Source organism: Adiantum capillus-veneris, chromosome 30 (assembly GCF_014529385.1).
Source record: "Adiantum capillus-veneris isolate H3 chromosome 30, ASM1452938v2, whole genome shotgun sequence".
Taxonomy (NCBI): Eukaryota; Viridiplantae; Streptophyta; class Polypodiopsida; order Polypodiales; family Pteridaceae; genus Adiantum; species Adiantum capillus-veneris.
The window spans coordinates 35936457-36008545 of NC_140960.1; positions in this window are offsets into that span (position 1 = coordinate 35936457).

The window sequence follows — 72089 nt, forward strand, 5'->3', positions numbered from 1 at the left end:
TTGAGCCATATTATCTTTGAGCAGTGCTTTTGGTACCCAAATATGCCTTGAATGCTGCTTGTAGCATTTGCTTAACTAGAAGCTGACGTAGATGGATTATTCCCTATTATCTTTTGGGGGTGACCTCTTTGCTCGGTGCAATTTGAATTAAGAGTTGTCCTCCTTTAAGTGATAGCTTGAGTTGATTGCTGTCTCAATCTCGTACTATATATCTTGTATGTCCGCATCCATGAAATTCTAAGAATAATCGTTTCATTCATATGTTTGTCTGCCATGCATATGAACTAATGAGGGCATGAAAATCCATTTACTATCACATTCAAGTTAACCACTCCCAATGCTGGTGTTTGGTTTTTGTTGCATCCTTTGATAGCAAATATTCCTAATGCTAAATACTGATTCATAGCTTTCTTGTAGGTGGAATAACTGACTGCATTCATTTGTGCGCTAGTATCTACTAATGCATTTGTGCTATCATTAGGAAGAGGATGGGGTCTAGGAGGAACTCTTTATTTTCCATGATCTTATAGAGGTGATTAACGTTTTGACGAATAGGCATACACCATGTGTGCAAGAATGGTGGGTGTGTAAGAGATGTGTAAGAGTGGTCAAAAGAGATACATCTTCAATTTGAATGGTTGAGACCATTTGTATGGGAATTATTTCATAACCATCCTCATTGCAAAACTCAGTCGGCAAAGATATATTCACACACAGATCCATTGCTGCCAAAGTTTGAGTCCATTCAAATGGCTCAAACAAATGCTCCAGAAAGGGTTCAGGTATATATGCATCATCCATGTAGTCCCTTTCTAATGTACATTCTTCTTGTTTTAAACTCCCGTTTTCTGAAGCTCCACACATCCAAATAGTTGTGTCTTTGTTTAGCCAAGATGGAAGCTTTGATTTCACTGAAGAGACTGAGTCAAATTTTTGAATGGTTGTTTTTCATTACATCTTTATAAGCATGATATTTCAAATTAACCTTTTTGATTGATCCCACTTGCTTCAAGTATAAGTAATTGTCTCCCCAGTCTTGAATGAGCTGTAAGTTTTTCTTAAAGTCCACTATTGCAAAATTATGTTGATAATCAATTCCACAGAGAACTAACTATCATTTTTTCAAGCAGTCCTAGGGGTTTTTCTATGTGTCTGTCAGCCATTTGTACTTTCATTCGAGTTTGTCTAATGGTTGGTTTTTCCATGATTCCCATAATACTTTTGTCGCTATGTCTATGCATGTCCCACTGTTCAGTATTTCCATGGTTTCTACATCATTCTATCTCATCAGAAGGGTTGTGTTTCCTTCTTCACCCTCATAGTATTCTCCGACTTTGTTCGTAGGGACAGATCTAATCTCCTTGTTATCCAATTCATGTTTCAATTTACCCAAATTTTTTGTGATTAGCCATGTTATGCCCACCTTCTCTAGAGTTTTTTGTAAATCATTCCATAAATATGGTCTGATTTTTAACGGTTCTATGTCGTTAGGCATGCAACTCAAAGCAAGGTTGACCAATCTAGATGATTTAAAACCTAGGTGAATTTAAAACTAAAAAAAAGCAAAAAAACTCAAAATCACAAAAATAGAGTACTGATATAGACTGCCAATAACATTACCCCCCAAATATTAACTGCGTATTTGCATGTTTTTTACCCCGATGCGTAGCGTTATTTGGTAACTAGATGAAGCAAATATTCATGTAAAGAGCAAGACGGTTGTTGTTTGGTAGCTAGATGGAGCCAATATTCATGTCAAGAGCAGGAGCGTCACATTTGAGGTAATTGGTGCAATAAAACCATGTGCGGTTATATCGTTGGCAACGTTGAGTCAAAATCAACTACCACGTGTGGTGACGTTTCTGTTTGTGCACTAGTTTTTGTGTGCTAGCAAATCGAGACAAAAAAATTTGGACTGCTCGTTGCCATCTGCATAAGAGTTAATATACCAAGGAAATAAATTGTTGTCGATTGGGGCTCAGGGTTGTAGCCGATGTCGCAAGGAAATATGGTTTTTCTAACTTGTATTCATCTCATTGACTCACAAGAATTTGGCGATTGACCCTGCTTTTTTTGGATGCAAGCTATGCTAGGTAGAGTTGCTACATATATTAAGCTAGATAGAGTTGCTACGTATCTCATCACTCAAAAATAGAGTCATTAGAGATGCAATAGTAGTGCATACATTTTCTTTTGCGGCTGCCACTATTATTGATGCTCTAATTCTTGCATCACTCAAATATAGAGTGGGCAACAAGAGGGGCGCACACTTTTGCTTCTTTGTCCACCTCTGCACTGTTGCTAACTCTCAACTGCTTGATAGATTATTCTCTTCCTTCCCATTCTCCTTGGCATGCAGTTGACCATCCATTGCAATTAGGATATCCATGTCAGTAAATTACCATGCGTTGAATCCTATTGGAGCCTTATTTTTACCTCAAAACACAACGCATTAGTGATATCTAATCTTGAATTGACACACAATTTGTAAAAACATTATGGACCCAGGAAATTACAAAGCAAGAACAAAGAAACTACAATAAAAGACAAGAAAGCTAATCAATAAGAAAGAAGTAAAACTTATCCTCATGCTTGAATCACAATAGAGAGCTCTCCATAGCCATATATTGATAGAGAACGCATGCGTTTGGCTCCGATACGTACCATGTTGAGTAATCACGGATGCGAGAGAAAAGAGGGAGATGACACCACCATATGCAAGCCCAAAAGGGTGTCAATTGATCACATGAGATGAGTTTATATAGAGGGGATCAGGATGTTATATTCATCTCAACAAGATAGGGTTAAAAAGGCCATATGATAGAGGATTTGACAAATCTATAGAGTTCAATTTGGTCACTTTGTGATGGAGATTTGGGATGATCAAGATGATGAAAGAAAGAATTACAGCGTTGAGGCCACTCACAGAGAGAACAAGCCAATATAGGGGTACGATACAGTCTCAAATGACTGGATCTTGAACGTGGCAGTTGCAGTAATGTCATAGTTGGAGGAGCGACTCACACACCCACGAAGTGCATGCAAACACTACCGAGATCAACATAATGTCAATCGAGGACATAGATGACACGATAGGCACACGGAAGAAATCTCTTTAGCTTGTTAGGCTGAGACCGTCCTACACATACAACACTTTGGAAGGCCAACTATACCACAATCAAGAACCTCACTGCTCTCAATCACACCACCTAGCCACATACAAACATACGGAAGGTAACTCACCTAATGATGCCAGATTCGTACAAAACCTAAGGAACACCATCCCCTCACTAGGATACACCTGTCCCTAAGCTTCTACACTCAAAACCCTCACTCTAAACCCATCTGGGGAAAACGCGTAGGATGACAGAGCAAAATTTTGAAAGTGCCCGAAACTGAAATTTATGAGTACCTATGCGTAGCTTATGTCGCCACGATTCTATAGACTACTAGCACGCATAAAACAGGCATCGTTTGATACACTTACGACCACAAATAGCTCGTAGATGCGTCGGCGTGTGCGCTTCGTCTCGCATGGAATGCTTGGCGTTGTCGCGTAGCTCTCCTCGAGCCTACAACAATGGTCCAGTCGGATCTCCAATGTGTTGAGCGAGCCAGGAGTAGCTAGAGGATAAAGCTCACGCTCACTCTCTTTCTCTCTCACACACAGTAGACGGTAGCGCTAAAGTTTTGATTATGATTAAAGTCTCCCCTTTACAAAATGACATAGGTACCTTATATACTAAGGATACCTTAGGTTTAACCAAAAATGGGGTTGAAAGGGTCAAATGGCTTTGTATTTACAATCTGGAAGTGCCATTGCACCCCGGCTTCTGAAACTAGAATAACTACTCATTACAAATGACGTTTATAGCCATAATCCGCAGCATTTCATAACTTGCAAATGATAAGACTTTGGTACGAAACTTGAGTTATGTTGTTTTGTTGACCCAGCGGTCAACACTCCCCCCTTCTTCATTCATGTTGTCCTCGACATGACCTGATTGTCGATGGCGATGTGGTCTTTGCTGTCGTTTTGGCTTCATCTGTTGCACTGCTTGTAACTTTGTTGAACCACAACAAGAACTATGATCCATTAGAGCGGACATCTATCATCATAACCATTCATCTTTTGAGATCCTCTGATTACTTTTATTTCTGATCTTCTTCATTGGGGACTTCTTTGTTCCTGTGCAATCATGTTGTTAGTGTTGTCTGCAGCTTTGTCATTGTAGGCCATTCTTCGACTCGCCATCGAGGAGAAGTATACTATGATCTGAAATTGGTGCTCCAATTCATTTGTCAATTGATTTGAGTAGCATTTCCTTATTGTAGATGTAGAAGGAATATGTACAAGAGGATAGTGATAGGTGTCCTTAGATTAGGGTCTAAAACCTGGATGACCAAAGGGAAAAAACCTGGTGGGAAAAAAATGCCTTTGGTATACGCTCTTATTGGAGTTGAGCAGTTGAACTTGAAGTACATGTTCATGAAAGGTGAGTGCTTGGGTGAAACACGGAAAGAGTGTCTGATGCAAGTGCCAATTATGGGACACTCTATATGCATATGAGAAATTTGTCAACAAAAGCATGCAATGTGAAAGAAGGATATGATGTGTGTTTCGAGGAATAAATGTAGCACATGTGACATCAAAATATATCTCAATAGCTTCCACCTTTCCAATAAGGGTCTTTGTTGTCGTTTTGGCTTCATCTGTTGCACTGCTTGTAACTTTGTCGAACCACAACAAGAACTATGATCCATTAGAGCGGACATCTATCATCATAACCATTCATCTTTTGAGATCCTCTGATTACTTGTATGTCTGATCTTCTTCATTGGGGACTTCTTTGTTCCTGTGCAATCATGTTGTTAGTGTTGTCTGCAGCTTTGTCATTGTAGGCCATTCTTCGACTCGCCATTGAGGAGAAGTATACTATGATCTGAAATTGGTGCTCCAATTCATTTGTCAATTGATTTGAGTAGCATTTCCTTATTGTAGATGTAGAAGGAATATGTACAAGAGGATGGTGATAGGTGTCCTTAGATTAGGGTCTAAAACCTGGATGACCAAAGGGAAAAAACCTGGTGGGAAAAAAATGCCTTTGGTATACGCTCTTATTGGAGTTGAGCAGTTAAACGTGAAGTACATGTTCATGAAAGGTGAGTGCTTGGGTGAAACACGGAAAGAGTGTCTGATACAAGTGCCAATTATGGGACACTCTATATGCATATGAGAAATTTGTCAACAAAAGCATGCAATGTGAAAGAAGGATATGATGGGTGTTTCGAGGAATAAATGTAGCACATGTGACATCAAAATATATCTCAATAGCTTCCACCTTTCCAATAAGGGTTTTCAATGTAGAAGTTTCTCCACTCGTATCTCACTGTGCTCAGTACGTGAATGTCTTTTGGACCTTCTCCTTCACTTCACCAGACTTAAGTACTTAGACTTCGACTCTTTTGCTCACCTATACCAGCATGAACGACACAACGTAAATATGCTCAACTCTTCCAGCTTGAGCAGTACCTAGAATAGCTAAGACGCTTAGACCACAGAGAATATAACTTGAAGCTTTGGGATTAACACCTCACTCATTTTGTGGCTTAGCTACTCGACTCTAACTTTTATGACTTGTCGGTTGCCTGTTGACACTGCTTTGTGACAAGTTCTTCAGCTATTGTAGTGGATGCTGAGACATAATTCGGGAAGTTTCATCGTTTTCCTGTCTCTTCTTCTCTTTGTAGTGCTCAGGCCTCTCGTCAGTCTTTTCGTCATGTGGATTATGGATTTTTTTTTCTTAATAATAAACAAAGAAAATCTTAAAACAACTCAACAAAAGAAAAATCATTCAAATAGAAATCTAAATGCTATGTACACTATACACGTGTCCCTAGGGGCTCATATATGGATTTTGTCCCCATACTCCTCTGTAACACTACTAATGCTATGTACACTATACACGTGTCCCTAGGGGCTCATATATGGATTTTGTCCCCATACTCCTCTGTAACACTACTATGAGGGCATATACTCTAAATTTTGTCAAAACATTATCACAATAAAACGCAAAAATTCAATGCATCCCTCTAATAGTCATAATGTTAGGTACGCATTCAGAATGCCTCCCCCCTTACTATTTGGAGTCATCCTTTACGACAGGGTATCGCAAAGGGTATGTGTTGTGCTTGGGCAATTAAAAGTTGTGCCTATGCAGGCCTTGTAATGTATCCCTATTATGCATACAGAGTCAATGCATGGAAAAGATTTATGTTGTGCAAGATGTGGGTATAAGCAATTTGCTTATTGGCATTTGTTGGCGAGGCTTCCTATTCTAAGCAATGTAATGGTCTTTGAAGCTCCTGTATCGTTGCTTGATTGAAGCGACTTGCTCTCTTCTAACTGTAATGTAATCGTAGGAAGAATTGTAAGAATTCAAGCGGCGATGCACTGACAGCAGTTTTGTTTTTCTTCTTTGGGACCCATTTCTTTGTGATTATTGGCTGTTTTGTTGCTAGCTAGCTCTCGTTTGGGAACCCATACTTGCCCGTGCTTCGTTTGTGTTTGAAGAGACTTCTTTGGGATCCACCTTTTTGTTGTGTGAGTCGATAGTGGTTGTTGGGGACGAACTTTAAATTACATAAAATTAATTTTCATGTAATTATATTTTTAAACTAATTATCTCATATGAAAGTACACTCTACACACAACGATAATATTTTACTTTTTCTTTATTAGTCACTTTCAAGTGTCAATTAATTGAACACATTGACAAGTGATTCTTATAATTACACTTTGTATCAGCTGAGGGATTAAACTCTTCACAAAATAAAAATTTTCAACTATTTACTAAGTTTTTCAAAACAAATTCATATATTTGAATCACAAAACTTAAAATTCTATTGAATTTTAATTTTTATTAAACTCAAATTATTTTATTTTTTTACAAATTACTTTTTTTGATCGTTTGGTGAGAGTACTTACATGGACAACACTGATTGTGAAAGCTGGTATAAGGCCTGTCGCATGCTGCTATATATACTAACATATTCGATCGTTATAATTTTTGATCGAAAATAATTTCGATTGATAATATTTTCGATCGAAAAATGAAGAAGTTATAAGATTAGCCGTTTATGCTGATGTGGCACCGTATAATACGGCCGTATAATTTAGATAAACGAATAATATGCCCATTATTCGCGTATTATATGTCTCCCGAATAACGAATAATGCAACTTAGGTAGCTAGTACTGGCGTTGGTTTATTTGATGCTTCCATCATTGGCATATATCTCATGTCTACCTGCATTCTAGCACCTGGCAGCGGAGGTTGTTGTCCTAAGACAAGCTGTGGCCTTAAAACTCCTACTGGTCTTGGCGCATTCCCCGTAATGTATCTAGGTGGAGTAGGTGCTTTTGGAACAGGTTGTACATACCTCTCCCTAGCATTTTCCATGCTATAATAGCACTCTTCCTCCGTATGGTTCATCCATTTTCTCTCAATTTCACACCACTTCGGCTCTCCCGAATCAGACCTTACAAGAGGAATCAACCTCTTGACCAAGTCGTCGATAAGCTTTTCTTGATCAATAGGTGCCGTTGGCTTGGCAATGGACTCACTTATGTGTGAAACACTATGCTGAGAGCACGTGTCATCTCCTTGAATCTTTAAGTCCTTTTCTTTGTATGCCTCACAGTTATCCACTAGATAAAGAGCTTCTTTGATCAAATCGTTTAGCGTCTTCCTCCTTATCATATGCAGATCCTTCTCAAGTCCCGCATGTCTCATTCCCTGGATAAAGATTAGCATCAGTCGTGCTTGCGTAGGTAACTCCGCTCTCGAATAGAGCTTAATATATCTCTTGAGCCGTAATGATGCTCTGCGTACTGATTCATTCTCTTTCTGTTTGAATCTATGGATTTGTGAGACCGTGTTGTAAGCAATGCCTTTTGGCGATAATTCTTCAATAAACTCCTCAAACAGCTCATCTAGGGTCTCAAAATCCCATTTTTCCACAGAGTCGAACCATGTAGCTGCATCATCTTTTAGAGTCAATCCAAATCCCGCAAACTGTGTAACAAAATCTGAAACTTCCTCTGCTCTAATCACTCTTCTAAAAGCCGTTATGTGATCTCTCGGATCTTTATATCCGGAGTATTTTTTGTTTACCCATTTCTGGACTTGAGATGGTCTAACTCGTCGATTGTCTACAAGTCTAACCAGAGACTCTCCTAATCCTTCTCTCATTATCGCTCTTGAAGGGAATCCTGGTGGCTCTCTTCTTGGAATTCCTATAGGAATTCTCGTGTTTGTTGGAGGCATATGTGGTCCTTCATTGACCAAATATCCACCTCTTTCTAGTACAGTCTGTGGATTTGTGCTTTCTACAACTCTGTATTCTCGTCCATACTTGTCGACAACTATAGATCTCCATTGACAATCGACTCCGTATGTGTAGACATATAAGAGCTTGTAATCCGTTATCTCTTCTAGGTATGGATCTGAGCACCTATAAAGATTGACCTCATTGTCGTCAATGTATCTATATAGTCCTTCACTCTCATTACCAATCATCCAAACTCTCTCAACAAGATGGATCTTTATCAATTGCAAGTTTGGAAGATCCATTGTCGGAGGATATTCCTCTATCGTCGGGATCTCCAAGCTTGTGTAAGCTGCGTTTGAATCTAGGGTAGACATGATTTCTGGGCTCAAGAGCTTTTGCTTGGTTCAAGTAGGCTTAGTCCACTGTGTTCAAGTTCTTTGGTTAGGGAAAAGTCGAAACTATGTCCAAAACCGCAACCGTTTCGTCACAATTCTCGCAAATTGTCGCTTTTAGACACCCCTAACTTGCGGATGTATTTTGAGCCCTCAAACGATGTTTTTTTCAAAGTTGAACTAAATGATTGCCGTGGCATGCATTTAGTTCAAGTTTTGCTATAAGATCTGTGGAGCCGCTCTTAGGCTACGTTTTGATATAAAAACTTTTCCGATCCGATACCGTTTGTGAAAGTTATGACCAAAACAGTAAAATGCAGTTTAGAATGGTCAAAATGAGTCCAAATTCAATTTTAAAAGAAGATTTGGGATCTCTGTTACACTGTGAACACTTCTGTATGGTCAAAAGTACAATTGGACCCTAAAACTGGCCTAGAGACATCCTACACGTAGGATGTCTATATGCTCAGAATTTAACAAAATTTGGTCCAGAGACTCCCCTTAAGTCCAGCAACACAATGGTATGCTCAGAATTTAATTTGGATTTAAAAATAGCCTTAAGACATCCTACGCGTAGGATGTCTTTTTACTCAGAATGACTTGAAATTTTCATCCCAGCTTCTCCTTGATGTGTTGATCACAGTGGTGTGCTCATAAGTTGGTTTGGAGTCCTAAATCAAGCTGGAGACATCCTACGCGTAGGATTTCTAACTACTCAGATTTTGTCCAAACTTTATCCCAAGATTCTCCTAGTGCTCAGGAACCCAATGGTATGCTCAAAATTGAATTTGGATGCCAATAGGTCAAGATTTAGGCTGCATAAGCTTCTAGGGCACTCCAAGAGTAGGATGTCTAACAATTCTTGTCTTTGCTTGGTAAATAGGCCAAGCAAGGTCCAAATTCACTTTTGAAAAAAGTTCTAGAATCCTTGAGACAATGGGAACCTCCCTATATGGCTAAAGTAGAATTTTGACCAGTTTATGACCCTGGAGACATCCTACGCGTATGATGTCTTTTTGCTCTGTTTAAGCTCAAACTTGCACTGTATCTTCCCCTTGATGTGCTAAGCTCACAGCTATTTTTACTTTTTGATTCTGACACCTATAGATTGGTCAAATGATCAAGAATCTGTTCCAAAAGCCTGATGTCCGTTCTGATGATTCACCAGTCAAATCAACTACAAATTGGACCAAAATTGACTAGGAGGCTTGCCTAAGGCTATACAACACCCTGCTATGTCCAAAGTTTGAATTTGGCCTCTAGATCATGCCTTAGACATCCTACGCATAGGATGTCTAACTGCTCAGAATTGCCCCAAATTTGAACCACAGACTCTCCTTAAGGTGCTGATCACTGTGGTATGCTCAGAGGTTGATTTGGAGTGCTAAATCATGGTGAAGACATCCTACGCGTAGGATATCTAAGTTCTTAGAATTGCCCCAAACTTGAGCCACAGCTTCCCCTTGATGTCAGCAACCAAATGCTATGCTTATATTTTAATTTGGATGTCAAAAGACCCCAAAACTAGCTATTCTTGCCTTTTTCAGTAAAAAATGCTAAAATCTGTTCAATCTTCCTTTCACTGACCCAAATGAGATGAAATTTATCACATGCACTCAAAACATCATGTATAACATGCACATGAAGTCACCCTATGGTTTGTGGTCTCAAAAATTATGCCTTGGGCACAATTTGGGTAGGATGTCTGGCAATTCTCGTCCTTTGGCTTTAATCTGTCCAAATTTGGTCAAATTTCCACTTTCCAGGTGAAAATAGGATAAAACCTACCTTCTAAACACACTGGTAACCTCAGATTTTCAAAAAAGTGCCCAGATCACCCTGTAGACATCCTACACGTAAGATGTCTACTGCTGATTTTTTTAGACTGAAGTGTCATTGATGCTTCCTTAGGCTCTCAACAAGTGCAAGTATGCTTCACAATTGCAAAAACATGCAAAAATCACTCAATTAAGCCTTTGCTGAAATTTTACGTTTTCTGACTCTGCCTTTTGGCTTTTGGTCAACAAAAGTAGGAAAAAACACCCAAGTCAATATGTTACTAGGGTAAAACCTACCCTCTGAACCCACTGGTGCAGTCAGAATTTTCAAATTTGGTCTCCAGAACCCCCTTGAGACATCCTACGCGTAGGATGTCTATGTTTACAGAATTGCAGGTTTTCTTCACAAAAGCCTTGCAAATGCTCTTTTATATGCACAGCATTAGTCAGTCATACAAAAATATCCACAAAAGCTTGTTTAATGCATTTCTACCCTCAAAAGCACACTTTTCCGTGATTTCAAATGCAATCAAGCACTTTAGCAAATAATTCAGTGCTGAATAGCTCTAGATCAGAATCGGATTACTTACCTAAAGCTACTCCTACAAATCATATGGGTTTTGCATCTATGAGTAAAAAAACGCTTCACTGCCACACACGGACTAGTAAACGCTTTTATCACCTCACAAATCACTGGACCACCAACAACTACTCTAATCCACACATCCTAACTAAACCTATCTAGTCGCTAACCCTCGGCAAGACACACACTTCCTGGCTATCCACTTGATCGCGGAATATCCTCTTCCGGATCCACTTAAGAAAAACGCTTTCTTTAGCCAAAACTAAATCAAGAAACCATCACAGGAGTGTTAGTAGGAAACCTACTTAGGTCCTTGTGTCCCCGGCAACGGCGCCACACACCCATGAAGTGCATGCAAACACTACCTAGATCAACATAATGTCAATCGAGGACACAGATGACACGATAGGCACATGGAGGAAATCTCTTTATCTTGTCAGGCTGAGACCATCCTACACATACAACACTCTGGAAGGCCAACTATACCACAATCAAGAACCTCACTGCTCTCAACTACACCACCTAGTCACATACACACATACGGAAGGTAACTCACCTAATGATGCCGGATTCGTACAAAACTTAAGGAACACCATCCCCTCACTAGGATACACTTGTCCCTAAGCTTCTACACTCAAAACCCATCTGGGGAAAACGCGTAGGATGACAGAGCAAAATTTTGAAAGTGCCCGAAACTGAAATTTATGAGTACCTATGCGTATCTTATGTTGCCACGATTCTATAGGCTACTAGCACACAGAAAACAGACATCGTTTGATACACTTACGACCACAAATAGCTCGTAGATGCGTCGGCGTGTGCGCTTCGTCTCGCATGGAATGCTTGGCGTTGTCGCGTAGCTCTCCTTGAGCCTACAACAATGGTGCAGTCGGATCTCCAATGTGTTGAGCGATCCGGGCGTAGCTAGAGGATAAAGCTCACGCTCACTCTCTTTCTCTCTCACACAAAGTAGACGGCAGCGCTAAAGTTTTGATTATGATTAAAGTCTCCCCTTTACAAAATGACCTAGGTACCTTATATACTAAGGCTACCTTAGGTTTAACCAAAACTGGGGTTGAAAGGGTCAAATGGCTTTGTATTTACAATCTGAAAGTGCCATTGCACCCTGGCTTCTGAAACTAGAATAACTACTCATTACAAATGACGTTTATAGCCAATATAATCCGTACCATTTCATAACTCGCAAAAGATAAGACTTTGGTACGAAACTTGAGTTATGTTGTGTTGTTGACCCAGTGGTCAATAGTCACACCATTGGTCAGAGGTGAGAGACACGTACAAGGATGGCACTCCAAAGCCGACATGGTTGGAGGAAAAGGAGTGTGTGGGGACTGCATGAGAGACACAACACAATCCTCAGAGATTTCAGTAGTAGAGAGATATAGCCAGAGCACATTTGGAGTCTACTGGAGCATCACACCTTGGGAGTGGGAGCTACGACACACTTTAGAATGATTTTTTAAGTATGATTTAAATTTTTAAATATGTATATATTATTGAAGATTTATCTTGTGATTAATTGTTTATTTTGCAAGAAGTTACCGTGAAGCGTCCTCCGACACGCCAAGAGGAGAAGTATGTGTACAAGCATGGACTTCTGTCCCTTTTGACCCAGGTGCAAGAGGAGGGAGAGGCCATCAACTGAGAGGCATACCATAAGGATGAAATCATCCATATATGTTTCTTTTGTAGCTATGGTCTTCTTGACACAATTGTTCTCATTCATTGTATACATGTACAGTTTCATGCTTTTGTTTATTCTTTTGCATTGCGTTTATGATTATGAATATGGTATGACAATTGGGTTATGGTTATGATTTTCCAATTATGGTATGGAAATCATGGTATGGTTATGGTATGGCATACACATTATGGTCATGGTTTGGCAATGAGGTTATGGTTATGGTTTTGCAGTAATATATGGAAATCATGTTATGGTTATGGTTTGGCAATCAAATTATGGTTATGGTTTTACAATGATGGTATGGCTGTTATGTTTATGGTATGACAAGAAGGTATTGGTTATGCAATCATGCTATCAAAATCATGGTAAGGTTATGGTATGGCACAAAGGTTATGGTTATGATCTAGAAATAAGGTTATGGTTTTGATTTTGCAATCATGGTATCAAAATCATGGTAAGGTTATGGTATGGCACAAAGGTTATGGTTATGATCTGGAAATAAGGTTATGGTTTTGATTTTGCAATGATGGTATGTCAATCATGTTATGGTTATGGTTTTGCAATAATGGCATGGCTATTATGGTTATGGTATAACAAGCAGGTTATGATTATGGTATGGCAAGAAAATTATGTTCATGGTTTTGCAAATAGGGTTTAGCAATCACGTTATGTTTATACTTGCGATTTTCAAATCATGTTTTGATTATGGTTAGAAAATCTTCATGTCCTTGTGCATATGGTTTGGGAGTTGAAGTTATGATTATGTTTTTGTAAACTTTAATGTTTAACCTTTTGATTTTGTGGTTTTTCTATGCTTACAATTTTGCTAATATGTAGTTACTCGATCTTCAATGTCAAACTATAGGTGGAGTGCGGTTGCTTTTGCACTCTTTCTTTGGGCAGAGAGGGTTGTTTCTTGGTGTTTCAAGACATGCAACATCAGTTCCCAGGCCTCTCTGCCCAAAAAAAATTACAGGTTTTGACGCTGGTACAAGTGTTGGTATAACCATCGTTATAGGCCTCAAAATACACATCAATATGTTTTTAGTCGTTATTCAGCATTTTTACCGGTGTGTATTCCATTATATATTGGAGCTATATATGGATCACTCGTCTCACTTATATATTTGTATCTTTTCCTCAATATGAATTAGTCTTTGAGAGTGTCCATGGTGTGTCTCTTGTCTTGTCTCTCACTTTCTCTCTACATCTCAACATGGTATCACAGCGATAACAATCACAGGATGATTCAATTCATAATAGAGTATGTGTATGCAATTTGCATGTAAGATTCACAATTGCTAAAAACTTTATTTTTGAGGATTGATTCTTGTTTATTGTGGTTGTTTTGTGTTAAGAAGAATATGATTAGTGTTTTCTGCAAAATTATTGCTAATGATTATGGTGAATCGTTGATCACGTTTTCTTGTTGATTTTTTTTTTGACATCCTCAACTTTGTCTCAATTTTCGGGGTCATCTGCTGAAAATTTTGGAGAAACAAAAAACGTGCCATAGAGCATAACAAAATTGACTCTTGTCATCCAGAACTCGTCCCTCTCCTCACGCTTTTCGATTTGAGTCTAGGATTTGCATCAATTGGAGTTTGCAACAAAAGTTATGCTTGTTTTAAAACTATTGAGCTTGACATAGGTTTTGTCCTTGTGGGTCTTCATGAAGCCTCCGCAATCGTTTTTCTAATTTTGGTGTCAATTTTTTTGAGAAAATTTAGCTTTTTGCTATTCATATTGTGGGTGTCAATCTTGAGTCTCGTGTCGCGTCCCAGGTTACTCTATTTTGAGGACTCTTTTATTATTAATGTCTTCTTTTTCCTTCTTTTTTGGGTGATTTTCCTCACATCTTTGGACGTTTATTGAGCATCCTTCTTGTGTTTATCATTGAAAGAACACACTCATCATATGTCTCTTGTTCTCAATTGCAGCCTTCACCATATATGGTGTGCAAATTTTGCGATCTTATCTTATACGTTGTCATGCTTTTTCTGGATGAGCATAAAGCCAATAGATTGTGCCAAAAAGCTTGCTCACTAGTCTCATGTATATGTGTACATAGTCTTGCAAGTATTGGGAGTGACCTTGTAAAAATTCATGTACGAAGGTTTTGTTTTTTTGGGCTTGTGTACTAGTGTTTTGGGTTTTTTGAGCCCGCAAAACATGATTTTCCATAAGTATTTTTTGCCATGCTTTATAGCTTGTGAATCGAACTTGTACATCATGAGTTATGTGCGTCCAAAGTGGGCAGTCTCGACTTAGAAAGTGGTTGGAGATACATACGACAAAGGAAGATGAGCCATCTTGATGATCTAAAATTATAAATACTGAGAATTTAAATTTTTGGAGATAGCTCAAGTAATGGGCTCCGAGATGTGCTTTATAACGTCGCATTTGATGCCCGGAGCGGTGCACTATGCTCCGAGGAAGTTGGTCCTGAGAAGCGGTCAAGCTGGAAATTTTCTGAGGGAGAGAAGGGACGTGGGGAAGAGTGGGAGGAATGTGCCATGTGGCAATGGATTATCGCACATGGGGGGTATAAGGGGAGGATGGGGTACCCCTTAAGGGTGTATCAAAGGTGAGAGGAGCTCTCTCAAAGGTTGGCTATGTGGACTTGTGGACATTTGGGGGAGAAGGGAGGCCATTTTGGATTACCATGACTCAGTTGCCCCGGTGTGTGGCCCTCATTTTGGTCCTCTTGACACTTGCCCCCACCCCTTCCCTCGGTCAAACAGTCACCGACTACCCATTTAATACCCAAATTGAGCCCAAAAATGGACCAATAAAACAAAGTCTCGCAAGAAAGCCTTGTCGACTGATGAGAGAGAAGAAATATTTGGGGATAAAAGATAAGAAAACCCCCCATTATCAGATCCAAAACACCTACAAACTTTTTAGAGAGCTCATTTTTTAGCAAGAGAGAGAACACCCCCAGTTTCGAGTGGCCATAACTGTCCCATCTATTATCTATTTTTTGCCTATAGATACTCTATGAACATCTCCATGAGAGGAGCTACATCATGATGTCCTTGTCTTACCCTAATTCCAAGTGTGCTCCATGCTTATAGCGTTCTTCATAAATCTTTACAGGTGTTTACCACAAGTGATTTCGGCAGTGCAATAGTTCTTCCTTCCCATGATGTGACTTGTGCAAGGATTAGAGGCACTCATTATCCTTGTCATTTTCACTATGACAACATATTCTCACAACTAGATAGGGCTATTATTATTTTCATTAATGGTTCTCTTTCTAGAGAGCGTTCTGTTTCTCTGTTCCAAGGCCAAGGATTTCTTGGTTGGAAAGCAAAGATGTTGTTAATTATTGAAGGCAATGAACTCTCTGATATTTTCCTTGCAAATTGGTTATGACTACCTTCGTCTGTTGATATGGATCATGACAACATGATTATCACTGAAGGACCTGCATTTGAAGATTGGCACGTGGTAAAGCAGCTCGTTGGTATATTTTTTATGCTCTTATTGGTTTTCTTTTGCTTGATGTGTATGAATTTCCTACTTCTCAGGGACGTATGTAAGTACCTTATTGCAAACTTTCAGAAGAAATCTATTACAAAAATAATTTATTTGAGAGGTTTGATTATTATGTCCCATCATGGCAGTACCAATATGAGAGGTTTGCTTAACAAGTTACAATTTGAAGTTGGTACTGCCATGATCGGACATATTGAATCTTTTAAATCCATTATTAATTAGCTTGTTGATGCCGATGATCTTGTTCCAATAAAACAACTGACTACACTTCTTCTTGGAACAGTGAAGGACTCTTCTTATGATAGCAGTGTCACCATTCTTTCTAATAAGGATTGTCTCGATTCCGACAAAGAATGCATGTCTTTAATTGAATACTCTCAATGTCAAGAACAATGTTATGCTGGTTAGGATACAACTATGATTTCACAGGAGGAGATTGAGTCACAATAGATGGAACATGCTTTTTATGCTCGAAGGTGTCCATTTCCACAAGAAAACCACAGAGGTGGCCGTCGCGATAATATTTCTCTCGTCTCAAATTTCCTAATAAGCAATGTTTTTACTGCAACAAAAATGGCCATATTGAAGATGACTGTTGGGAACGTCAGTACGATGAAGAACACAATATTAATTCTAAACAACCACGTTTATCTAGAGATCCTTCTTCTTCTTGTGAATATTGTGGACGATCTGATTATTCCACTTATATGTGCTATAAGTGTCAATTTGACACAGATCATAATAGAGCATATGCTATCGAACATTGAAACAATATTGTACCTGAAACAAGCTACTCCTATGTTCAGTTTCTCCGGATAGAATACTTCATGTACATTGTCGTGCACCTCCACTCCCATGCTAAGAGAGATACTAGAAAGATGCACATCAAGCTTATTTGAAGCTTCCTTGATGAATGATCGGTGTTCAGGGCTTGGTAACAAGCTACCTTTATGAGTAATGTATGCCAGATGCAGCTTAAAAGGGCCAATAGATTCCTTAATGATGCTAAAAAAGAGTATTCTTAAAGTGAGAAAATACAGGAGTTTATGATCTAGAACTGTAGTGCTTAAAGTGCTCTACCGGCATGTCTTTACAACTCCTCAATTGGAGCTACGATGAAGAAGTTAAGGTAGTTGGAAGTTTGAGCCAAATGCAGATACTGGATTGGGCAATTGTGGCTCATGGGACATAAATGAAGTGAATGCATGGGCCTGAAGTGCTCACTTTTTGGAGCACGTCGATATTTTTAGATCAGTGATTTGAGTTAAGGTTACTAAGATACTGTCATATTAAATTTCATCGAGAGGTTGTTCCGTATCAGTCTAGTCAGCTCGACCGGTGTGCCATTTGGGAATTTTTGATGTCGAATTAGTTTTGGAACATTATCTTTTGTGGTCCATTGATAAATATATATGCCAGAGATTTCAAACTCGACACTACGTTAGTCAGTATCCGTGTCATCACTGTGCTTGGCAATGCTTTGATCTTAACTTATTATGCTAATTGATACGCAATTGAATGGTTTGCAAGGAAATGCCTTGGGTGAATTATATGCCAAATGCGGTGTCATATGGAATCACATAAGGGTTTTAAAAAGCTTCCTGTCCGGAATATCATATCTTGGAATGTAATGATTGTGGGGAATGCCCAACACGACTGCAGCAAGGAGCTCTAAGCTATTTTCATCGAGTGCAAATGGAATGCCTATTGAATGTTGTGCTTAACGATTCTTTGCCCGATATGTATACCAAATGTGGTGCCCAAGGAGAGTCAACCGCCCAAGGGGATAGACTCAAAGGCCGCCCATTAAATTAAAATAAGGGTTTTAGTGTGGAAGAATAAAAACTTAAGGAGGCATGGCGTGAGCAGGCAACATGTAGGGGGGATGACGATCTTGCCAACATGCATGGTTTTGGCCTCGCTCCCGTCGAATTTTGTATTGATCATCCTACCCACTACCACATCATCAGCGCGGATAGTTTTTATGCTCCCTAGCAACGACGACACCGTCGTTGCTAGGTGGGCAGATGGAAACAGAGGGGGTTTATATATAGGCACGGAACGTGGGGAAAGAAGGAGAGAACTGTAGGGAGTGAAGGGAGAAGCAGGAACTCAACGAATCTCTCGTGCTTGAGCTAGGGAAGGAGAGCCTCTCTCTCACTCGGAACCTTGCGGAGGAGAGACACTCTCTCTTGATCTCACTTTGGGAAGAAAGCAGGGAATAATGATAGAAGGGAGAGTTCCCTCTCTCGGGCATGAACAATGCAAAGACACACTTTCTGTCTCGTTCTTGAATCTAAGCAGGGTGCTAAAGTCTCTCTCTCTTAAGCTCGGGAAGAGGAATTACCAAGGGAATTTAGGGCATGCTGACCATGCTCTCTCTTCTCTCAACTAAGGTGGAACTTTAAGGAAAACCACACTTTTAGTAAGGAGAATCTTGGAGATCAAACAAAGGGGAAAATTTTTAGATATCTTGAGGGCAATCAAAGCACGGAGATTGCAGTAGAGGTCTGAAACTTATTGCTGGTAATTGAGGCAATACGAAAGAGAAATTTCTTGAGGGATATTGAAGTAGAGAAAGATCGACATAAATTTGCAAAATCCAAGGGGTAGTTGAAGCAGATAAAGCAATAGAAGATAATTTCCATTACCATCATCAACTAGAGATTGATTAATCATCATGTTAAGCCTCGATGTCGTTAATGGCCCGGTTAATCCTGTAAAAAGGGAGCTTAAATTCCTAGTTATCAGATGATCCAAGTGACGGTGCTTTTAACAGTTTGCCTTGGCTACGGATAAACTCAACTCAAAGGATTATTCAATTAATTGATGATTACGGTGATTGCACGAGCTATTAGTGTCTACTATTTTGTCTCTTTCACACCTCCCACAACTAGAGGCCCCGCGCCTACCCAACTCACATTTCAAACACATATCCCCCAACAACGTGATGGATCATTTTTTATTCTCAATTTTGGTGCTATAGGAAATACGACATATCAGTCTAAGTGGATCCATCACAATCATCCACTACCAGTCTCAACGCGTTGTTTATGTTGCTAATGATACGAATGTCAAGTAAAGGGTATTAGAGATTTATTTCTTGGTACCTTATCTTCTTCATTCCAATTTTGTGAGGAGTATTACATGTACCATATCTTCACCGTAATCTTCTTTCAGTTGCTAGACTTGTTGATCTTGGTCTCTTTGCTGGATTTGATCATACCAAATTCCGAATTGAGAAAGATGGACAGACTATAGCCACTGCTTCTTGAAATGGTAATTTGTTTGAACTCTCTCTCTCTCTCTCTCTCTCTCTCTCTCTCTCTCTCTCTCTCTGAATGACGCTGTAGAAAATGTTGTTACTGCTCCTATGGCATCACTATTTTTTTCATGCTGATTTGTCAAAACTCCTTGATCTTCAGTGTCATGATCTTTTTCATGGCATGGATCTTCAAGCTCATCCCCAAATGGGAATTTGTGAGTTTTGTGCTCTTAGGAAACATAATCGTAAACCCTTTCCTCTCTCACATACAACTCATTCTCATGACATATTGAATCTTATTCATACTGATATATGTGGATCTCTAACTTATTTGAGATCACAATACTGCTAATTCATTACGTTCATTGATGATTTCTCATGGTGTAGGATTGTATTTCTAGTGAGACAAAAATATGAGGCCTTATCTATTTCAAATAATTTCACAAGGATGCGGAACTTCAAAGTGGTCATCGCCTCAAGAATCTTCGTAGTGACAATGGAGGTGAATATGTTTCTTGAGAGTTTGTGAGTTACTGTGCTGATAGTGAAATTCATCATGAACATACTACTTCATATTCGCCCTCAATAGAACGGTGTTGCTGAACAAAAGAATTACGCTATTCATCACTGAGGTGAATATGTTTCTTGAGAGTTTGTGAGTTACTGTGCTGATAGTGAAATTCATCATGAACATACTACTCCATATTCGCCCTCAACAGAACGGTGTTGCTGAACAAAAGAATCACGCTATTCTCAATGCTGCAAGATGTATGTTGATTCATTCTAGGGTTTCTCCTGTTTTCTAGGCTAAAGCTCCTTTGACAGCAGTATTTGTTTAGAATAATATTCCCACTACTCCACCTTCTGGTAAGATACGCATCACAGCATGGACATGTGACATTACTTCGGTATCTCATTTTCAAACCTTTGGATGTATTGCTTATATTCATGATACCCAAAAAAACATGAACAAAGCTTAATGCTATTGGTCTTAAAGTTATTTTTATTGGATATTCTTTCACTTCCGAAGGCTACAAATTCTATGACCCTTCCTCCAAGAAAGTAATTGTGAATCATGACGCTACTTTTATTGAACAGCTTACGAGAAGCTCATGGTCCATGAATGATTCTGTGATGATACTAAATCTTTGCTTGAGACTTTTCTATTTTTTTTAGATAATGAAAGAATTTCTATAGAGCAACTTTCCTCTTCACAACCATCCATTCTGAATGTTGCCAATGATGATATTGATAATTTTGTTGATCTCCCTATTGATTTTGAACACGGTTCATGTCATGTTTGTGATGACGATATAGTTATTAATTCCTTCTCTACTTTTAAAGATCCTATTACTTATAATCAAGATATCTCTTCACCACAAAAGGATCAATGGCAAGAGGCTATAGAAGTAAAGTATGATTCTCTTATCTTTAAAGGTACATGGATACTAATTGAACTATCTCCTAGTTGTAGAGATAATAAGTGTAGGTGGATGTATAAGAGAAATGTAAAAGCAGATGGATCTTTTGACAAGTTCAAGGCACATTTAGTTATGAAAGGTTACTCCCAAGTTGCTGGTGTTGATTATCAAGAGACCTTTTCACCAGTTGTTCGCATTACAAGTATTCGAGTTTTATTGGCATTTGCTGTTCAATTTGATTTAGAGCTCATCAAATGGATGTGTGAACCGATTTTTTGAATGGTGATTTGGAAGAGGAAAACTATATGGAATATCCAGAAGGGTTTGTTATTTTAGGTAAAGAATACCTTGTTGCTCAACTTCATAAGGCACTAGATGGTCTCAAACAAGCTTCGCAGGCTTAGTATACAAATTTGACCTTTTTATCACCTCTAGAGGATTTGTCTCTTGCTCTTCAAACCCCACCTTAAACATAAAGCACCAAGGTATCAATTTTGTAATTCTTACTCTTTATGTGGATGATACCATCCTTGTTTCCAGCGATTTAGGATCTCTTCAGTAGGTTAAAATGTTATTTTGATATGGTGGATCTTGGAGAGATTCATTTGTATCTTAGAATTCAGATTAAAAGAAAACCACACAAAAGGTATTTTATTCCTTTGAGAGTCAAACTTTATTGCAGATACTATTCAAAAATTTGGGGTGGAATTTGCACAATTGGCCAACACACCTTGTCTTGCGAGCTCTACAAAGAATACTTCTGACAATGGCGGTCAAGTTTTCACGAATCAACCTTATGCTACCTAGATTAGATGTCTTTAGTTTGTTGGCATGAACATTTGTCTTTATATTTTGTTTGGTGCTAATTAACATGGAAAACATCTTGCACGTCCTTCTCTTAAGCATTGGTCTACAGCAGAGCGTGTATTGAAATACTTAAAAGGCACTAGAAATTTTGGTTTGGTCTATCGATGATAAGTGACATCAGATTCTATGCAGTCTCTTTGTGTCTTGGATTACAAAGATACAAATTGGGCAAGCTCACATATATCTATGCTATCTACTAGTAGCAATTTATCATCTTCCAAAAGATTCAGTGTACAAGTAGTTTCATCTAAATCTAAACCTATGGTTCCTAAATCAATAAAGAGAGAAATCAAATCGTCGTATGAAGATATGTTGGCTTCATCATCTTCAAATTAGTCATATTCCATCTCATCATCATCATCATCATGGAAATCATTGTCCTTGCTAAAATTGGTGGCAATATAACTTGAATCATCAATATCTCTCCCATGTCTCCTCATGATACAAAGTAGTGGGTGGGAGAGGGTTGAAGTTGGTTTCCACTTCATTAGTTGTAAAAATGGTTCTCCCTTGAGGTGTTACTACAACTGCAAACCAAAGTTTTGTTGGTTGATTGATAGGATATATCAAAGTTTTGTTGGTTGATGGATAGGATATATGACCTATATATAGAAGAGAAATTCAAAGTGAGTGACATTAATATTATGCATGCTAAAACAAATAAAGATAAAGAATGTCATCACTCACATGCTAACAAATCCATGGAAAAACTAAGCTTTCATACCTCCCTGTGTGACACACTAGAGTCTACCATGTAGAGTCCATTCTCATGCCATCTAGACACATTTACAAACCACTTTTACTCACAGATTAAGGTATGAAAGCTTCTAAATTGACCTTTAGTATCCTTTTAGTAGTCCCATAGTACATGTATTAATCACCATTTGTGTCAAAGTTGCCCATGATGCCACAATCCATGGTGGTTCAACACTCGTGAACGTGGCATGTACAAAAGTATCGACCCTTTGATCACATATACTAAAAGGAAACGTACTATAAATTAGAAAAACTTATACAATTAGTTAAAAATATAAATTTAAGAAAACATCTACACTATGTTTTAAGTGTATGAGTACTCTACCTTTGGGAGTTTGGTCTCCCAACCATCAAGCAAAGCCCTCCACCATTCCATCGGTAGAGCCTCAATATTCAACAATACCTGATCCTCAAATAGAGCATACCACAGTATAACCTTATTCTCTGTCATGGACCACTCTATAATAGAGACACAAGAGTCTTGGATAGTAAAAGCACAAGGGAGTGAGGAGAAAAATATGGAGGATGTTAACAACATCCACACCAGTCAAACCTAGTATGGACCTTTGCTACACATTGACATGATTCTTTGAGTAAAAACCAATGTAAAAGAATATGAAACATTCTACTGTCTAACTACTTATTTGTTTTACAAAATGTTTGCAGAGACTAATTATTTTGAACATCAATAAATTGTTGCTTTTTTGTGAGTCGTATGATTCAAATGTAGAAGCTCTCAACCTGCAAAACTTTTCAATAGGTGATCGCAAAGTTATTGTGTGACCCATCCTCATTGTGCAATTTCTTTGAAGAAAATTCCACGTAGAGTAGTATCCTTTTAGTAGTCCCATAGTACATGTATTAATCACCATTTGAAGAAATTGCACAATGGGCATTATTGTGTGACCTTTAGTATCCTTTTAGTAGTCCCATAGTACATGTATTAATCACCATTTGTGTCAAAGTTCCCCATCCTCATTTGAAGGGCTTGAGCATGACTTCTACCTAGAGGACATTTTGATCCCACATCTGCAAAATCTATATAGCATCCCATTGACTGTTTCAACATTTGTACTTACATGTACTATTCAAAATACTAACTATGTACATAAATATGATTCTTTGTACCTGTCAATGTGGTGCAAATGATGTGAGAGAGTGTGTGTTGTGTGTGTGTGTGGGTGTGGGTGTGGGTGTGGCTGTGTGTGTGTGTTTGTGTGTGTGTGTGTGTGTGTGTGTGTGTGTGTGTGTGTGTGTGTGTGTGTGTGTGTGTGTGTGTGTGTGTGTGTGAGAGAGAGAGAGAGAGAGAGAGAGAGAGAGAGAGAGAGCGGAATTATACATAAGACAACAAACTCTGCATGTGTTGTTCTAAATGTAAAGAAATGACACATACTTGCACAAAGAGAGACACATGTAGACAAATAGATTCAACTAAAATAAAGATACAACCAAATGGCTAGAATCATCTCACTTTTGAAATAAAATATTTCAATTGAAAGAAACATTACAATGGAATTCATGAGTATTATAGATGTCAATTGAAGGAAAAGTTACACATAATAGAACTCATGCAAGTTACGTTGGCACAATTCAAGCTTAACCACTTAGATCTCTACGTTCTCATGCAACCAAGAAGGTGGATAAGAACCTCTACAACAAATTTATTTTGTTCAGCATGGAAAGCACGAGTCCTAAATTTCAAAGTGGAGGCCGGCAAGAAGACAGTGAAGGAGGTTTTAGCTCGGCATGTCTACACTCACTCTAACATGATTGGGAATAGCGGCAATGTCTCAATGGTGCATCACCCACGATGTAATTGGAAGTTCTTTCTTAGCCTTCCTTTTGTATTCTTCCTTTCAAACCATGGTATCTTACTTTTTTTCGTTTTGAAGAGCTATATAGATGTATAAGTCACTACTTTCAAGAGTTCTATTCTATGGAGGTCTTTTACATTCTATTCAGTGGTGGTTGAGGGATCTCTTACATTTGGTTATTACACTCTTAGATGTCTATCTCTATTCATATGAGAAATGGGAGCCATTGGAGTGTATTGTAGGGCTCATATTTGTAATCCACGCTCACATTAGTGTTTTATAGCATGCTGGAAGATCTAGTAAGAGCCTTACAGATGAGGGCATTTTCTTCTATGAGCATATCTATTACCTCAACTAGAGAAATAAAAAAATTACGTTGGTTAAACTCCCTCTCCCTCCCAATTGGAACTCCATGGACTGGCTTGTCTCAGACATGATAAGGAGTGAAGCACTCTAGAGCAAGTTGTTTAGGGATGTGCAAAGGTCCCTAAGAAACTGTGTACCCACCAAATTGGTGAAGATTGGTAACTTTTATCCTATAAGTTAATTTATTTGTGGAGCATATCATCTGCTCCTGCCATTGACTATCTATATTAATAGAGCTTGAGATGGATATAGAGAAAATTCTTTTGCATGGCCTCCTTGGTAGACTAATGTTCCGGCTATCTACAAAGAGAGTACAACAACCCCTGGAGCTTTTATGTAAAAAAATAAGAAGAAGAAGCCATGGTTGTTTTTTAGTGGAAGAAGAAAACCTCAACTTGCTTGTAATGGAGGGAAGATCAAATTTGAATGTTTTCTTTCAGTACCTTTTTGTGGTGGGACTGTGATAGCTTTTTGTAGCTATCTTTTAATACCTTCAAAGCTATCAAAATTTGTTTATAGTGGGTCCATAAATGGATACTGCAAACCCCATAAAAACAAAAAGTTACCTCATATTTGATCAATATTTTTTATGTTTCTTCGTCTATTTCATCTATTTATTATGTTATGTTTCCTTGTTGCTCATTAGACACGCTTCCTTTTCTCTCTCTTCAAAATGGCCCTCTAAAAGACCTCCAAAATCTTCTAATGTGTTCCACTACTTCTTGTGAACCATTCAATATATGCTCCATGTGAGCCTTCAATCCTTGACTTGATCTATCAAGAGATGTCCATGTGGCACATGTCTCTTGACTTCAATTTTGACCGTTAACACATGATTCATTATCCGCTTGTATCTATGTGGATGTCCCATTTGTGCTAGCTTTGCTAGAAGCTACGCGGGTTAGATGGTGACTTATGACTCTGGTACTCAGAGGGTACTCACATGCTGACATTTGCACCATGTCTATCACGAGAGGTTTTTGTGGGAATCAACATTTCTCTTTATTGGTGGCTATAGAGTTTAATTATTTGAGCATTGGTGTTTGTTACCTCTAGGATGCAAGCTTTAAGATGCTCTTGTATCTCTTGGGAGAGTTTTCTTTGGCGGGGAGATACAAGAGGCTATATTAATGGTGAGTTAGGAATATAGGATTGTGACGTACCTAGATCAATATTGGTTTTGAGATTTTTCTTTCTCTTGAACACAAGAATATAGGATCGGCTTCTTTGTTGGTAAGATAATTGAGACCGCGCATTTTGAACATGTCACCGCTCTTTCCTACTTCATCATCACTCAAGTAAGTAAATGGCATGCAGCTTGGCAAGTATTTAGTGCCTTTGATGCTATCCATTTACTATAGCTGATCTTATTCACTATAGCCCTTGATTTCAATGTGAAGCCGTATATGTCAGCCAATATCGATCCACAACCAGCATATGCTCTTGAAGTTGTGGCTCTTGAACATATTTAGATTGCTTCTGGTAAGTGTAGCTTGGCACCAAACCCCTTGCTAGTCTGCTTGAGCAAAGCCTTACCATACGTGAGAAATTCCTCCTTGTCAGGATATCCTCAATATGCCCTAGCCTATTTAGTCATGTAGAGTAGTAAGGCACATTCTAGAGAACTAGCAAAGTACCAATAGGATAATGAAAAGTAAAAAGCACACTTGACTTGTGCTTGGACTTCTTACATAATTGGGCTGACCACTTGCACTAGAGACTTTGCAAAATGTTAGCAGCCAATAGTGTATTAATGTTGCACAAAGGTGAAGGAAAGCAAGGGATCATTGAAGGATGTGTTGCAAGGGTGAGTGTGTGAGTCTTATCTTTAGCGCCCCCAACTTTCTTAGGGAGATTTTCAAAGTTGCTAGCTCACTGCATTGCTTGAGCAATTTTGGACGCTTTGGAGAGAAGTCTAGGAAGCAAGGTCGTAGAGTTGGAAGATATGGACACTCTAGAGTTTACTTTCAAGTAGAGATACATAACATTATGCCATGTGAGGGGCTAGAAAGGACAAAAGAGACCGGCATCTGATATAGATGATCATGGCAGGCTTTCACGTCTGTCCACTCCGCGAGGAAATCACTAAAGTATATGTACAACACGTGTGTTCAACATAAGAGATTTTAATTTCTTGTAAATCTGTAGATTTATGTGTACAAGAGGGGTAATTAAAATCCATTTTGGTGAACACATGTGATCTAAGAAAATTGTAATTGGTGAACGCCCTGAGTTCCACTCAAAGCCTCATGGATACCATTATAACTGTCAAAGTCTAAGTAGGGCAATTTACTTAGATGGGTATATATGCAACCAATGCCCCCATTGTATTTATCACCAATTATTCATCAACTTCCAAGGTTGCTTGGTTCAAGACTCTCTCTCTCTCTCTCTCTCTCTCTCTCTCTCTCTCTCTCTCTCTCTCTCTCTCTCTCTCTCTCTCTCTCTCTCTCTCTCTCTCTCTCACACACACACACACACACACACACACACACACACACACACACACACACACACACACTCTCTCTCTCTCTCTTGGTCCCTACACTTTTGGATCGTCGACTTTGACATGGTACAAGAGCCTTGGTGAGGCACTTGCGGCATTGAGAAGAGATTCCCCACTACCTCACTGCCGATGCCATCATCCCCTCTACATCTTGCATTCTAAAGTGTTGTACACAATGCAATGTTCACTACCTCCCCATTTATATAATCGGCATTTGAAGATGCCACCAATTTCATCCCTTACGGATGCCCGAGAATCTCCCACATGCCAACATTTTAAAATGCTGCATCCGAGCACCCTTGGTGACAACGGTGAGCAACCTTGTAACCAACATTTTAAGATGCACCTCTTGATGCCTCCCCCCTTAGAAGGGAGGTGCATTCTTCCCCCCTTCCCGTCCTCATGTGACTTACCATTTTGAAATTCTACGAGTTGACAATTGGTGGGTACCTTTAAGAAGTAGAGAGAGAGCGACTCGACATAGTCTTCATGGCTTTCAAGGAGGGATTTTGGAGCACCTTTAGAAGAAGTTATGAACGAGTGGCTTGGGAGGAGATAACTTATATTAAGAGGCCAATATTATAAGAGCCTTGTTTTGGTGGATGTCTTGGAGATTGTGCATCCATTTTCTTTGGAGTGAGAGAAGGAATCTTAACTTCTAGATCATACAACCGCAACATGGCTTCCCTTGCTCGAGTGCCAATGAAAAATTAACTGACAATAACTGTGCCCATTTGAACCTGATTATGAGACTCTATTTCACACAAAAAGTCTTATGGGACATAATCCACAGCTCGGAGCTCCATCCTATACGGGATCCCAAATTAAGGGGGTCACTATATGTAAATTGTTTGATTGGGATTATATGATATAAGCAATAACCCTTCTTGGAAAATTATTTGCCTTCAAGTTTTCACATGGAAGCTCCATGCAATCATTTCTAATGTTATTTATGATGAACTATCACCTATGAATTAAAAGTGCACTAACAAGTACACACCTAGTTACTTTGGTACTAAAGAAGTTGTACCTTGCCTAAAACGTATGAAATGGTGTTAGGACACTTCGACTAAAAATCACGAAGGAGAAACTGGAATTTGATGATCTCATCTCTTGTCTCATTGAGGATGAAGCCATGTTAATATCTTAAGGCAAAATTTAGATATCTGACAAAGATGTGGAAGCACTTGCTGCTTTGGGATTTTTAAAAGAGGACAAATAGCCGTTGTTATAGCTATGGAAAGCTTGGTCATTTGTCTAAAGATTCTAGATCCAAAGGAAAAGACAAAGGCTCTAAAAAGATCCAAAGGAAAAGTCGAAGCAAAATGAGGAAAGCAATGATAAGGACATCAAAGAGACTGCTCTATGGTGGTGACAACAATATTGGCAAGGACTCCCACCATCTAGTCAAGTGGAAACCATTGCCGCCACTAGCTTTTAGTCAGAGAGAGGCTTCTGAGTGGCAGAGAGGGGGAAGCAATGCTCCCCATAAATAGTTTAGACCCTTGTGTTGGAGTTCAAGTTATTGGTGTTTGAATCCGTGGGTCGGAGATCAAGGTACATGCATCTAGAAAGAATCAACCAATCAAACATAAAAACACTATAGCACCGATGCATCATCTTTGGATAAATTATGCATAGGATGTGTTTCCAATCTCATTATCTTGGAGTATTTTTGAATGTGATGTGTTCACAGGTCACGAATGGGGATTCTTCGACATAGTGTGGTCTCCTACATTTGAATTTTCTAAAAGGCAATCAATGCTCAAGATGACATTCTTCTAAGGTACAAAATTGAGGGTAGTAAATTAGCATGACAATTGTTAATTGTTTCCTGGTGTCCATGGTAGCTTCTTCTTTGACTTGGTCTCACCATCTATGTCCAGTTTGAGCTGCAAAGAGGGTGTTAAAGTTATGGCATCTCAAGTGAACTTCCCAATGTGATCCCTTTATTTATTTTGGCTTTTAGGTATTTATTTTACTTATTTTTCAAAGACTGGGTAGGTCAATTTACTTAGATGGGCATATATGCAATCCATTGCCCCCATTGTATATATCATTAACTATTCATTGCCAAGGTTGGTTGTTCTAGGAGACTCTGTGTGTGTGTGTGTGTGTGTGTGAGAGAGAGAGAGAGAGAGAGAGAGAGAGACACACACACACACACACACACACACACACACACATACTCTCCATGGTCTCTATGTTTTTGCATCATGGACTTTGACAGCCATCAAACAAGGATGCATGCTGCTCTCCTTTACTCCTAAAAACTAAATAAAAAGAACCATAATTAAATGATATGTACATACACTTGTGTGTAGTATAAATAATTGGCAGACCACAATCACAAGTTGCGCATTCAAGCTAGACATAAACTTATCAAGAAGCTTTTGACTAAAAGTTCATTGATCATTCAATCGGTAGACCTTCTATCTTGTGAGTGAAAGGACCCTCACAATGCACCACACTAAGATGATTGATTTGGTCACAAACATGGAAATTAAACCTACCTATATTCATGCAAGAATAAGATGTTGATGATCAGAACCATCTCAAGGATGATACTCAGGGGCCTGATGGTAAAGATTGCAATTTTTGTTAAAAAATTAAATACATTTCACATGAATTGAATAAAAGCCCAAAAAAATGAGAAAGTACAAAAGACAATCTTGTACCATATTAATGATGATGATGTAGAATTAAACACTTGAACTAACAACAATGTACTTAGACTACGTTTGCGAAATATACAAAAAACAACACATGGCATTGAATTTTTAAAATCAAAGGCTGTACTTATAGTAATTGAAGACGACTAATTGCTATGACTAATTGCCACCTACTTTACAATATTACTAGCTCCTAACTAGACCACTATTGATCTGACAAGACAATATTAGGCACTAACCAAGCTAAGATAGTAGAGAAGACACTGAACATACTACTTACTGCCAAAATAGAAAGCTTGCAGCCTGCTTGACCATAGAGTAATTAGGATGATCATTCCTACTGATCCGAAAGGAATGTGGGCTACAAGTCCTTGTTAAAAACGTAAGGGTACTTGTGTCGCCAGGCTACAAGATTGAGACCTCAGGGTGCTCCTTGTGGAAAATATCCACATACTGAGAAACGCCAACGCCAACGCCCACCCGTCTTCGCCTAGCCAACAATGTGTAACGTCCGGCTCTTGTAGTTGCATTGCTACCCCAGGGCCTTCCAGCTCCGGATCCGAGGGTAGATGCATAAGGACACATCCAGAACTCGTATCGTAGCCTCCCACAACCTCGCGCTATGGCCACCAGATCCTTGTCCGCCACACAATAGTCAACCACCTGCCTCAGGTAGAGCTCCTCCAGTAAAGGACACATGCGGCCAATCACGCCAATTGCTAGCTCCCCTGGGTTAGCATATGTCCGCTGCTAGTGCAGGTTCAAAAGATGCAATGACGTTGCCCCACGCAACCCCTCTTCCAGTAGTTCGCTCGTTGTCCAGTACCCCATTAGAATAAGATGCGTTAGCTTTCGCCCATGTCGGACGCGACGCCCCACCCACTCACCTACTATTGTAGATTTGTCTATGAGAGGAGATTGTGATGTTGATGTAGATGCAGAGTAGGAATTTAATCTAGAGTGCATTTATGATCTTTTTGTCCATGCTCCATGTATCCTAGTTGTTGCAGATTCACATGTGTGATACTTTGATAGTGGTGCTACTAAGCATGTACATTACCTCACATCATGACCTGTTTACCATATCTTGTGCCAACAATGCCTCTTATCTAGTCAAGGGAGTTGGAAAGATTGTGCTAACTACTGCAAATGGCAGTTCTTTCACACTTGTTGATGCACTTGATGTACGTACGATCAAGAAAACCTTTTGTCTATATCTACACTTACGAGACTTGGTCTTGTTGTAAAAATTTTAGATGACACATATACATTTTATATTCTCAATTTTGGTGGTGAGATAGTTACACTTGACATTTTGTGTCGTGTGTTATTTTCTTGTTCGTTCTCATCTCGTTTCAACAACCATTTGAATATAATTCCGCATCGCTTACTACTTGTGACCTGATTGGCTTCAAAAAATGTTGATTGGCATTGGTTATCATCCTCTTTCTAGCACACTATTGTAGTGTGATAATCAAAATTCTATTAGTCTTGCAAAAGGCTTTGTGCAACATAACAAGTCATAACATATTGATGTGCACTATCACTATGTCCGATATGAAGTACACAAAGGCACTATCATGATTGAACATTGTCCCGATGACCAAATGGTTGCAAACATTCTTACCAAAAGCCTCAATGAGTCATGCTCTATTCTGTTAGACTTGGATCTTGGATTTGCCTTAGCTTCACTCTTTCTAGGTTAGGTCACTTTTGCTATGGTAGATTTGTACATATGTAACTATGATCTTATAGGAACTATGTGCCATGCACACTTTACACTTACACATTGTGACCTTTTTGCTCACTTGTATATTTGTACATAAATACACACTGCACATTCACATCACTACTTCTAGTTCATATTGTCACATTTATATAGGAGCTTGGGTATTTCTCTTGTACTTCCCCAAGGTTTTCTCATCCAGAGCTAGAGAACTTTGTTTGAGTGGGGGTGTTGGAGCTATATATGGCTCATGCTACTTACCTTAGTCTCACCTATATAGATGTAACTTGTCTTCAATGTGAAACACTTTTTGAGAGAATACATGGCATAGTTAATTAACTGTAACTCATAACTAAGCCTCATGTGACCATAGCCTTATGCAAAGTCTAGGTTTTTGTTTTGAGTATTTATCATGTTTATGCTGTTACTACATTACCATGGAGAGGAAAACACAAACAATACGTCTCAGATACATGAAAGATCATGAGACTGTGATACCAATTGAGATTGAGATTGTGCAAGCTTAGGGATGGTCATCTGGTTTGAGCTTCTTCAAGAAGATTACACCCATACTACTGTAAAATTTCTTTCACTATTGCAAAGTTCTTTTTGTTCGTCTCACCTCGTTTCAAAGAATGGTTTTATGTTAATCCTTCTTTATTAATGTTGCACTCACCAATACACCCTAACCATACTAGAAGCATTGGCCCCCTTGGAAGTAGCTCTCGATTATTGATGCACATGACAAAAAAATGGACTACAACAAGTGCTAATTATCAAAATAATTTAGGCTAAAAGACTCCAAATTGATTTAGATATTTCTTGTTGTGTTTGAAACACAAGTGTACTAAATTTGACATTTTTTTCTTTAAGCATGAGGCAATTATAATGCGAGAGATGTACGAAAACATTAAGAACACTAGCTCCTCTATCCCTCCCTCTGCTTGGTTGGACCCTTCCTTGTGTCCAACGAAGGTAGAGTTGATTTGAGATTCACATTTGTAGCAAAATCCCAAAACCTCAACCTATGAAGCAAAAGATAAATTCTGCCTAGCAACCAAAAAGGAGACTAAGAAGTCTAGAAGTTTATTAGATTAGAGTGTTTTGAATATTTATCAAAGTAGCTAGGATCTAGAGATTATACAACAAAATTTCAAAGGATCTGATTATCGAGACCAACAATGAACTAGTGAATATGATCATAATTAGTAGCACAAGCCAAGATTTATACCATTATAATTAGAAGTAATAACCAACAAAAGCAAGCCCAATAATTGGAATCAATCCAAGAAGGGAGTACATCATGAGTGTCAAGCAAATTTTAACATGAGCTAGATCTGTGAAACATAAATAAGAATATAGATTGGATAACCAATATTGTAACCTATTCTGAGTATTTACACTACTGTGTATAATCTGCTTTAGTAAACAACAGGGATCAAGTCACTACAAAAGTATCCCAATTAGCTAGGAGAAATCACTAAGTCAATCAATGTCATTGTTTAACAAGTTCTACACCCTCAAGCTTGGCCACCTAGTTAGTAAGGGAGGAAAAAATTGAACCAAAATCTCATCGTCAAATGAGGTGATTAATGTCCAGGAGGAGACAAGTAATATGCAATAGTCATTTTTAGGGGTCACAAAACCAACAGATCAGTACACATTCTGTATAAATGATGAAGACACCACTAGAGTCAAGTCCTTCAAAAAACCATATATGGAAGTAAGAACTAGAGTTTAACTTAAACACCAAAATATGTATGTATGTATAAGGTTAACCACCAACAATTTATGGTAGCACCACAACCAAGAACCAAATATGGTAGAATATGTATGTATAAATATGGTTACCAGCAATTAAAAAGACCAAATTTAAGCCAAAAATCCAACAACTAGAAGCTAATCAGTAATCCAGTAAACAACAAGAGGCTCAAGGTAAGACATTTTGCAAGTCAAAGTAAACAAGCACCCCATTGATATGAAGTAATGAAAAGCTTATAAATATTACTATCCAGATCAAAATGTTATCCCCCAATTAATGGGTAGTAGGTATATAAAGATCCAATGAAGCTAGTCATAACACCAGAGTTTAGTATAACCAGGTGTCCAAAGTACAACAACCTAGCAGACATAGCCACAAGATCATTACCACAAAGTTCAAATGTTAAAGTTTGTTTTTATCTCCAATCCTTTCCATACTCCAGAGTTATCAACTACAAAAGAGAAAATCAAACTATAGCCACATATTTTAAAATCTAATAAAGAGCTACTTCGAAGCACTTCCAACCACTTGTTCCAGTTATTAGTAAACCAAAGTTGTAAAAGCTAGTTAGCATAGAATTCAACCAATACCCACTCAACAAATCCTTGTAATTTTGCGTAAAAGGATCTTTTATCAAAACCTCAAAAATTAGAAAAATCCAAGTAATTTTGATCATTAAGACCCATTAAAAAACCTGGGATAAAGAGTCCTTGTCTACTAGTCCATATCCAACAAATTGTATGTCTCAACAATCGATGCAGTATCACCATAGGAAGGTTAATCACCATAGTTAATTACCCTTGCTCTTAATCCTCTTTGAACAAAACCCATGCCAAATTACCAAGTTTATGTGGCAATGAGGCCTAACAAAAAACAAGAACTTCGGAAGTAGTATACAAAACACTTTTATCCTTTTTAAATAGAAAGAAAATAAAGACAATACATTCCCAAGTCAAAGTGAGGGTAGAGGACCCTCACCTTGGTAGTGGAAAAGATTTGAGAAGCCCAAAATTTGGGGATTTTTTGGTGTAGAATATCCATCCTACAACACGATGTGTGTACCAGAAGTGTGCGTGTGTGTAACATTGAAACCCAAACATAGCATGGGACGCAGTCAGATCAGTCACCACATCACGAACATCAATCAATATATTTGAGGGGTGGGAGAGAAGGTAAATGGTATTGTGATGCCCGACAAGCAAATCAACTAGGGTAATATTGAGGCAGGAGACCACCTCGATGAGGGCTTTATGCTAGAGGTGATGCCCAATTCATGTTTAGAATGAAACAACAATGGGGGACACATCATATTAATGATGCTCAACAAGGTGAAAGTTCTATAGGTCAAGCAACCCTTATGGATTAGTTCCCACCTGCTACGTTAGGTAGGAGGTATAAGGTAAATGCCACAAAGCCTTCAAGGTCAACACTCTCAAGATAGTAGAGACAGATTCATTCTAATAGGAAAGTACAAGGAATAGACTCAAGGTAGTTAACCATAAGATAGTACAACTTATTAGCTTCATTATGCAAATTATTCTCTATTTAGTAAGACTAGCCCTTGGCAATGTCACCAAGCACTAAGTGGACAATGACTTAAATCACTAGCAACATAGGGAGGAAGAAATTCAGCAGCCATGTTTTTTAATTCATCCTTATAGGAAAGTGTAGGGTAAAGACTCATAGGCTTCATTATGAATAGGCTAGAACCTTCTATTAGTTTAGTAGGAGTTTAATTAAGGGGATAATTGCATTGGCCATACAAAGCATGGGTTCACTTAAACAAGGTAAGGACTCATGGTAAGCACCCATAAGATAATAAATTTCTCATCTCCATTATGTAAAGTAAAAAGCTCCATTATGTGAAGCAAAATAAAGGACCACCCAATGATGGAAGTGCAAGGTAAAGACTCAAGGTAATCTCCCACAAGCCAATAAAACCATCAGCTCCATCACTAGCTCGAGTGTAAGTGAGTGTGTAGCAAGATGAAGCAATCACCACCAGATGAAGGGCCAGATCAAGAGTTTAGGGGATCCAAAGTAAAAGTGCACAACTAGAAGGTGTGTGTGTTTGTTTGCTCCATAGAGGAAAAATTATTATCCCAATTATTTACCCACAATAAAGCCATTAGCTTCATCAATAGTTCAAGTAGTAGCCCCAGTAAGTCAAGTATAGATGTGAATGTAGCTAGATGTAGCAATCATAGTTAGGTGAAGTGACCAAGTATGTGTGTGTGTGTGTGTGTGTGTACACACACAAGCACACACAACATTTAAGCAAGAATCTCTACTGACAATTTCCGGCATCAGTTCTTGCTTCCAAAAAAATTTACTCGTTTTTACTTGCCCGAATTCAATCTCCTCCAATAGCTAATGGCCGACTTGATGTAGCAAGTGTCGATGCCACTTGAACGCTTTGTTTGTGCATGTGTCTCATGCACACACACTCTCAAGTTCCCATATTATATTCGGATCTACCTGAACTCTGCTTTGCAGATTTTCTCGCTTAATTTTTTCTACTATGCTCCCCAATTTCTCATCAAGCTTTTCTTCTACTTGATTGTGCCCAATTTTCTCTCTAATGCATCTACTCATTACATCTTTTCTCTCGATTTAACTGCACTTTGATGCCCTGTTGCACTCCCTTTTTTAGCTTGTTTGACTTCTACTCCCAAGACTGGTTGCTTGTTTTGCTTCTCTGTAGAACCTCCAATACTCTGCAATTTGATCCCGCAAGAACTCTCAAGATTCCATAAGCTCGAGAGGAGATCTGTAAGCGGAACCATGGATCAAGATCTGTCGATCTCCGCTTGATGCACCTTTGATCGGCTGCAATCTGGTTCTGTCTTAGCAAATCTACTATCCCCAAGCCCGAGCGTCCATAGCCAAGTTGCATCGTTCCCATGATGATCCTCGGGAAGCCGTCCGTGACATGCCAATTTCCACAATTTTGATACCACTTATGAGTGCATATATGCACGGATGCATGTGTGCATGGTGTGGTGCAGTGCGTGTGGGGAAGAGGAGAAGCAAGACCATGTTGTGTGTGGGTGGACGGGGGATGGAGAAAAACTCTAGATTTGGGTGATAAGATCTTTATTCTTTGTGTATATGAAGAATAAGGTAGGATGAACAATGGGCTAGCGGGCTGTGGATCGACCATGGGCAGAGGCGTAATGCCTTTACCCCAACACTATGGTCTAGAGAAGTAGAAGACTCAATTTGTCAAGGGTTTTCTTGAAGATATGAATGATATGCTAAAAGTAACAAAGGAAATCATTTGTGGTGCACAAGATTGTGCTAAGACATATGTTAATAAAGGACAAAGAAAAGTTACCTTTGTAGAATGTGACTTTGTATTCCTAAAGGTTCTTCCAAAGTGAGAAACCATGAAAACAGGAAAGTGTGACAAAATTTCTCATAGATAGTGTGGTCCCTTTAAAGCTCATAAGAAAATTGGGCATGTAGCATACCCGTAGCATATAAACTTGAGTTATTGGAGAGTTCTCAATCTCACTCTGTCTTCCACATTTGTAAACTAAAGAAATCAACTCACAGGTTGGAGAACGTAGTTTCTCTAGAGATTTTGGTCAACTTGATACAATGAATACTACATGAACCAAAAAGGATTCAAGGATATCAAGATAGCCAAACTCATCATAAAGTGTACCATGAGGTACTACTTAAGTGGATAGACATAGACAAAGAAGCGGCAACTTGGGAATGCCATAGTGTGATTGCCAATAGATTTTTCCATGTTTTTTTTGAGGAAAAAAAATCTTTATGGGGGTAATGTCACATAGCCTATAATGGTTGTGAGTAGGTCAATTTCCCTTTCATTGTAGAGTCATGAGGACGAGGATCAGGGGGAGACTATGTGGTCGTAGTGCTCGCACATTTGCACCAATGAGGATAGCAAGCCATACATCTATACATGGCCCAAGAATGATGGGAAAACCTCATTCTCTCAAGCCTGGTGGAGAATTACTCATGGATGTTTGGACTGTGGAGAAATTGGACTGGCTATAAGTTGATCAATTAAATGCCCAATTTGAGCACTATAAAGAACATGTTGTAGCCTATGCCAGGCACTATAAACTAAACCTCTATTAGTCTTGATCCAACTTCCCTGGCATTTCCGACTTTGAGATTCGCTAAGACACTAGAGTGAAAGGGCCACGGGCAATAAACTATCTTCATGCCTCAATGCATTAGAAAAGCTAGATGAGTTACATCTAACAATTGTAAACTGTATCTATGCTACAAAGAGGCAACAAAAAAAAAATCCTTCAATAAACATGTCAAATTAAAAGAATTGAAAATAGGAGATAAAGTCCTTATCTACACATTAATGCAGCACACAAAGAAATCAAGGAAGCGAGTGATGGGCCAATTTGTGATCCATCATATATTATCTAGTAATGCCATCGAACTTGCCACATTGGAGGGAGAGGACATGCCTAACTGGATTAGTGGGTTTAGTTTGTGATCCATGATAAATTATCTAGGAGTGCCATCGAACTTGACACATTGGATGGAGAGGAGATGCCAAACTCGATTAGTGGATGTAGATTAAAGAAGTATACCTTGCCTCTAGCTAATGATAAATCCATTGAGCAAAGAAATGGGCACATGAAAAAGAATAGATCAAGGAAGAAGCTAAAGACAAAGATGCTATCTACATTGCTAAGCACAAACAATTGCAAGGACTACTCAAAGTCAATATCTTCATGGTACATCAAGCCAGAATCTACGACAAAGATGAAACCAAAGTAGAACCAACCATCTAGGTAAAGATATGTTAGAACTTGCTCAAGATGCAGGCTCTTCTAGAATCTGGCATATAAGCAAATAAAATCTCACATGCGCTCTATAAGAAGCTTTCTTATGAATCACTCAATAAGGCTGATGTCTCCATATGAGGGATCACCAGAGAAGTCACACAGGTGGATATTACTTCCAGTTTGTATCAATGGAATATCCTGTACACACAAATCCTTTGTCATAGCCATGAAAAGTTCTATAGTAGATATGATTCTAGGGAAGATGTGGAACGATGATACAATACAAAGATTGATTGGTAGACTAATCAACTTTCATTATGCCAAAACAATGTGCAATATCAAGTCAATCTCATTATTAACACAACTTCTCTAGGCCCAAAAAATGTCCCTTTAAAGAACATGATAGTTACTAGAAGCATAGCTGAGTTCACTTCCAAAGCTACTCACCCTCTCAGTCCTTCCAACAAGAAAATCATGCATGGGACCAGGAACATGTGTTTCCCAATACAAGACTTTATTTCGAGATCCAATTGAAAAATTTGGGTGCCATAACAACCAAGGAACAGTAAATCAACATCTACCAAACAAGTAAAATCCATCAAAATGGCTCACATTCTTGGAAAAACAATTTGGGTTACAAAACTTCCATTCATATCTAGATCAAATGGCAAGATTTGGATACCCAAGAAACTCAAAAAGGAAGCGGCAAAACCAATGGCAAATTACAGTGTTAAGAAGCTAGCTTCTCGAACATTACCCCACACAAAACAAATTTGGGTTAAGAAGACCATAGTTGTAGCACAACGTAACCAACAAAAAATATGGATTCCAAGAAGCGTATCCAACACAATCAATCTTCAGCAATAGTCGTTTGAATCCACCCAAAAGCTTCAACAAGTTTGGTGACCAACAATACACAAACAGAGGACTGATCTTCCTTTGCAGCTACTACCAATTGAGGTACAAGCAACCATTAGAGAAAGATCATGCACACTACACCTACTTAGGTTTGGACAATGCTCTTTCTGAAATGAAGTAAAAGTTAAAATCTTTAGCACAGTCAATAAGCATGTTGCTTATACCCTCCTCTTACACAACATTAATTTTCCATGCATTGACTTATGTGTACGCATTTAGATCTGCATCCTATAGATAGGCACATGTTTGATTCACATGCATAGCACATACCTTGTGTGATTCACTTCTATCTTGGAGGATTCCAACACGGAGGGAGGGAGACATATGGTCAATGCAGACCCACATGTCGAAGTGTTGTTGTAAAGGGCAATGTTCTCACATGTACGTATGAGCTTGTTGTGTTTAAAGATCATGATACACCCTACAAAGAGAATTCTTAACTCAAGACTGGGGACAACGTCAATCATGAGTACCTAGGTGTGTTATATATGAGAAAAATACAAAAATAAGCTAATTTTTGGTAAAACAAAGCAATCTAGCAAAAAACTTAGCATGTGAGTTTATTAGTCAAATTTTCATGTTACTTTTTATTTGTTCTGATTTTTTGATAATATTTCAAGCTACTTTGCTATTTTCTTTTATTGTCTTTGATTTTTGTCCAAAAAAGTAAAAAATGAAAAAAAGGTGATACACGATTGCAATCAAAATCCAGCGACATAGCGTCCTTCAACTCAACAAGGGCTACACATGGTATGAAGGGGGTGCATTTATGAAAACTTCAAAAATCACTAATTCTTGCCAGGTTTGGCCTAAATGTGAAAATCGCTAAAAATGGAGCAAATGGACTCCAAATGAGGGAATTTTTGAAGTGTAATTGCATCTGTCAGCAAGATATAGCCATGAAGAAGATGGTACATGACTCTTGTAATAAGTACTTTCTTCTATTCAAGAAATTGCAAGAACTATGAAATAGATTCTTTTACTGCCTCAAGACTATGACATGTAGTCACTTCACCTTAGTGTTTAAAGGAATCACAATCCTAGTCATGTTTGTAGACCAATGTAAAAAAAAATCATGTATTAAAAAAGGGATGGCAAGAATGGTCCCATGAACATTCAAATAAGTATTTCACTACTACATTTGTGTGATTGCCCCGCGAAGTATTGGATTGAGTGTGTTAAGCTTCAAATGTCTAGTTTCTGCAATGCATGTACAGAAATCAAATTCTATTTATTAATATCATACAAAGTTACAACTTTACAATATTATGGAAGTATTGGATAAAGATTTTTAATGAAAGAAAAGAATGGAGAGAGTGGTTTTGTGACCGTTGTTTCCATCGTTACCTTAACACATTACCCTCCATTAAAATGGATTTGGTTGTATTCTTCTGTCATAATTAATGAGTTACTAAGTAGCAACTAAAGTGGTGTACTTAATGGAGAGATAGAACATACACAAGAAAGAGAGAGAGAGAGAGAGAGAGAGAGAGAGAGAGAGAGAGAGAGAGAGAGAGAGAGAACACAAGATGTACTTAGTTCATCCAAGTGTGGGCTATATCCATGGGAAAGTAGCCACTCAATGGTTTTACCCTTCAAACTTGAAGTAGTTTATAAAGGGCTTAAAAACCCTTACTGACATGATTCTCTCTCCACCTTGCACTTCTTGCTTCTTTCGTTTCTCTTTTTCACATGAAAAAGAGGCCTCCTTTTATAGATTGAAAGAAGCCTCTATGGGATGCCTGTCACATAAGAGGCAACTGGCACCCTAGGAGGGAACAATCCATGTGTAGATGCATCCACCCAAAATCGACCACTCAGACCATGGACGGTTTCCTCTTAATGAGAGGGAACCGTCCATGTGTAGATGTATCCACCCAAAAATTGGCCACTGACCATTGACCACCAGCCACTCACCATTGAATGCCGCCATCTGATCATGGACCACTAGCCATTGGACCCCGTCCATTGACCACCAGCCACGTATCTGCTGATCGTTTTTTGGTCACCTTTTGGACATCATCCCACCAATATATTCCAGTGAGACAATAAATTTTTGGTTTTTTGGCGAGTGATTTTCCTCACACAAGATGGCTTCTTGTCACAATGGGAGCCTTACTATTGGGTCCCTATTTAGCATATCTTGCAACGGACATTTTGCATAGTGCCACATGCCTTCAAGATGCAAGTGTAGGTGATTCCATCAACACTCGCTATGCATCAATTAAAAAGAGCCTAGAGATTCTTGCCCCTACCCTTGTTTGACATGACATGTGCCTCAATCAATATGTTTCAAGAGTCTGTTGAGAAGACAAAGAAAGAGAATAACAGATAGATGATACGTAGAGAGTGTAACCCTAAAGTGTGTAGAATATGCACACAAGATGATATATATATATAAAGGGGACCTAGGGCTATACTTAGAGTAGCTTCACATATAATCTCAACAACCCCACTCAAACAAGGGTCCCTAACTGTGGATGAGAAAACCCTTGGGGGCTTAAGGGAAAAATCCACAGACCTACATATACCCATCTCTATATTAATATATTGTTCAATTTTTAAAAAAAAATTATAAGGAGTTACATCACTCCATTCACATACTATGATAGCCTCAAAGGCTCAATGAAATGATTTTATTAACTCTTCAAATACTTCAAAGAATTCTTTGGATAGTCTTTAACTTCGATAAACATATACCATCTCTAGGATACTTCACTTTGTCTTTAAGATATGTACAATCTGTCAGCATCACAAAATCAAAGAGCAAGATGGAAATCATATCAATGTTAGAGAAATATTACACTGACATAATGACTTTAGAGATGGTTTGTAACACTTCAATCAAGATTAAACTCATGTATATATTATACATTTATCTTAACATGAAGTACCATGTAATATGTGCAGATATATACAAAGCCGGTACTCAAATTTTACCATGAAAATTTCTTATTCGTATGAAATCTATTCAATGTAAGTTTTCTTGATCATAAATTAATCACCATGGAATGGCATTACACAGAAAATCTATGAAGAAACAAACATCTCAAGCATTTAAAAATATCATAAAACAAGATAATGAAACAATATCATGACATCATGATATGATCATCTCAATTATTACAAATAAACATTAGACAATATTATGGCATAATCAACCAAATCCATAAAATAATCATTTCAATCCATAAACTATCATGAAAAAGCACCATGGCATCACTCTTTCAATCATTAAAAAATAATCATTTCAATCATAATAAAATATCATGGAAAAGAATCATGGTATCACTCTTTCAATCATAAAAACAAACATCATGGATTAACACCATGGTATCATGGCATAGCACCATTGTACAAGAATCATTGAAATTATAAGAGATCATTTTACAAAATAGTGATATGAAATAAAAAATATCTAGATCATAAGGAATCATTATGAAAGAACTTCATGGAATCATAAAATAAATTCCTAGAATAATAAATGCAACAAAATATCATGAAACGATATCATGAAATCACAAAACCATCATCTTAATCATTATAGATGAACTTAAAATAACAATAAATCATCATGGAAAAATATCACCGTATTAAAATGACTCTATTTAACAAAAAACTATCTCAATTATACTAAGCCACCTATGAAACAATACTATGGAATAAAAAACCATCTCAATAAGAAACGATTAGTATTATCATGAAAATGCATCATGGTATCATGGAACAGCTCCACAAAAGAAAAAACTTCATACTAAGAAAAAATCAATACGAACAACTTCTAATCATTATGAAAACATAGTATGTCTCATGGAACAATTCCATGAAATAATAACTATCTCAATAAAAAACACATCATGGCATCATGGAACAACTCTATAAATGAATAACTATCTTAGTAATAAATGATCAGTATGAACGAATTCTAATCACCATGAAAACACATCATGACATTATGGAATAGCTCTATGGAAGAATAACCATCTCAATGAGAAAAGATTTGTATGAACGATTTGTAATCAACATGAAAATGCATCATGACCTCATGAAACAACTCCATAGAATAATAATCATCTCAATGATAAATGATCAGCACAAATGACTTCTAATCATTAAAAAATGTCATGAAATCATGAAATCACTCTCTAAAAGAATAGTCAATAGCACAAACAAATTTTATTATTCACAAAAACACAGATCATGTCATCATGCAAAAACTCCATGGAAGAATGATCATCTCAATGAAAAATGATCAGCATGAACAATATCTAATCATCAAGAAAACGTATCATGGTATCACAGAACAACTCTATAAAGCAATAATCATGCCAGTAATAGACGACTAGTACGAACAAGTTCTAATCACCATGGAAACGTGTCATGGCATCACAAAAAACCTCCATGAAAGGATAACCATATCAACAAATTAAATGAACTATCAATACGAACAATTTAATAACTTTATCAACAAAATGAACGATCAATATGAATAATTTCTAATCATCATGGAAACACATCATGGCAACATAGAGAAATAATAACCATGTAAATAATAGAACGATCAATATGAACGGCTTGTGATCATCATGGACACTCATCATAGAACAACTCCACAAAAGAATAACCATTTCAGTAACAAATAATCAATATGAATGAATTTTAGTCATTCATCAAGAAAACATATCATGGCATTATGAAACAACTCTATGCAAGAATAATTATATCATTAAAATGAGCGATCAGTACGAATGACTTTTCATCATAGAATCATATCATGGCATCATGGATCAACTCCATGCAATATTAATCATCTTAATAACAAACAATCAATATGAACGATTTGTAATCATCATAAAAATGTATCATGACATCATAGAATAACTCCATGGAATAGTAACCATCGTAATAAAATGAACGACCAATATGAACGACTTGTCATCATCATGAAAATGCATCATGATATCATGGAATAACTCCATGGAATAATAACCATCTCAATAAAATGAAAGATTAAAACGAAGGACTTGTCATCATCATGAAAATTCATCTTGGCATCATGGAAGAACTCCATGAAATAATATCCATATAGATAATAAAATGACCAGTACGAACGACTTGTGATCATCATTAAAATGCATCATGGAATCATAGAATAACTCCATGGAATAATAACCATTTCAATAAAATAAAATAAAATGAATGAACAGTACAAATTACTTCTGATTATATAAAAATGCATCATGGAACAACTCCATGGAATAATAACCATCTCAACAGTGGACGATTAGTAGGAACGACTCCTAATTATCACATAAAAACATAAACCTCAATAACAAACGATCATAAGAATTGATGATGAGTTAAAATCATAAGCTCTATATATTTTAGCTAGAAATAAATTGTTAAAATGTATCTCTTTGATAAATCATCAGAATTATAACTCTTTAACATCTATATGTAAAGAATTCATATGAATCTATAAATTTTAACAATTTAGCCTGAATTATCGATGATATCAAATCATTAAAATTGTAACTCTTTGATTTTTTAAATCAAAAAGAAAATAAATCATCAACATAAATCTCTTTGATAAATCATCAAAAACATAATCATTAGCACTCACAAAGAAGAGAAATAATGTGAATTATTAAAGCATATGTATCAATATCGACTGAAGAGTATAAAATAAATTATCAAAATCATAAGTATTTGAGATGTAACTACATAAATCATTGAAAAATGACCACTTTTTGACCGTTGTCCGACCATAATCTTCCAGCAAAAAGGATTATTTTGGCTCGAGACAGGCCATGAAATTTTGGTTTTGCGAGTGTTTTTCTTCACCCACGATGGATTCTCCTCATAACAGGGGCCTTATAAATGTACATTCTGAATACAAAAAATTATAAGAGGTAAATCACGCTCTGGACTTAACAATCTCCCACTTGGAAACTGATCTCCACACCAAATCTGTGACTGCTTTCAATCTTGGCTGCTTAGAATGTCAATTGAAGATGAGCAAAATCTCGACTTCTCCTTGTTGATCACCTTTGTAAACATGTCTGCAGGATTTTCAATTGTGTGGACCTTTCCTAGCTTTAGTTGTCCCTCTTCCAAAAGAGTACGTATGAAGTGATATCTCACCTCAATATTCTTTGTCCTTGAGTGAAACATTGAATTCTTTGCAAGATGAATGGCGCTTTGACTATCCCTGTACAAGACACAATTGTATTGCTTGTATCCAAGCTCCTCCAAGAATATGTGAAGCCACATAATCTCTTTGCTTGCCTCCTTCATTACTATATATTCCCCTTCCATGGTAGAAAGTGAGACCAATTTTTGCAGCTTTGAAGCAAAACTTAATGTTGTGTCTCCAACTGTGAAGACATATTATCGTTCGAGTGTCTTTGTCACCTACCATATATGCATTAGCATACCCTTGCAAGAAAATTTTAGTGCCTCCAAAATGCAGAGCATTCGTGGTTGTCCTCTTTAGATACCTAAGTATCCACTTCACAACTTGCCAATGCTCTTTATCTAGATTATCCATGAACTTAATCATTAATCCAAGTGCATGTGCAATATATTGCCTTTTCCATACCATAACATACATTAGAGAACCGACTACTACAGCATATGGAACTTTAGACACATAAGCTATCTCCTGTTGTGTCTTTGGACATATATCCTTGGTTAGTTTAAAGTGACTAGCCAAAGGTGTAGAAACACATTTTGCATCTTGCATTGAAAACCTTTCTAGTACCTTATTGATGTAATCCTCTTCGGATAGCTTTAGTATCTTCTTTGTCCTATTCCTTGATATCTTGATACCAAGTATCCTCTTTGCAGCACCTAAATTTTTCATTGAAAAAAATTTAGACAGCTCGTCTTTTAGGCCTTTGATGTCCTGCATGTTACCACTTGAAATCAACATGTCATCAACATATAACGTTAGGATGATGAGCTTCCCATCTCCCAAAATCTTTGTGTAAATGCAGTGATATGAGTTGCATCTTTTGAATTCGTGATCCAACATCCATCGATTGAAATTCATGTACCATGTCATGATTCTTGCTTTAAACCACATAGACTCTTCTTTAATCTACAAACCATTTTCTCCTTACCTTTTACTTCATATATCTTTGGTTGAAGCATGTAAATTTCCTCCTCTAAGTCACTGTGAGGGAATTCCATATTTACATCCATTTGATCAAGATTTAAATCATGAGTAGCCACAAGGCTTAAGACAGCTTGAACCTAATTGAGTTCAATTTTACACAAGAGAAAATATTTCATTGAAGTCAATACCTTTCTTTTGAGAAAAGCCTTTTACCACAAGCCTGGACTTGTACCTTTTCTTCCTATCTTCTTCTTCCTTTGGCTTATGCACCCATTTGTCCTGTAGTGCCCGCTTACCTTTAGGAAACTTAACCAACTCCCATGTGTGATTGTGATGTAATGAGTTCATCTCTAATTGTATACTCTTCATCTATTCTTCTTTGGAATCATGATGCATAGCTTCTTTGTATGATTCTGGCACTCCAGAATGTGAGATCAAGAGATGGTTGAAGGAAGGAATGAACTTTGTTGGAGGTCTACTTGCTCTTGTAGATGTTTGAGGAATAGGTTGAGGCTCTTCATTTGGTTGATGTTATTGCACATTGACACCATTTTCACTCCTTGAGTCTTCACCATTGGTGCAACCACAATTGTTTTGTGCAGGGAAGTGATCTATGCCAAGATGTGGATGCTAGCAAGTGCAAGACAAAGTGCTAAAGCAAGTGTGGAATACTTGGGCAAGAAGGTGATAGCAGGAATGTATGTGTGACAATGATTTTTAGGTCATCAAGGCTAAAAATGGTGTATGGGATGACAAGAAAAGGTGTACGAGATGCTATGTTTTTGCCTTAGAATATGGAGGTCAGATTGCTGTGCAAGTTGGTCCAAACTGCTTGTCAAACGGAGCCTTGGTGTGAAAGATATTCAAGATTAAAGTTAGAAGGTCTAGTAGATCAGAGATGGATAGGGTAGCTCCACACACGTGGCCAGGGTGGATGCCAACCGGTAGAAGTCTAAAGATAAAGTTATGGACCATGCATGTCCTTTTGGATAGCCAATCGGAGCTCTAAAGAGCAAGTTATGGTTAGTTCAATATTTATCGGGGGTCGGGTCTGTGCCCACCTGACAACATGGGGGGCGATGCCATCTGGCATCTTTTGGGCCTTCAAGGGTTCTAGAGCAAGGTATTCACCATGTGAACTCAATAAGAATTGACGGCTTGTCGATCAAGGTAGTAGTGGTGGAGATTTTGAAGGTCAAAGTTGGGGGTGATTTGCAGACATGGAGTCAGCAAATGGTTTTCCTTGATTTTTAGGCACTCTGTTTGAGGCCATCGAGGAGGTGAGATGTAGAGCTAGCTGAGGAGAATGAAGCCCGGAATGTTCACATTTGGTTAGGTCAATTAGTCGACCAACCAAAATGTGTTGTGTTGCCAAAGTGGGGCACAAAAAAATCATGTTGATAATTTTTTTTGGGAAGGCTTGGCCCCCAATGGGGTGTAGTTGAAGGGGATCCTACCACGTGGCAATCATATGAACCCATATGCATTTTCAAGGTTTTGAAGAGTGGCATATATGGCCTTGTGTGGGACAGTCATCTCTTAGGAGAACTTGGAGAGAGAGAGAGAGCTTACTCTTCAAAGTGGCTATGGCATGTCTATCAGGTGGCGTGTGGGGCACTATGTGCAGCCGTGCGGGGGCGATTCATGGCATTGTTTTGGTCGAGAAAGGCAACAAGAATGGCTTGTGGCGCAGCCTACTGGTGGAATTGGCATCTGTGGTGACATGGCACTTAATGATGTGGCACCATGAAGGGTAGGATACCGCAGCCTTGAGAGGTCACCCCTTGCTTGGGAGAAGGAGGCACCCTGCACCCACCCCCCCCCCCCCCCCCACCCCACCCCCCCGTAGCGACCTCGCTAGTGCTTTGGAGGAGGGGATGAGTCCCATGAAGTAGGAGAGGGAGAGAGTTCAAAGGGAAGGGAGAGTAGGTCCATGTAGTCAAGAGGGCAAGAAAAAGGCCATCCAAGGGGTAAAAAATCAAGGCGGTCAAAAGCCCCTCAAGGGCGGAGTTCCGAAGGTGGAAATAGGGTAAAATAAATAAAAAGTATAAAAAGTGCTAGGGGCACTAGAGATTTTTCTAGTGCACCCCCCTTCAAGAGAGCAAAGAGAAAGAAAAACTAGCAAGGTGGTACACCTCCTTTCCAAAATGACAAGTTGGGATACCGAATGGACCAATCAAAGCCGAGATACCCAAATTGAGAGAGAACCCCTAGATAAGCCATTTAATAGTCATTTTTTAAGCTTTTGGCCATTAGTTTTTTGCCATAGGAGTTCTTTACCGGCCATTTGCAAGGGAGCCAAGGTGAATGAGTGTTTGTTTCTAAGGGCATCTTTGTGCAAAGGTGTGTGCGTGCAAAGACCCAAGTGTGTTTTTTGTTGCACGACGATCCTATGGGTGTGCCGTTTGATGTAGAAGTACTGTCTCCAGTGAGGAGCACAATGATTGCTCTTTGATGTTGAGTTCATGATTCAAGATGTGGCATAGTGTTGGTCCCATTTGCATGGTGATGAAGATGCAAACGAGTGGCTTGTAGATTTTCAGTTGTTTATGCTCTCATTGTGGATGCAAAGTGACAAAGAAAAGGTGCAAAAATGCCATTTGTGTTGCGAGGCAAAGCAAAGGCATGGTTCAATGGTTTAGAAGCTGTGAATAGGCAAGATTGGGCTGGTTTCTGCGGGCAATTTTTGTGATGCTACTAATGACCTCGCTAGTGCTTGGGAGGAGGGAATGAGTCCCATGCAGTAGGAGAGGGAGAGAGTTCAAAGGCAAAGAAGATAAGGTCTGGGCAATCAAGAGGGGAAGCAAAAGGCCATCCAAGGGGTAAAAAATCAAGGTGGTCAAATGTCCCTCAAGGGGGAGTTCCCAAGCTAGAAAAAGGGCAAAATAAATAGAAATTTGAAAAAGCTCTAAGGGCACTAGCGATGTCGCTAGTGCATCCCCCTTCAAGAGAGCAAAGAAAGAGAAGATCAAGCAAGGCGGTGCACCCCCTTCCCAAAATTGCCAAATTGGGATACCAAATGGATCAATCAGAGCTGAGATACCAAAATTGAGAGAAAAGCCCTATATAAGCCATTTTTTATGCTTTTGGCCATTAGGCTTTTTTCCATAGAAGTTCTTTGCCTGCTATTTTTAGGGGAGCCAAGGTGAATGGGTGTTTTTTTATAAGGGTCTTTTTCTGCAGAGGTGTGTGCTTGCAAAGCACCAAGTGTGTGTTTTCTTGCATGGAAACCGTTTGAGTGCATTGTTTGATGTAAAAGTGTTGTACATGGTGATTGAGCACTAGTGAATATTCCATGGTGTTTCTCTACGTCGTTTCCACTACCCCCCCTTCTATACTTCTTATGCTTGTGTGTGCAGTGTCGGTGCGGATGTGTGTGCCCCCTCGGGCCCCTTCTTTGTGTGTAGATTGGAAGTGAGAGTGTGGTTTCTTGTTGTGCGGAAGCAATGTGTGGCTCAAAACAAGTAGTGAAATGTGTGGCTAGTTGAGTGTGTGCATATTTATGCATCTGTGCGTATGCAGGTGGTGGCTTGTTAGCATGTGTGAAAAGCTTCAAAGGTTAACTCTAGTGGATTGAGGTATTGTGTATGCCCTGTGCTATAGAGAGACAGTCTTTTGTGTGTCGGGTGTGTCTCCCATTACCCCTTTCCACCGTCCTCATGCTTCATGTACACATCACATGTTTCTTTTGTTTTTTTTCTTTCCAGGTAATATTTGTACATAATGTTTTCATTGAAAACTACATCCTACTTCTAAATATTTTACCATCTTTAGGATTCCATATGCAATATTTAAAGTGATCTTCTCCATAGCCAATGAAGAAACACTTTTTGGACTTTGAATCTAGATTTGACCTTAGGCTTCTCTCTATGTTCATAAAAGCTTCGCACCCAAACACTTTGAGAAATGCACAACTCACCGGTTTACTTGTCCATGCCTCTTCTAGAACTCCACCATCCAACGCAGTTGAGGGTGGCCGATTGATCAAGTACACATACATACTTAGTGCTCCCACCAAAATCTTGGGCTGTAAGCCTGCATGTAGCCGCATGCTTTGTGCTCACTCCATGATTGTTCTGTTCATCCTTTCAAAAATGCCATTTTGTTAAGGTGTCATTGGGGTTGTTCTTTGCCTCTGAATTTCATTGCTAGCACAAAATATTTCAAAAACTTGACTGCAATATTCGCCTCCATTGTAGGATGTGACATATTTAACCTTGGTAACTCCTTCATTCTCCACAAAGGCTTTCCACCTTTGAAATATGGAAAACACATCGTATTTATTTTTCATTACATAAACCCATGTTTTCCTAGTTTCATCATCTATAAATGTTACATAGTACAATGAGCCACCAAGGGAAGGTGTATTTGGAGGACTCCAAACGTCAGAATGAACCAACTCAATTTTTTAATTTTTTCTTTCATTTCTTGAATTTTTAAATTTACTCTCTTTTGTTTGCCATAAACACAATCTTCACAGAACTTTAAGTCCACTTCTTTCAAACCTGGTAGAAGCTTTTTTGATTGAAGGATTTGCATTCCTTTGGCACTCATATGCTCAAGCCGATAGTGCCACACCGTACTATTCACTTCTATAGCTATTGCACAAGTTGAAGGTTGTGTGCTAACCACCAAAGATCCCTTTGAAAACCACAAAAGATCCCTTTGAGATCTTCCAACATTTGTTTCCAAATGCAATGTTGTGACCTAATTGTTCTGTAGAGATCAAAGTTTTGTAAAGAGAAGAAACATGTCTCACATCTTTAAGCTTCCATTTATTTTTGTTAGCAGTCTGTGCACAAACTGTATCTTTTGCCGACAATTTCACAAGCTTCATCATCATCCAAGTATACATACCCAAAATTACCTTTGGACTAACCTTGGAAATGCTTCTTGTGCGGTGTCACATAGAATGATGCCCTTGAATCTACTAACCAAGGATTAGACACATTATCTAATGAGACAATTAGAGAATCTTGATATACTTTACCTGCCACATTGGCCTCCAATGTTGGCTTGTTTTCTTGAGACTCCGACTCCTTCTTCTTCTTGGACCAACAATCCTTCTTGATGTGGCCCTTTTTGTCACAGTATCAACATTCAAGAATTGACTTTGTGTGTGACTTGCTCCACCTTGAGCGATCACGACCCTTTTGGTTTTTGAACCTCTCCTTAGGCCTTCCTCTTATATCCAGTGACAATGCAGCACTTGATGATTCACCTGTGCTTCTCCTTTGCATTTACTCACATAGGAGAACACCCACAACATCATCAAACTTAAGAGTATTTGTGCCACAAATAGAGTTACTTACAGCCATCACAAGTCCTTCCCCACTATTCAGTAGAGATGATAATATGAGGAGAGCTCGCACTTCGTAATTGAAATTGACCTTCACCGATCAAAGTTGACTTATGCTGGTGTTAAAAGTTTTTAGGTGCTCTAAAAGTGAACCATTCTATGCATCTTTAGATTGAACAAGTGCTTCATGAGAAATACCTTATTGGATGCCGATGGTTTCTTGTAGAGGTCGTTAAGTGACTTCATTAAGTCCTTCGTGGTCTTCATCCCTAAACATTGAAGGACACTGTTGATGCCAATCTTAGTCGGATTGTTTTGAATGCCTTTTGGTCAAGGACAATCCATGCTTCATCTGCCATTGTTGCGGACTTCTTTGCAAGACCACAATAGATGTGCTTCTGGTAGAGAAGTCTTCAATCTGCATCTTTCAGTGTTGGTAGATCTTGCTATATAACTTCTCAATCTTGAGCTTCCCTTCCTCCGCCATTACTCCCACTCAATTCAAGGAATCCTTTCATTGAGATACTTTAGCTACAAGCAAACCTCCTTGCTCTGATACCATTTGTTAGGAAATAAGACATAGCTAAATAGATAGTAGAGTAGCTTACTTTATGGAGAGAGAAAAATTTTCACACGCGAGAGATTATAGAGTAGAGAGAGAGAACAATATACGTGGTTCAACCAATATGGGCTACATCCATGGGAAAGAAGCCACTCAATGGATTTAGTACTTCAAACAAGAAGTAGGTTACAAAGGGACTATACCCTTGATAGATCTCCCACCTTGATTCACTCTTACCAACTCACACCCACCTTGTTGCATCAACTTCAGAATACAAAGTGCGTGTAGAAAAGAATTTCTTTTATAGGTCGAGAGTCCTGTTTTCTCTCATGAGAGGCAGACGTGTGTAGCCGCCCTTGTGTAGACAAGTCAAAATTGGACTGTCCAACCCGTCCTTGAGAAGACAAGTCTGTCTTTGAAATCGGCCACCGGTCATTGACTTGACCACTTGTCACCAACCAACCAGCCAACGGACATCGATCGTCTGTTTTTTGACCACTTTTTGGCCGTTGTCCGACTACAATATTCCAACAAAAAGGAATATTCTGCCACCATGGAAATTTTGATTTTTCGACAAGTGTTTTTCTTCACGGATGATGGCTTCTCCTCATAACGGATTTCTTATAAATTTGCATTTTTAATTCAAAAAATTACCAGGGGTGAATCAAGCTCCATGCTTAACAATCCAATCCTCTTGATCTTTAACTCTTGTGAAAAGAGGACCAACACTTGGCTCCATCATCTTTGTGAATTCTTGAATTGACCACTAAACATCTTATCAAACAATTTTCAAACGTTTTGTCTGGTTCAAACTCTACTTTGCTTCAACCAAGGAGCAATTAGTGTGATCCTTTGTTGGGGAACCAAAAGATGGAGAGGGGGAATGGGGAACACACCTACAACACCCATTGATGCCTCTCTATATGCAAGGGTATCCACAACACCCCTATCCTCTCATAAACACCTTACTAAACACATGATTCCACTAGCAAACCGATGATTTCACATAGCACAACCCACACATATACTTGTAGGAAGCACAACATACCACACACCTATATACACACTCAATTCTCTACTTTCCCTTGCACACAACATCTCTCTCTCTCTCTCTCTCTCTCTCTCTCTCTCTCTCTCTCTCTCTCTCTCTGCACACCCCTAGAACTGGGCGGCAAATGCGCACACACAATCGGCTTAACCACACAAAGGAGCAACAGAGAAGAAGGGTATGGAGAAATGACACCAAAAAGCTAGATTTCAATGCGGGGCTTGCTTGCTTGCTTGCTTTCTTCCATTACATGGCATTGCAAAGGCCTCTCCTTCTTGTCTTCTCACACACAGAATCTGCAAAAAAAGCCCCAAAAAATAGTTCTAAACATCCCCTCAGAGGGGGGATTTTTCTTTCTGTAGTAAGACTCTCTTAACTAGATGCATGTTTGACTTCTTTTACTCATCACCAAATGAGAGGTTGCATAGGATGACCCCTTTGGAAGGGTAAGTCATATGTTCCTCTCTCTATTTAGAATGCACCTCGGAAAGTCCCCTTCCTCCTCAATAAAAGGGGGGGGCCCTTGGGTCCTTGTCCTGTGAACCACCCCTTGTCGGGATGATTGGCGCACCACCACAACAACATTGAGCCATCATTTGATACCAATGCCACCACCTACGACCATCAAACATCAAAGTAGTTCTCAAGTCTACCTGATAGTGCTGCACGCGAGAGGGAGGAGGGGTCACTATTGCTGGAATCCCCGAAGCTCTTCTCTCTCTCTTCTGATGCTAATTCGGGACATGCTTCCCTCTCTCTCTCTCTCTCTCTCTATATATATATATATATATATATATATATATATATATATATATACATACACACACACACACACACATACACATATATACATATATAGAAGAGAGCTCTCCAGAAAGCTATCTCCCCAATCGGATATATACTACGCATCCAATTTATTTTCATAAAATAGGCGTGTGTATGTGAGTTTCTATGTGCATCCCCTACAGAAGCTGGAATATAATATCCATATTTGGATTTCCTTCATGTGGAAACCTTTGGGGCCTCTTGGTCTAGCTTCACTTATATAAATAATGTGTGTGTGCAAGGTCTCATGCTCAAATCATCCTATCCTAATTCTGGCAAGTGAGGAACGTGGGCCGATTTCAAACAAATGCTCGAATCTAGCCTATCTTAGGTTTTTGGGTTTGTAGACAAGGAGTCCCATGGTGTAGCGTCGTGCTTGTGGGCAGACGGGAGTTGACATTCAAAAGGTTTTTTGGACTTGGCTGGGGTCCATAGGGCTTCGTTCCCACTCAGCACAGCTCTCCCTGTTTGCACCTGCTGCTGGAGCCCCACCACACAAGGAGTGGCACCAAGCCTCCCACAAGGAGACCCATCCCACAACCTTGAGCCAAGCCTCCAAGGAATAATCCCCTCTTAGAAGTCTTTTCCCATGGGAAGATCCTTCCCCTGTCTTGAGAACTTCAAGAACTCCCTCAAGGGAGGTTTTCCACCTACAGATAAAGCTAAGAGGAGGCACTAATGAGAAAGCAAAGAAGGCTTCTCAAAAGGCAAAGTGAGCAACATTCAAGATTTCCAAGAACTTCAAGGTATCAAAGGTAAATCCTTTCAATCTTCAACAAGACAAGTTTGAAAGGTTTTCAAAGGCTATCAAAGCTTCAAAAGAGCATTCAGATTTTCAAGCTACAAGAAAATAATTGAGCTACTCAAAGCTTTGCACTCCAAGGCAAAGCAAATATCAAAAATTGTGAAGAGGGGATTTACTTCGGTTGCGAGGAGCTTCACAAAATCAAAGGAATTTTCTCTCTCTCTCTCTCTCTCTCTCTCTCTCTCTCTCTCTCTCTCTCTCTCTCTCTCTCTGCACACCCCTAGAACTAGGCGGCAAATGCGCACACACAATCGGCTTAACCACACAAAGGAGCAACAGAGAAGAAGGGTATGGAGAAATGACACCAAAAAGCTAGATTTCAATGCGGGGCTTGCTTGCTTTCTTCCATTACATGGCATTGCAAAGGCCTCTCCTTCTTGTCTTCTCACACACAGAATCTGCAAAAAAAGCCCCAAAAAATAGTTCTAAACATCCCCTCAGAGGGGGGATTTTTCTTTCTGTAGTAAGACTCTCTTAACTAGATGCATGTTTGACTTCTTTTACTCATCACCAAATGAGAGGTTGCATAGGATGACCCCTTTGGAAGGGTAAGTCATATGTTCCTCTCTCTATTTAGAATGCACCTCGGAAAGTCCCCTTCCTCCTCAATAAAAGGGGGGGGCCCTTGGGTCCTTGTCCTGTGAACCACCCCTTGCCGGGATGATTGGCGCACCACCACAACAACATTGAGCCATCATTTGATACCAATGCCACCACCTACGACCATCAAACATCAAAGTAGTTCTCAAGTCTACCTGATAGTGCTGCACGCGAGAGGGAGGAGGGGTCACTATTGCTGGAATCCCCGAAGCTCTTCTCTCTCTCTTCTGATGCTAATTCGGGACATGCTTCCCTCTCTCTCTCTCTCTCTCTCTATATATATATATATATATATATATATATATATATATATATATATATACATACACACACACACACACACATACACATATATACATATATAGAAGAGAGCTCTCCAGAAAGCTATCTCCCCAATCGGATATATACTACGCATCCAATTTATTTTCATAAAATAGGCGTGTGTATGTGAGTTTCTATGTGCATCCCCTACAGAAGCTGGAATATAATATCCATATTTGGATTTCCTTCATGTGGAAACCTTTGGGGCCTCTTGGTCTAGCTTCACTTATATAAATAATGTGTGTGTGCAAGGTCTCATGCTCAAATCATCCTATCCTAATTCTGGCAAGTGAGGAACGTGGGCCGATTTCAAACAAATGCTCGAATCTAGCCTATCTTAGGTTTTTGGGTTTGTAGACAAGGAGTCCCATGGTGTAGCGTCGTGCTTGTGGGCAGACGGGAGTTGACATTCAAAAGGTTTTTTGGACTTGGCTGGGGTCCATAGGGCTTCGTTCCCACTCAGCACAGCTCTCCCTGTTTGCACCTGCTGCTGGAGCCCCACCACACAAGGAGTGGCACCAAGCCTCCCACAAGGAGACCCATCCCACAACCTTGAGCCAAGCCTCCAAGGAATAATCCCCTCTTAGAAGTCTTTTCCCATGGGAAGATCCTTCCCCTGTCTTGAGAACTTCAAGAACTCCCTCAAGGGAGGTTTTCCACCTACAGATAAAGCTAAGAGGAGGCACTAATGAGAAAGCAAAGAAGGCTTCTCAAAAGGCAAAGTGAGCAACATTCAAGATTTCCAAGAACTTCAAGGTATCAAAGGTAAATCCTTTCAATCTTCAACAAGACAAGTTTGAAAGGTTTTCAAAGGCTATCAAAGCTTCAAAAGAGCATTCAGATTTTCAAGCTACAAGAAAATAATTGAGCTACTCAAAGCTTTGCACTCCAAGGCAAAGCAAATATCAAAAATTGTGAAGAGGGGATTTACTTCGGTTGCGAGGAGCTTCACAAAATCAAAGGAATTTTCTCTCTCTCTCTCTCTCTCTCTCTCTCTCTCTCTCTCTCTCTCTGCACACCCCTAGAACTAGGCGGCAAATGCGCACACACAATCGGCTTAACCACACAAAGGAGCAACAGAGAAGAAGGGTATGGAGAAATGACACCAAAAAGCTAGATTTCAATGCGGGGCTTGCTTGCTTTCTTCCATTACATGGCATTGCAAAGGCCTCTCCTTCTTGTCTTCTCACACACAGAATCTGCAAAAAAAGCCCCAAAAAATAGTTCTAAACATCCCCTCAGAGGGGGGATTTTTCTTTCTGTAGTAAGACTCTCTTAACTAGATGCATGTTTGACTTCTTTTACTCATCACCACATGAGAGGTTGCATAGGATGACCCCTTTGGAAGGGTAAGTCATATGTTCCTCTCTCTATTTAGAATGCACCTCGGAAAGTCCCCTTCCTCCTCAATAAAAGGGGGGGGCCCTTGGGTCCTTGTCCTGTGAACCACCCCTTGCCGGGTTGATTGGCGCACCACCACAACAACATTGAGCCATCATTTGATACCAATGCCACCACCTACGACCATCAAACATCAAAGTAGTTCTCAAGTCTACCTGATAGTGTTGCACGCGAGAGGGAGGAGGGGTCACTATTGCTGGAATCCCCGAAGCTCTTCTCTCTCTCTTCTGATGCTAATTCGGGACATGCTTCCCTCTCTCTCTCTCTCTCTCTATATATATATATATATATATATATATATATATATATATATATATACATACACACACACACACACACATACACATATATACATATATAGAAGAGAGCTCTCCAGAAAGCTATCTCCCCAATCGGATATATACTACGCATCCAATTTATTTTCATAAAATAGGCGTGTGTATGTGAGTTTCTATGTGCATCCCCTACAGAAGCTGGAATATAATATCCATATTTGGATTTCCTTCATGTGGAAACCTTTGGGGCCTCTTGGTCTAGCTTCACTTATATAAATAATGTGTGTGTGCAAGGTCTCATGCTCAAATCATCCTATCCTAATTCTGGCAAGTGAGGAACGTGGGCCGATTTCAAACAAATGCTCGAATCTAGCCTATCTTAGGTTTTTGGGTTTGTAGACAAGGAGTCCCATGGTGTAGCGTCGTGCTTGTGGGCAGACGGGAGTTGACATTCAAAAGGTTTTTTGGACTTGGCTGGGGTCCATAGGGCTTCGTTCCCACTCAGCACAGCTCTCCCTGTTTGCACCTGCTGCTGGAGCCCCACCACACAAGGAGTGGCACCAAGCCTCCCACAAGGAGACCCATCCCACAACCTTGAGCCAAGCCTCCAAGGAATAATCCCCTCTTAGAAGTCTTTTCCCATGGGAAGATCCTTCCCCTGTCTTGAGAACTTCAAGAACTCCCTCAAGGGAGGTTTTCCACCTACAGATAAAGCTAAGAGGAGGCACTAATGAGAAAGCAAAGAAGGCTTCTCAAAAGGCAAAGTGAGCAACATTCAAGATTTCCAAGAACTTCAAGGTATCAAAGGTAAATCCTTTCAATCTTCAACAAGACAAGTTTGAAAGGTTTTCAAAGGCTATCAAAGCTTCAAAAGAGCATTCAGATTTTCAAGCTACAAGAAAATAATTGAGCTACTCAAAGCTTTGCACTCCAAGGCAAAGCAAATATCAAAAATTGTGAAGAGGGGCTTTACTTCGGTTAAGAGGAGCTTCACAAAATCAAAGGAATTTTCTCTCTCTCTCTCTCTGTCTCTCTCTCTCTCTCTCTCTCTCTCTCTCTCTCTCTCTCTCTCTCTCATTTAACTCCAAAAACTTTGCAACCAAGCACAACAGTCCTTTGCAACGCATGTCATAATCTACATTTATAAAGATGATCTTCTAGTTGTGCTCATGTATGGAGTTTCAGACCCTAGAGGGTGGAAGTAAAAACAATAGTAGCAACAATGGCTATAGTAGCCCCGATGCAACACATTACAAGATGATATACTACAAACATGATTGAGAGATTTAGTGTACAATGTATAAAGTAGCTTTGATGATTTTAATTTTTGTATTTTACCATTTTTAACAGATTTCTACTCTTATTTGGCAAAGTATTGAGCCATATCAACAAAATTTGACAAAAGAGATATTGGGAGTGAGATTATGTACATATGAGTGTGAGGAATAATTTTGGCCAAATAATAACAGTTTTGATAAATTTTGTTGCTTTTTAACCTAATAATGATTTAAAAATTAATAATCAGAGTCAAGAAATTTGGAATCAAGTTTTTAAAGCAAATGCCAAACCAACAAAGCAAGAGCTTTGAGCATGACAAATATGGCATGATTTGCCACAAATCAAATTTTGGGCTAACTTCAAATCGACCAGAATTACAAAATCGGGAGTAAATGACGACCAAAAGTCCAAACGGTGAGTCCTCTGAGTCGTAGGTGGTATGGTAGGGAAAATGTGGCCAACTAAGATAAGTATGCAAATTGCACTCTAGTTAAGACGAGCACATATAGGCAAAATGGGCAAAGTTGATCTCATTGCAGCTTGTTGCCTTGAGAGAGAGACAGAGAGATAGAGAGAGAGCTTTTTGACCTGGAGTCTTCCGACGCATTTTTGCCTACTACAACCACTTTCACCCTTGAGACCTCACCATATTTCATAGGTATGGTCCTTACTAGTACATGAACAATCTTCTATGGTCACAAAAGCACAAAAATTATCAAACAAATGTACAAATCAAATCAAAAGACAGATTTTCACAAACTGACAAAGGAACTTTGGAAAAGCAAACCAAATAAAAATTCAAAAAGAAGTACATAGGAATGTTTCCTTCACTGGGCAAAATCGAGCCATGCAATCATTGTATGGAAAATGAGGTGGAACATGAATCGTGATCCATGACCTCCCACCTCAAAAAAATTCCAACATAGAAAGTTTATTGCTGCCTTGGGGAATGTGTCTTTCAAGTTTGGTACACAATGGACATTACAATCATCAAAAACCAAGAGAAATGGGGATTTCAATATGAAATTGTCATTTTTACCCATGGCTGGGAAAATATGACTCAAACCCAATTAAAAGTGCACCGATAGCTTGGGAAAGATGCCCAAAAACAATCATGTAAGTTTCATGCAAATTGGTGTCAAAACATGGATCGCGATCCATGACCCCCTGAAGCTGATTGGCCAGAAATAAAGTGGAATTTGTCAGCAGTGATCTTAAGTAATGAAATGTGTCCAATTGTGGTTGTTTTCTCTTCCCAAGAATCCTAAATGTCAAAGTGATTAAAGTCCCTAAATTTCAAAGTGATCAAAGTCACCAAACAAAGTACAAAATTTATGATTTTTAAACAAGTCTAGCACAAAGGAGCTAGGAGACTTGTCTTGACCAAAGAATTGCTGAAAAGTGCTAAAGAATGTGCTTAAACTTGCTAGATGGACTAAAGGGTCCAAATAGTCTACAACTCAATAGGCAAACGGGATTGGGCTGATTCTCCAATTCCAAATCATTAGCAAAGCTAAATGCCAGACAGATTGGCCAAATTCAGATATCAAAAGTGCCACTCAAAACCACATATGGCAAAGTCAGACCAAATCCGACCATAACTTGGGAAAGTGGAGAGAAACTTGTCCAAATTTGAAAATAACTTCACCAGTGTGTTATGGTAGGCTATAGAAATGGGCTCCCAAAGCTTCATCCTAAATGGCTCCCCAACATAGATCAAGATCCATGACCCCTTGAGAGATGTACAAGCAAAATCCACATCATCAGGTCCCAACTATCAAAGTCAACTAACCCTAGGGTTTCAAGTTATTTGGTTTTCAAAATCCTTGCCAAAATGCCAAAATTCTCTAAGTTGGAGAAAAAATCCAAAATCTGGCTTGAAACCCCAACCATTGATCCAAAATAAAAAGCAAGTGAACCATAGCATACCTCAACTCTTGATTAATCAAGTTATACCAATATAATTTCAAGATATTGTCAAATGGATCGCGCCTCATGTAGCCAAAATTGACATGTAGCAGTTTGACCTAGTACTTATAGGTACCCTAGATGCACAGGTGAAGTTTGGTCAAATTTGGGCTTGTTTTGATCAAGTTAGACTCATTTTTCATTTTATGGTCAAAGTTTACATTTTTTTGACTTTTATCAACAACTTGTGGATCAATTTTGGGATCTAATTTTTGGGATGTCTGCTCACAGGATACCTCTTAGACAATCAACAAAGTAGTAAGAAGCACATCCCTATCAAGTCATTGACATTTTATCCAATGAGAAAGCACATGTGTCATAAGAGGAGTTGGCACAAATACCTGCAAATATATTCATAGGCAAGTTTACAACCGCGTGACAACACCAAAGTAACTACAAGAATCTTTCCATAAGAACTTTGGAATTTGCATCAACAACAAGAGGTCATTGCTACATGCTCAAGATGCCTCCTAATGGACACATTCTTTGACTACAACCTTGGGGCATAGACTTCCAAAGAGCCCACAAATTGATGTTGTCAATTCACTACAACAAGGAAGACACATTGATTGACAAAGGTGGAGAAAAAGTGCAAGTAAGAATCACAATATACATTATCAACCACACCTTACATATGCTGCATGGAAACCACAACCTATAACTTTAGACCAAAGCTACAGATAATGACAAAAGCAGCAAGGGCATAAGCTCACATACAAAGACCTTGTGTATTCATAAATAGAATATCCCTTGCATCTAATCGCCCAACACGTGAAATTCCAAAAGCCTCCTAGGAACAGTGAGTCAAATCTCCATATTTTTATGGCTATGGATATTGGGCTATCAGAGCAAAGATTGATATGATGTGATCTTGACACATATACTTTGGAGAATGTTGTAGAAGCAAACCTGAAGAACAATGTCAAGAACAAGACCTAGATGATTGAGGGACCCCCATCAGAAACCCAATTGCAACTACTCTATAGATCCAAGCATACAATGAGATCGGTGACCGGACCTTCAGCAGTTCCACAATCTAAGAAAGATGTTGCACAAAGCTCAAGAAGAAAGAAATCTGATAACAAATAGAAGGAATCATATATATAACTCAACAGGGAGATAAATCCAAAGAACAAGGACACTCCTTTTGAGTATAAATCCTCTGATGATGAGGAAGAGGACGCAGAAGAATATAAGCTCCATTGAGTACACCTAAAAATAAGGTTTGTGGAGCATACTCGCAACATACCCATTTCCTTAAACTCAAGGATTGATGGAGGAGTCTCAAGCCCAGAGGGAGGATCTCTGTAGAAAGAAAGCGGAAGAAAAGAAAAACCTAGGAGCTGAAGCGGACAATGAAGGGGAGGAAGATGAGAAAAAGCACCGGAATAGCGCAAAGTAGAAGCATTAGATAAAATAAAACAATACAAAAGAAGAGCGGTCAAGCATAATTTGGATATTTTTCCATGACATGCAGCAAAGGATTTAGAATGAGCTCAAACTTCTCAGAGGGAGCAATAGGACTCTAAGAGACAAAAAATAGATGGCCTAGAGTCATTCGATGATTCAAAGAACTCAGAGAAAGGAGACACACGGGAACAAAGTCAACAAGAGAAACAAGAAGGAAGTGAAGAAAAGGAAAGAAAGGAAGAGGAGAAAGCAAAGAGGAGGGTGGTGTGGAATCTTTCAAATTCCATACAAAAAATGTCCCATCGAGCTCAAATCTACTCACCACTCCTCCTCCTAATCAAGCTTCAACAGTCTCTTTAGAAACCAAGAGAAGGATGGGCTAACCACAGATATACCAAAAAGAAACAAAAGAGAAAGTGTCAACAACACCTCCCATGGATCAAGTGTTGGGAATTTTGGGAAACAAAGAAGGGAAAGATCAAGCTCAACTTGCACCTCATGGGCAAGAAGAGAAAGACAAAAAGGATGCGATAACAGGCAAAGAGGAAGCTGGTACCTCTAGACAACGGCAAGCTACGGAGACAAAGCAAATTTCTACCCATTCTAAAGGAGTAATAGAAGAGGAAAGTGGTTGGAGAGCACCTTTGACATTGATAAGCATTTGGAACATATAAAACTTTAATTCCAATATCAAAGAGTACTCCATAACTTAAGAGGAATAGAGTTAGAGGAGACTAAAGAAGAAGCCACAAAAGTAGTTGAGGTAAGCCTCCAATCACAAATTATAATTGAAGAACTACAAATAGTAAGGCTCAAGTTCTAGTAAGAATTTCAACGAAAGCAAGAAAATATTGCTCATTACTACCAAGAAGCTCAAACCTTCAATGAAGCAAATACAAATCTACAGGTTGAGCAACAACGGTTGGAGGAAGAGCTTGAAAAATAACCCCAGTACAATGTAAATCTTGGATAATCTTATGGGGTGGTTAAAAAAAACTCTCTCTCAGCTCTTGCCAATACAAGACACCCCGACCCAGGCTTTGACCACATTGACATTGGCCTTAGTTGTCCAAGAGATAGGATTATTTGGCCCAAGAAAAATATGATAGACAGATCATGACTGTTGGGCACAATGCCATTCAAATCCAGAAAGTTGATGAGATCGGGCTTCTAAAAGAGTAATTGGAAAAATCAAAAGAGGAGCCAGCAACACAAAGCGCAGTGAATGTCTTTGCCCTACAATAGAAATATTTGGCCATTAGTGTTGTAAAGGCTCAACAAACAATAGTAGAAGTCCCTCAAATGATGGGAATGGAGCACACAAGCATGGACAACTGCCTAGCACTTCTACAGAGGCAAGACTAAATGCAATTGAAGATGCAAAGGATAAAGAAGATGCAAAGGATAAAGAAGATGCCAGAGAGCAGATTCAAAGATGGATCTCAAAATTACATGACCCTTCACACAAGACATATATGCAGTATAAACGCAAAGTACTGGAACTGGCTGCACGAGCTTGATGATCACACCCAATGAAGTAGTCAAGAATCACGGGCACAAAGTGATATCCCTACCATTGATGAAACAAGATTCTCTCTTATGGAAAAAGAAAATATTGCTGAGCCTTGAGCCAAATCACAAGGGGGATTATAGGGATGTCCCAGTTACAAAAAAAATCAAGTGTAGATGATCCTTGACAGTCATCCCATTAAAAGAAAGAAATGGTTTTCAACAAATGAGGCAACTACAAAAATGCACCGTAGCATTTCCGGATCAACTCAACATACTGTCCCATCAATAAAAAACAATCCTGGGATAGCTTCTATCCATGGAAAAGCAAGAGACCCGAAATGTTGAACTACCCAGTGCTCACAAAGCCAGTAGGAAATTTCCCTCCATCAGAGAAGTATATATGATAAACACGCTCAAAGGAGTCATCAATCAAATGAAATATATTTTGGATCTCACGTGCCAAATGTTGGTGAAGATTTCCAAGATGATAATCACATGCATCACCGCATTTGAGGATATCGAAGCAACAGATCACCCCTGGCAGGTCTTCCTTAAAGGAGCTAGAGGTTTGTAAAGGAATGTGAAGATAGAGATTCCTAGCAAAAATGTGATCATGGGATTGTATTCATGAGTCATTTTTTTCCCATCTCACTAGATGCAACATTTGAAGAGGCATTCATGACCAATTTCTTTGAAGTTGATTCTTCCATCTTCAACCCCATGACAAAGAACTTCCTGCCACACATATATCCCATCAAAACACATTAACCAACTATCCTTTCAGAGAGCTATCTACAAAGGTGGAGATTGAAGCACGAACAGAAAAGTTTACTCTGCTCACTAGTAAACTAGAAAAGCGTGCCCTGAACTACTAAAGAAATCTACATCAAGTCCATCAAGCGTGGCCAAATCAAAGCAACAACATTGACATGCATCCAAGGACAGTTTGCATGAGGGCAGGCAAAGACTAGGAAGGGAGGAATGTTGGTGCTCAAGCCAAATAGGCACTCTTTGAGTCGACCCCTTCTTCCATGAGCCTAAAATTTTCATATCTCTTCATTTATTTTCTAAAAATCATGTAATTATTTGTAGTCTCTGATTATAATGGGCAAGCTCTATGAAGCTAAGTCATAAAGTCTGCAAAAAGTCTGAGTCCTATAAAGTCGGCATTGACCAAGAGAACCCTACGTATAAAGCCAATTTTGTAAAGTAGGAAAGACACACCTTATCATTATTAAGTACTGAGCGTAGGACTGAGAGTGACAACTCTTTGGAAACTTGTAATTTTCATATCTTTGTGTTCTTTGTACGATGCTCTTTCATTCAAGTACATTCATTGTTGATTTTGTTGTATTTATGATTTTGCACTAGTAGGTTAAATCTCCTGATTTGAGAGCGTTAGTGACCGTCTTTTCACATTCTCGCCATAGGAGAGTGTTCCTAGACCCTAGGGCGACCTTTCTGGTATGTTCAGTTACAGTTTCTAGGATCTTGATCATGATGGATCGTGATTTTTGTAGATCTTGGGGATGTGACTAAACTCAGTAGATTAGTGCCCCTAAGTGCCTTGGAAATAATCCCAAAGTTTTGTTTGTATGCTAACAACCTACCAGCTACATGCCAAACATTTGGCATTCAACTTCTGTATATCTTGAAATACATCCATTGAAAACTAAGGGTTGTTTGTGCATGTTTTTCAATAGACCTTGGATAGGATCATCAATGTTCCATTCAGTTCAAGTTATGATGGTTGCTATTGCACACCTCTCCGCTTAGATATTGAAGATTCTTGAGGTGTTCTATCCAAAATCCTAAGTCAAGGCCAATCTTAAGCTCCCACCCACTACATGACATAAACTTGTGCAAATTTGACATTTCTACTGCCACCTTTCTCTATTTTCTTCTCAGCAATCCTTCCAACAAGTTAACTCTTTACAGTATGATAGGTCCACCAGTTGAATGATAAAAAAACGTGGGTAGATTTGGCTATACAATGATGTGATGTGGGGAGCATGAGGTGTTGAATCTCCGGTGTGGGCCAGAGGTTCGTGATGTAGTCTTTGGAGACGACAACTATGCCATTTTCAAAAGCTTGGTAACCTCGGCCTAGGGGAAATGAATGGGTGGGCTCTATATTTTCAAAGTAGGGATAACGGTTAGCATGCATAGGGGCAACGTAGAGGTTGGAATGATAGACGAACATGGAGAGAAACAACACGAGAGTCTGCTCAGCTATTCCTTTACCCCTTTGTATGCGAGCACTGATCAATGAGAAGCTGACAATCATCAGCCAACAAGAAGTCATTTTGGTTGTCAACAATGATGTGTATGTATTGTTTGAGGCTTCCCTTTTGTCCTCACTATAAAAATTTGAACCCCCCTGTCAGATTATTGTTCGGCTTATTGGTAGTGGGCATTAGCCTCTATAGCCAATTATATTTTAGAGGATTTCTCTGCATCCCTATGCCTTTCTTGCAATTTTGCACCTTGCTCCCCATCCCCACATCCTCTCTCTCTCTCTCTCTCTCTCTCTCTCTCTCTCTCTCTCTCTCTCTCCCCCCCCCCCCCCCCCCCCCCCCCCCCCCCGCGTTGTGAGGGAATTTACTTTCAAGGAGATTTTGTGTGTGTGTGTGTGTGTGTGTGTGTGTGTGTGTGTGTGTGTGTGTGTGTGTGTGTGTGTGTGAGAGAGAGAGAGAGAGAGAGGAAGAAATTGAAGAAAATTAATGTGGAGTTAAATGTTTCTTGCATTTACAAGTATCTAGGTGCTTTGAAGGCCAATACAAGGTAGAATATATGAGCTGCAAGCAAGATAAGCATAAGCACAAGCAATATATGAGCATAAGGAAGATAAAGAATGAGCATTGGTTCTTTTTTTAGTTAAATATAGTGTACTAATACAATGTTTAAAAAGTAAACTTATGTGCAGAACATTGTGGAAAGTACTTATACATTTTATCATAAGCAGATTTTTTTTCCAAATGAAATAAATATACATTCTCTATAGATAATAACTTTTTTCAACTTAAAAAAAAGTGTATTACATGTAACATGATGGATTTGGTTTTCTTTCATTAGAATGATAAAGGAGTGTTTTCTCCACATAGAGACTTCACCAAAGAGAATGTTATGAAGTTCTTCTAGTACTAGAAGGGAAACTGTTGAAAAGACGCGTTGTCTTGTTAGCACAACTCTAAAGATTGAGAAGGGGGGCTCCTAGAAAAGTACATATGCTAGTTGCTCGACAAATATTATTCCAATCTTTGACTAAAGAAGATGTTTAGGAAGCCAGTGACGTTGAGCTTAATCATTTTCTTGAAGAAATGATGCTATTTGTTCAGCATAGGGGCATTAGGAAGAGAATGGGGTCTAGGAGGGCCTCTTTATTTCCCATGCAATTATAGAGGTGATTAACATTTTGACAAATAGATGCATGCCATGTGTACAAGAATGGTGGGTGTGTAAGAGTGGTCAAAGGATGCAACACCCCCCCCCCCCCCAAAAGAAAAAAAGGGTTGGAATTTACTATGTTTGGCCTCATAACTCTTACATACTATGTTTGGAGATTATAGATCTGGAATGTACACTCGGAGTTGTTTCCATAGATATGTTACATGGTGTACTTTTGCCCGCTAGATTTTAAATTTCATTTTGGGGTAAAAATTTGAATTCTAATAAACTAGCTGTTTGGCGTGTTTGAATTTATAAGTTGTCCTTTGATTACTTTCTTAATACTAAAGGTTTGATTCCCTTAAACTATCATAAATAGTCCCTCCTAGACTCCATTCTCTTCCTAATGGATTCAAAGGAATTGTGTCACGTGAGAAAGATAAACAAGGTCAAGTCGTTGGTGATGGATATGTCAATATACTAATGCAATAAATGTTTTGTGTTTTTCCATTCTTCCATGGAAGTCATTTTCCTTATCGGGGTGGAACCAAGGGAAAATGTTACTTGTTCAGAATATCCACCAAAGGAACTGCATGAAGAGGTGAACTAGTGAATCAAATGAGGCAAGGAGGGATATGATATTTGAGAAGTGCATGGATGCACTTTGATCACACTCACTGGATGGAAGGATGGGCAATTATGTCATGCTCGGTTTATGATCCTAGTTAAGTGATCTCATGAATATATTTTAACTAGCATATTTTGATGTGAGTTGCCTTTCTTGTCCTTACCTGCACTATGTATACAAAATGAGAGCATTGCAAGTGATTGCAATATGTAAAAGTAAAGATGAAGAGGTGCAATTTTTTTTTTGTTGGAGAAATACAAATACACTTATGGGCAGATGCCACCATGAACTAGCAGACTTTGTCAAAATCATTTCTACTAACAAAGTTGGAGCTAATTGGTTTAGCAATATGGGTTGTTCATATATTGTGGCTCATATCTTGATAGACGTTCAAGCTTTAAATTAGGATTTTTGGAAACTTATGCATGTTTTTTAGTGTGTATCATATGAGTAATTGCTATTTTTCCTTTTTTATCGTTCGAAAAGGCTCCAAAATGTAAAGCCAAAAAGATTGCAAAAATTCTTCTCATTGCAAAATCTCAAAAGCAAGAGCTTGCAAAAACACATGAATGGTACGTCATTTACATACGATTAAACAATTCCAAAATGGTTTCTTGATATTATGTCTACTCACTAGTCAGAAGTTTTTGTATGCATAAAATTTAATATGTAAAGGCCATGCATGATGGCTCAATTTGACTACAACGTGTATTGCCAAACCTTTAAGTGTGGATTTGGTTCATTGAGGAATATGATTTATGGTCAACAGTTGAAGATCCCTTATGGTTTTGGTAGTGATTTTTGTTGAAGACAATGTCACTCCTGGATTATCTTTCTGGTTATGGTTGTGCTGCCAAAATGTTTGCTTCCAAGTTATGTGCTAAAGTATGTTTTGTAGGATGGATGTACAACATCACCCAAACAGGGTGGGGTGCTCATCTATGTGATGAGGATTGGATGATGTTTTATGGTTTTGGATTCGATTATGAAGTGGTTGATGGTTTATATTTGATGTGTAAGGGTAGAACTGTACAACCTGATTGCCTTCAAAAGGATTGTTTATGCTAACAAGCACAAGCACAAAACAGACCTCAACGGACTCCACGCCAGGACCGTGCACGCCGAACTTGTCACAAGGAGTGAACAAGGGGCACCACCTAGCTTTGAGCAGCTAGGACGCAGACAGTAGCGATGCAACCAACACTAATCACAACACACCACAGAGAGAGAGAGAGAGAGAGAGAGAGAGAGAGAGAGAGAGAGAGGGAGAGAGAGACGTAGATGATGAAAACCTCATGGGATGTGAGGGCAAACTTGATGCAAGGTGATATTTACAGAAACCTTTATTTCAGCGAGATGGAAACCGTGGTGATAGAGAGGGAGATATAGAGCTAGAGAGCAAGAGAGAGAGAGGGGAGAGAGAGAGCTAGAGAGAGAGAGAGAGAGAGAGAGAGAGAGAGAGAGAGATAACCTATAGTGCATTCTCTAGGGAAAATTCACGTGGGCGGAATTCTCACTCCTATGCATAGCAACCCTTGGAGTCAGTGTGTGTTCATAGCTTCCCTCTCAAGTGCTGACATCCCCCCCCCCCCCCCCATGATAGTGACCTCTCATGTGCTCTTTTATAGGTGCAAGCTTGCTTAGTTTAGGATAATATGATTAGGCTCGGGCCCTAAGCAGGAGAGACAAAGCAAGGAGCCGCGTCCCAGATGGTTGACCCCTTCTTTGTTCTAGGAGAATTTTAAAATAATATCTCCTATGTGGGCCTTTGTGACCATCACCTAGACAAAGGTGGCAATATATAAATGATTTTTTACAAGGTTTGGCTTGAAAACTGGCAAAAGGAGAAGTGTATCGTGGACGAGATGCCAATGAATCGCAAGCCTTACTGGTGCATTGGTGTAGCGCGTTTGTCACTTTCGGTGCCGGCTGGGGCATGCCTTCGGCATCATTTCTTGATCTGTTGTCACCATTTCATGATTTTGGTCGTTCTTCTTTGTTGCTTTGGGCGTCAATATATGTTGAGCTTCTTTGGTTTCTCTTCTTGTGTGTGTGTGTGTGTGGAAAGAGAGAGAGAGAGAGAGAGAGAGAGAGAGAGAGAGAGAGAGAGAGAGAGAGAGAGAAAGAGATAGAGAGAGAGACTTCACTGAACAAGAGAGAGAGACGGTGAGAGAGTGAGAGATAGATAGGGTTGTGTGAGGGTGAATGTGTGTGTATGTGTGTGTGTGTGTGTGTGTGTGTATCTAAGTGTGTGTGTGTATGGAAAGAGAGGGAGAGAGAGATATTTTAACACAGAACGAGAGAGAGAGAGAGAGAGAGAGAGAGAGAGAGAGATTTGAATGAGAGAGAGAGAGAGAGATGGAGAGAGAGCGAGATGGAGAGAGTGTGTGTGAGGGAGTGTTTGTGTGTGTGTAAGGGAGTCTGTGTGTGTATGGGAAGAGAGAGAGAGAGAGAGCTTATCTTGCACTACCTGCTGTCGACACATGAAGAGAGAGAGAGAGAGAGAGAGAGAGAGAGAGAGAGAGAGAACGAGATAGAGAGAGAGAGAGGGAGATATGATTGAGATGTGTGGGTGAGTGTGAGTGTTTGTGGGTTTGTGTGTGTGGTAAGAGAGAGAGAGAGAGAGGGAGGTGTGAGGGAGTGTGTGTGAGAGAGTTGGTGAGAGTGTTTATGTGGCACGTGTTAAGAGAGAGAGACTTTGAACGAGATAGAGAGAGAGAGAGAGAGAGAGAGAGAGAGAGAGAGACATTAGGAAATTTCAGAGGTCATTTGGAGGGCCATATGAAGAGAGAGAAAAATAGAGCGCGTCCAATGAGCATGAAGGCTACGTTACGTAGGAAAGTACGTGGAAAGACTCAAAAAATAGGAAAATAGCATAAAACTTTCACGAAACTAGGATTGTAGCATAGTAATTTCCTTCCTTTTACCGAGCTTTTAGGTGCTTGCATGTGGTCCCACTTCTGATATTCTCTTATGGTCATTAACGTACTGGAGGGTGACCATTAAGCCCGCACAAGATATTGGAATTCTAAAACACTTTCCCTCCATTAGAATGCTTTCAAAGTGAATCTCCCTCCACTAAAGCTTTTCTCTGAGAGTTATGGCGTCCACGTCTTCTCGCCCAAGAGCCTCCAGGTGTTTACTGTCTCTCACACCAACAACCAACAACTGCACTTTGCCTAGAAGGCCAAGTAGTAGCATATCCTCAATTACAATACCAACTTCAATAAGTGCAGAGAACCAATGGGTTGGACAAAGGATAAACAAAGATTCATGGGTCCTCATGCAACCAAGAAGACCCAAGAGGTCTAGTGGTATCAACGTTTACCGCTCAGCATGGAAGGCCAGGGTGTTGGATTTAAAAGTTGAAATCGGCAAAAGATCTGTAAAGGAAGTTCTTGTTCAGCATGTGTTTACCCATCCAGAGGTGATAGCAAACGGTGGAAATGTATCAGATATACATCAACCACGTTGCAATTGTAAGTACTCTTGACATGTGAACTTACTGATACTCTCATTATAACTTTTCTTATATATTTTGCAATGTTTCTCCCGCTTGTTATGAGTAATGTCTCCATTCTTCACAGCTCAATTACATTAGATTTGTCATTTGTACTTATTGATACTCTTAGTTTAACTCTTCTTATATATATTGCAGATGTTTATCCCTCTTCTTATGAGCAATGGGAACCTGTGGAGTGCATAATAGGCCTCTTCCATGTTGTTCATGCCCACATTGGTTGTCTACAGTACTCAGAGAGGAACAGCAAAAGACTGGCTGATGAGGGAATCTTTTTTTATGACCACTTTTACCAACTCAGCTCAGGGAATAAGAATGGCATGTTGGTGAAAGTGCCTCTACCAACCGATTCGAACACTGTGGACTGGCCAGTTCCCGAGGAAACAATGGTGGAGGCAATGCGAAGTAAGCTCTACAAGGATATACAAAGGTCTCTACGTAGCTCTGTTCCTACCAAACTGGTTAGAATTGCAAACTTTTGTCCTGTTGCACTCTTCATAGAGCTGTTTCATAGCTACAACATCCGAGTTACAAAAACTATGTTCATGTGCAAGTCATTTCAGCAGTCATCCTGTGACAAACTTCTTGACAAAGGATGGTATGCAAAGGAAGAGATTGGTTTACGATGCGAGGTCGCGCTTGATACTCTAGTTGTCAAGTACATAATTGCAAGCCAATCACTATTACTCTCATTTTGGTATATGCGATCACAAATGCTAAACGGTAAGTACATTCCTATGGACCAGGTTTCTGCAGGTTTGGAAGATAATCCTACTGTGGATGTGGAAGTGATTGATAAAGAGCATGGCCTATATTGGTGGTTACAATAAGGGAGCTATGCAGTCTTCAGCATTTGCGAAATGACATCATTGAAGAGTCAATGGACAAGGACCTATCAGATTTTTCCTTTTTCTTAGCTGGCCGTAAGGTGATGCGGCGAAGGGAAAAAGATATTTTGTGCAAAGAGTTGGATGGTCGGGT